Below are 72089 nucleotides of genomic sequence, written 5' to 3' on the forward strand. Positions count from 1 at the left end.
ATAGTAGTTAAAATATACTAGATCTTGAAATAGACTAGATTCAACCATGCCAAGTAATGAATCATGAAAATTATAATATCTTCCATCCCTTAAACAAAGTAATACAGAAGCATTTAGTCCATTTCTGGTAAGTGGTTTTACAGCCACTTGTATCAATCCAATATTAACATATAATATTTATATAAGTTAATATAATATATATATATAAATCAAGTATACTATATTAATGTAAATATCATAGTATATTGCTTTTTCTATTTTTTTTTACAAATTTACATTTTATTAAAATTGAACCGGACTGGAACCGGTAAAACCAGACATATCGATTTAAGGAATAACTAATGCGTAATTAGTTTTTAAAAATACAAAATCGATACATATCGATTCGGCCTTAAATTTTCTCGAAAATCAAACCAAATCAGATCAGTCACACTCCTAGACCTAGCATTCCTAACCCTACATAAGATGGAATTTTGACTTTGCCGTAAACCGACCCGGCATTCCCACCCCTACTTATATCACGGAATCCCAACGCGCTGTGTTAGCTGATGGAGTGTATTTTTGAGTTCCGACTTAATTGCGTGATAAGTACTTCAAAACACGCAAACCATTAACGAAAGAACAAAGACATGGATCAGTCAAATTTGGTACTGTAGACGACACACGGTTCCCAATATTGATGTTATAAAATTTAATTTGTAATATTTAAACTTTTATAATTCTTTTTTATAAATCAAATCATGTTATATCATTAATATGGAATGTCGGTTCTCCAGACTAACTTGCCTTGCAAATGGATTATATACATGTGTGTCCATCCACAATATTACCAAAAGAATATTAGCTAGTTTCGTTTGAATATTAAGAGTATCTTATATCATTGGTAAGTAGTAGTGAAATAATTTATAAATAATAATGAATAATTTGAACTGTTTCTGAATGGGTTCTTCTATACATAAGCTACTGTTCACTAACACCATACACATGGCGTGGTACTTTTTTTTTCCTCCTCACTTGAATGGAACGTGCATTTTGGTTTTCATAAATCTTCCAAGTATGAGCTTCTTCTTTAGTGTTGCTCAGTCGATCTGCTGTGTTTCTCTGTCGATCTCCTGTGCTTCTGTGAATCTGTGTTTTTGTGTGTATCCATTCCCTTTTTTATTCCTTACTCACATTGTACTTTTTTTTATTCAATCTAAAGCCAAAGTTTGAATTTAAGGAAGTGTCTGGAGGGTCTATATTCCATCGTAATGGATTCTACCAAGTCAAAACCCAAAATTATGGGAAACAAATCCTCCATTAGCAACAAGAACCTTCTTTCCTAACTTCCATCCCTAAGATTTTAAACTTTTTAAAGGGGGAAAAAAGAAAATAAAAGTAGAACCCCAAATGGGCTTTTGACTTGTTTCCCTTATTCCGAAAAGAGATAAATCAATCTGCTATAAAAACATTTCTGAAGCTAGCTACTCCCGGAAACACTTATCACCTGATTCTATTTCTCTTTGTAAATAGTGTTGAAGTAATTTAAAAAAATAAAATAAAATAAAATAAAATAAAATAACTGAGAACACTTGTATTCCTAAACACAACCTAAATCTATTGTCACGATCAATATAGATTACAACCACACTATCAACTCTTTATATTTTCAGACAAATAACTACGCCTACGATAGAATATGTGGGCAGTGGGCAGCGGACCTCTTGATGCCTATGAAACAATAGAAGAAGCCTCGGAAACTACATATATACGATATGGGCTTTCAGAAGAATGCTATTTAAACCAACACCAATAGGCCCATAATAATTCATGATGGCCGAAGTAGATTCGGATCATGGGATTGGGTTCGAGAGAAGGCAGAGAGAATTATACACTTTACGGGCTAGCGTTATCACAACGCCCTCAATTCCTTTTCGTGGTGGAAGCTTTTGTTTTGTTTTGTTTTGTTTTCCCGACTCTGATCTGAGTATTACTAACTACATGATGATCCGATGATAAATAAAATAATTAAAACTAATTAAAATAATTAATATTTTGTATCTCTACATGATGATCGATAATTTGTCATTTTGTAGAACATCTACAAATTAATTAGATGTTGTACTTATAATTACAAAAGTAAGCAATGAGAAAAACTGGCTTGCTGTCACTCATTTTATTTGACCATTTCATTATCTGCCGCCTGGATCTCTAACAAGACCATTTACATACATGCTTGGTTCCCAGGAAAATTAAGGAAGCAATGAGAAAAACTGGCTTGCGATCCGTCACTCATTTTAGTCGCATTCATATTAATTAACCTGATGCTGATCTAGACGTGATCAGAGAATGATCTGTCACTGTTGAAAAGGCAAAATTGGAATTGATCTCTCTTTCTCTTTCTATATAATTATGGACACTCCTTGACCATTAAAATTTAAAAGAAAAACGACAATTTATAAGAGTAATAATACTCCATGTGCATATATGGGAGGATCCACCCCAGTGGAAATTAAGGTGCAAAATACATGCATGCAATACATCTATCTCTTAGAACCACAGTCTTTAAAACAAACCAATCTAATTTTTTGTAATTATTGGATGGTCTGGCCTGAATTTTGTTGGTCTAAAGGATATATGTAATAACAACAACCTTTCATGGAGAACATGACATGCTTTTAATCACTTTTACTTGAAACATGATCCTTCAGTACGTACTAATTATTGTCTGCATTTACAAGCTAATTAAATTACATTGAACAATTTCGAAATTAAAGAATCTAGAACCTTCCTCATCATAAATGAAAGAAAAGAGATGAACATGTTAGAGCATTCAACTTTGAAAAACTTAAATTATTTTTATTTCTTATTTGAAAGTTTGAGGAAGTTATAATAATTAATTTAATAAAATTGTAATAATTAGTTTAAAAGTATTTTTATTTGAGTGATGTTTGGAAAGAATATAGGATGAGATAAGAATTTTGTAATGGAAACTTTTTCCAAACAAGTCCTAAAAATCATAAAAATCATAACCAATTACCTTCATTATAAGTTTTATCGGTGACCACAAGATCGAAATCGGCACTATAAGAAAAACGAATATTTGTGATGGATTATTTTGCGAATGACTATTTGTGATTAAATCAAACTCATTTTAGCAAGAAATAATCATTTTTACAAGAAGTAATTTGTGACAGATAAGCAGTTTTCTTGTAATTCGATATCCTTAAACACTTAATTCTAAAATTTTTTCTTTCAAGGTACCAACTGAGATGAGATGAAAGGACCATCCACGGGAATTGAATCTGAATTTCTTGCGCTCTAAAATTTATAATACACCATCATTATATTTTTCTTTTCCTTTATGAAAAAAATGACAACAATAGCAATTGTGAAAGCTTTCATAAAGAGAAATGATATTTACAGTTATGGTTATGTAAGCATTGTGCAGTCTTTTAAAAAAAATAAATTAATATGAGACCTACATAAAAAAGATAATTTTTTAATCATAGACTCTCTTCTCTTTTAAAATGATTACATAATATTTACACACTCTATAACTATACGTATCATTACTAAAAAAAAAAATCTATAATTTACCATTTTAAAGAGCGCATATCAGCACTAAACACTCTCTCTATCAGTTATTCTTCATGGGTGCCACCTGTCTTGCTAAGCTAAATCATTCTAGACCCTTCTTATCGTATCTCCTCCTCATGTGTCTTCCCTTTCACTTTTTTGATATGGAAAATCATACTTTGTCTTATGAGTTTATCCCTTTAATTTGATTATTCATGTAGTTTATTTTATTTTTTAATAATTTTTTATTTAATGATTAAAAAACTAACTATTAATTTAAAAATTATTTAAAATAAAAAATAAAAATGTAATTTATATTATAGTTACACCAAATGAACAAACTTAGGTGGTACAGTAGCACTACCCTCCCGCGCCGATAGCCCCGACAATCTTTCACAAACGTCTCTCTCTCTCTCTCTCTGTGATTGGGTCACACTCTCTCTTCACTTCTCTCTGTTTCACCGATGTTCTACCAACAGCAGTTGCCGCCATCTTCCTCCCTCCGTCTATCTCTGTAACTATTCTTTTCCATCTCCCTCTCTCTCATTGTCTCTCTATCACTTGGTTGCACTCTCAACTCTCTTATCTCTGTTACATCCAGCTTCCACCACCAAGTGCCACAACCCTCCACGGCCTAAAACCTCATGCCACCTTAGTGCTTCAGTGTAAGGACCTCTCAAATCTACATGCCTTGTTTCTGTTTGCTAAATCCTCTCACCACCAATTGTTTTTAGATCTAAACATATATACTACATAGTGTTTATTTTATCTGACTTGTTGTTTGGTTTCATCCGATTTGATGCATATCTAGTGATTTCGTTATTTCAAATGAAGGATAACCCAAAATATACATACGAGTTATTTACACAGGATCTAAAAATCCAAACAGCTTCAACTGAGAAGAGAGACAAAGATAACTCATACCCACGTGATGCTGAGAATCACGAGCAAGGGGAAAAATTCCAACACTAAAGAACCGATAAGTTTGTGTGAGAAAGTGGGGAGTAAATAACACTCGAAAGAAAAGAAAGTGAGAGGAAAGGGAAACAATGTTTCTGCATACAAAGGCTCTAAAGCAATAAGTCAGAGCAGAAGTACTGTAAAAATACAATTTACACAATTGGTGAAAGGAAGAAAAGGCACAAAAGGGAAGAGAATTTCTTGAGAAAACACGGGGCAAATTTGGGAAAAAAAAATAGTAAACCAAAATTACTATTCATATGGTATAGACACTTATTTAAGAGCACTGGAATATCTAAATGTAAAAATGTTATACTTTTTTATTATTAGAACAATAAAATTGTCCAAATTGAATTAGGTAAAGGGTAGCTACAATAGCTTTTGTTTACAGTAATTCTAAAATCAAAATCAAATTTGATAGTTGCTGGATATAGATTAAATACTTATTTTTTTATTTTTTTATAACACTCTCTCTCTTCTCTACATCTACCTCCACAAATTTTTCTCGATTTTTTTAAATTAAATAGTAAAACATGATAAAATAAAATAAATTAATAATTAAAATATGATAAAATAAATTAAATATTTTTTAAATTATTAATTACTCATTACTATAATGAATAAATAGATAATCCAATATGGAGATGTGATGTAAATAGTCAAAGTTAAATTTATCTTATATTATTTTATTGTTATATAATAAAAAAATAACTATTCTAACATGGAGACTTATGTAAATAAAATAATCAAAATTTAAATTCATCTTATATTCATCAAAAATGTCCTTTACATATGCATAATCCAATAACAATACTCTAACCCGGTTAAAAGAAGAAACTTTCAGACAAATTCACGGAAGACAAAACAGACAAATCTACATGGGATAAAACCGTTTGAAAAAAATTGAATAAAAAAATCACTATTATTTTTTGGATTGTCACTTTTATAAATAGAAGCTAGATATAAATTTTATAATAAAATTATTAACTTTATAATATATACAATATAATATCACATTAAAACATATTAATTTATATATTTATTTTTATAAAATATTTTTATAGTTAAAACATGTCCCTAAATGAAATAAGAAGAAGTATTCTTTTAACCTATAAATTAATTTTCAAACCATTGCAAACTCGGCGAGAACAACGTTTTATGATAGGGAAGGAGCCACGTACTCGGGCTCAAAATGTGTTTGATGACAACATGATTACTTTAAAACAAAAAACACATGATAGATTCACGGGACTCTTCCTCACTAAACCAAAGTATTTAAGTTAGGGGGGAAATTTGTCGAAGCATGTTAGAATAGGTACAAGCTAGCTAGATTGCAGCATCCATTCGATCCCCTACCTTTTTCTCTTTTCAGTTGCCTTGTTCAACCACACAAATATAAACTTCCATGGCACTTTTTGAAAAGTTTCTTGCTCAAAGATGTCGCCTTCCTCAAAGTTTAACTGTTGATGTCGTGACAGGTTGAGGTGAGCTGCAGACAGAGAACGACTTCGGACGTGACTGGCGGCCTTCATGGAATCTATAACTCGTTTATATATAATAACGTCCTCTGAATATTGGTTGGAATTTTCTCGACCTCAACTTCCATTAAGCCCTAACCCTAGATCTAGTGATGTTTTCACGTTAAGAGTATTGTACAATATCTATAAAGAAATTATTTAAAATAATTTTATAAAAGATAAATTAAATCTATTTTATAATAAAATAATTTTATAATTTAATTAATTATATCAATTTATAAAATTATTTTTATATAATCTCTTAATAGGTTGAATCAGTCTTATTAGAAGATAATTGTGTCGCGGTAAAGATTATCCTAAAAAACTAAATTATTGTTGAAAAAAATAATTCAATTGTTGACTTGATTAAATAATACTGGGGCCCATACAGGATATGATCACGTTCTAGTATCCAATATTCCTTCTTTTTCAAAGATTTAATTTGCTTTTGTTTTGTTTTGTGATCTGCACCGGCCAGTACCATACTCACGAGTATATCACTAATTACGGTTCAAGGAAACATGAAATAATATCAAGTATATGCCATGCATTCATGCAGCAATCATTAATTCAACCAAAAGGATAGAACACCATGCATGCCACCTAGCAATCAAATTAATAATTAACTCTTATCGGTAGTATGACATTATGGATTGAGAATCTACTATCCTTCCGTCACTGATCCTATCGTGTTTCTTTTGTTATTCTTTTTTTATCAGACCGACCATGTGATCTTCATGCACAGTAACCCCACCTTTTTCTACATTGATATAAACAAGGAATCATTAAATTTGTATACTTATTGTTTTGTTTTCTTTTTAAACTTAATTTCAGAATATGGTATACAATATGGTGAAGATTACTCCAGAGATAGGAGTTTTAGCGTTTTCTTGAATTTATTATAAGAAAAATGACTTTTTATGTTATTAAATTGGATGTAAAAAATATAAAAAAATTAAAAAAAATTAACAATTATTAATTTAAGTGATATAAAAAAAATTATTTTTCGTGACAATCCGACCGACTATTATTGTCTGAGAAAAAGGAGATAGGGAGACAATATCATCAGGATAAAGACCAGAAAAGAAACAAAAGATCAAAAGAAAAAAGTAGGGACTGTTTGATTGAATGAATATGATCCAGAATGACGAAAACACGTGATGTAACAAATTAAGAGAAGTAAATTATTCATTGCACATGAGAGGTAAAAGCGGAAGAACCTTTCATGTGACATGACCCTGCTTTCCACACTACGTGCCCTTTAACAAGGTGGCCCCGATCAAGATGAAAGTGACTGCAGCTAGCTAGCTAGGTACGTACGTAGGGACCATTAATCGAATTTTTTCCACGATGAAACAAAAGAGTGATCAATTACTTTCTGGTATGCTAGCTTGAATATGGGAACGAGAGAGTCAAGAAAGGGAAAATTAAGCATGAGTTAATTTGGCCCTAACAAGTGGTCAAAGTTTACCATGCATCACTTATGATCAGTTCAAACTTCAAATCTCAATCTCACATTATCTCATAATTAAAAATTTCCTTGAAGACAGAATTTTTTTCAATTAAGCTTTGTTTGTTTTCATAGATTAGATAATTATAAGATGAGTAGAGATAAAATTTAAAAATTAAATAAAATATATTTTTTTGATATTATTTTTATTTAAAAATTTAAAAAGGTTGAATTTTTTATTTTGTTTTATGTAAAAATTTAAAAAAGTTGTCACATTAATTAGATAAAATGAGAATGATTGTGAAAATAAAAGAGGCCTAGTGATTTAATATGTGAAATATTTAATTAAATAAATTAAAATATATAGTCAAATATGAACTCAAAACTTTTGCTTGATATCATGTAAAATAATCATTTGTTTTAAAAACTTAATAAAAATAGATTTAGTTATTTATATTTTAACTTAACAATACATTTCTAATTTAAAAATCTTAATGGTTAATTTTTATAGAAGAAAAAGATTTTGAATTAGAGTTTGAGCCTTTAGTTTTTCTAATCATATATTTTTTATAATATAAAAAGAAATAAACACAACATATAAACTTATCTATATTAAATAGTATGTGTGATCAACAAACAACGATGAACCTCAATATCATATACAATTATACAATGGGATGCATCTTCGATCTGTAAATTTCGTACGTCAAACTCTTTTTCCGAGACATGTAATAATTTAATTTGTTATCTCCTCATCAGTCATCAGCTCGCGCGCAGTTCCCATCTCTGAGCAACCAAACAAAAGGTACGTACGGATCAGGGTCCCTATAATGGAGAAGTTGGTCTGGTTTAGTGCAAGCGAGGAAGGGAATGGCGTGGGGACTCCCATATATAGGACACATTCCTTCCACAAATGACCTTCCACTTATTTGCTATTTACCATTTGCATGCATGGGGGTTTTTGACCTTTTTTGTTTCAGTAGTAATAGGCAAGCGGAGGAGGAGGATGGCCACTCATTCTCAATGACGCGTCCAAGACCGGAGCTCACGTAACCACTAACCCATCTGGTGGTTGCTGGCTCTCCATTTGAGGGACTCTCTGTTGAGGATATTGTTGTTGAGGATATCACTCCTCAATCAAAGTCCTTCCATATATGTGAGAGTTGATTGTCATGATTGGAGGAGTCTTATTTGTACATTGTTTCCTTTATTGTAAATGTATTCATTCGTATTAACTATGTACATTTTGCAAACAATTATATAAAGCAATGCAATTCACCACCGTAAAGCAAGGTGGATTTCACTCTCGTCCTCTGGATTTCACATGATTCTGACACTTTGAGTAGTACTGTTCCATGCACATGGTACTGTTCCATGCATATATATTTTATATTTATGAAATAGTTAACGTTATTTTCTCTACTTAATTGCCCCTAATAAAAGCTCATACATTTCTTTTCTATTCATGACTAATGACTTGCTTAAGAAAATCCGCTGTTAGCCATATATTCGATCGCCATTAATTCTCTTATAAAAGCGACAACTACACATGACGATCGTTTGCTTGCCTTTTCGGCTAATCCCATTAATTTTGAAGGGCTTACAGGTCTTGAATAATGAATAAAATAGTACTAAATTAGATTTAGGACGTCCATGCATGTAGGGATCTCGTTAGGGACACACACGTACATATATAAATATATATATATACTAGTAGTTGGGCAACGTCCAAGGGACGTTCGTCCAGTGTATAGAAATATTATTTTTATTAAAGAAAAAATTTTGAATAATAATGTAATATTTTTAGAAAAAAATATATAAATTCTAACATCAAAATAGTAAAATAGACTTAAATCAGTTTTAAAGCATTTAGAATTTATAAAAAAAAAAAGAATCTTGAAACAAACATGTGCAGCACAGGAGATAAACTGTTAACAGTAAAGGAACGTGCATAGCACGTTTTCTTAATTTAATAAAGCGATTATTTTTAAAAAGTAACATAATTTTTATAAAGAAATAAAATACTAAGGTTTTTATAAGATATTATTATTTGATTTTAATGTTTCATAATGAATTTAAATTGATAAATAAATAATATTTTATTAGGATAATTGTATTCATAAATGTAGTTGGTAAATATATTTAAACTTAATTATTTTACATTTCTCTTTGTTTATATAAGGAATGAATAAAAATTTTAAATCACATAAATAAATTGATATATAAATTATAATTTATATAAAAGATCATATATATATAATAGAATATAGAATATATATTTATATAATTTATATAGATATATATAATAGAATATATATATATATATAGATATCTAATATACCTCATAAATAAATGATCATCAATGCATAGGTTACAGGATTATGCATGCTGCATGAATTTTAATAATTATGAATTTATTCATAAGTGATTGGGGAGAGAGAGATTAAAAAATTAAGAACTTTTAAGAAGAGAGAGCCACTTTAATTTATTCATGTAACTAACGGCGTTAATTTTAACGGTAAAACAACAAAAACCGTTAAACCAATAAAATTCCGTTAGATAGCCACTTTATATATATAAAGATATATATCACATCGAGGTATCTCTCTCAAATTCATACCGCTTAAAGTTACGTTTGACCTGATTTCAGATGAATAGTAAATAATAGTAAAAAAAAGTAATAAATAATAATAATAAAATAATTAATCATTTATAAATTAATATTAATAGTTAATTATTTGTAAAGAATAATTCATTTACCAATTAAACAGCCTAAAGAATCCCAATTCAAACACTAGTCCGGCCGGGAAGATGCATGCATGCATGCATGTTGGGTGGAGGAGATATAGGACAATTTCGAAATATTAGTTAGTCCAAACGTTTCCCTACGGCTACCTATTAGCCTATTAATTAGGTCCAGTTCCCTTCGATCTTTATCTCTCCTGCCGCCTGCCTAACGTTTGCATTAAGTTTTATTTTCTGCATTCTTTCTTCGCCCATTTATGTCCATGCATGTTCAAGACATGCAGCATTCCCTGACCTACCATAGTGATGGTACATTATACCACTACGGGAGGAAGAAAAAAGAAAATATAGACATGATCGATCTATGTTCCCCCGTCCCCCGGCGCGGGGACGTGGAGTTTTTCGAAAAGGACAATACCCCTTACAATGAAGGAAGATAATAATTTAAATTACTGGTCAACATGCAACGTACTATACAACGTACTATAAATATATATATATTATTCATGAATTTTATTTTTGACAAAATAGAGTGAGTTTGTACACCATTTTTACTACCTTCTCAGTATCTTGTGTATATGCTTTTAATTTATGCTAAATGTACAGTATAATTAATCCAGGTGACTATATGCACAAACAACCAAAAACCTTTAGATGACTATATGCATGAACATTTCTATACAGAATCTGATGTGGTGATTTGTTACTTAGAATGTGCGAATGAATAATATTGATTATGTAAGCTGCTATTAAAACACACTCACTCCAGACTTTCAAAATGAAAATTAGATTGAAATCTTAATGCTCTTGCTACATTAAGAAGGTGTTGATGTTTTCTCTCAATAATTGAGTTTTGTTGAGGAGTTTCAACACAAAAATTTTGATGAATGATACATTTAAATCGAAGAGCAAAAGTCCATCATCTTGATAATTCTAAACTATTGTTAGTTCTCACGCATTGTATTTTTGTTTGAAATTGTGTAAGCATTAGATTATAAAAACCTATGAAAATATATTTCATTTCAAATTTGGATTTCATTAGATATACCAAGTTGATCTTGAGTGATTATCGACAATGGTTAGAAAATATTTAAAATCATCATGAGTTGGTATTGAAAAGGGACCTCATATATAACAGTAAATCAAATGGAATGAAGAAGTAGATTTATATGAGTAGATTGGAAAATATAGACGTTTCTGTTTTGCCAAAGGGCATACAGTACAATTTTATTCTGAGAAACAGTGTTTGGAATGGAATTAGCAAGAACAATCAGTCTAGATGATGATGGATGACCTAACCTATTATGCCAAATCCCAAAACTTTAATTAGATACAGAGTTGACACTTATTAAAGCAATGGAATTATTGACTACACTCACTAATGGTTGCTACAGAACATATAATCTAGCTGCTCTTCTACCTTCTCAACCAACTTCCATGGGATAAGGCCGTGTATATAAAAAACTTCAGGCATGAAAATGAAATCGCAATTCTAATTAGAAGTTAACTTAGGAACTAAAATAAGATTATATGAGAAACTTGGTACACATAATACATCTTTTAAAACTAAGCCATCAATCAATTGTACAGTCCCAAGATGCATGACTGCAACATTTTCTCCATTCGGGAGTTTAACAAATGTGTTTAGGATTCGTGTGAATGTAGTAAAAAGCTTGACAGGATGTATAATGTGGTCTATGGCACCTATGTCTATGATCCAGGTGTTTAAAACAGAAAATGGAAATTCAATTTTATTGGATAAGAAACTTGAAAGGCATGTTGATGTGTTATTAGCTTTACCTAATAAAGTAGGTAGTGCATTTGGGCTAGAAGAAATGTTGGCTGCTTAATGAATGGTGTTTTGATCATATGGTTGTGGGCGAATTAAAGCAAGTAGCTGCTGATATACTTTTGGAGAGAAAGACGCAAAATTTTGATCAAATGGTATACTCATAGGTTGAGTCATTATTTGATTTGTTAATGAAACTCTTCCCCTTTGCTTGAAGTTTCGAATTCTGGTACCCATGCAGTTTATAACATTTATCCACCATGTGATTTGTCATACTATAATGAGTACATAAAACCTTATTATATTGTTGCTTTCCAAGATTTGGTCTTGCATTATCAACGTCCTTTTTATTCATAAAAACTATTGTTTCCACTCCAAATTTAATCATAGACCCAACTTCCCTCTATTTATCCTCTTGAATTACTAAACAAAAAATCTTAGTAATTGGTGGCAATGGTTCCATCAATAGAATTAGTCCTATATGAGAGAACTCCTCATTTAAACGTATAAGAAACATGATAAAGTTTTGATGCTGTTGATACTCCAAAAACATGCATGTAGCACCACAAGTACAATTTCTATATGCTCCACATATGCAGTTAGGTATTTAATTATAACTCAACAACTCATCACACAAGCATTTGAATTTTCGATAGTATATACTCACTAAGTTTTGATCTTGAGTCAAAGAAGAAAGTTCCTTTTGTAGTTGGAAGATTCTTGGAACATTACCTCAGTAGAATTGATCTCGTAAGTTCTCCCACATCTCTTTTGCTGTTTTTGCATAAATGATCTTCTCTCCAATTTCTTTTGATATGGAATTCTAGATCCACGAAAGCACCATGCTATTATAGGGATCCCACATAGCACATAAAGGATCTGTGTCGGTTGGTTGAACAACTGCTCCATTTATGAATTCCATTTTATTCTTGGCCTTCAAAGTCATCTCCATTGATTTACACCAGCTATGATAATTGTCTCTCGTAAGCACCTTAGACACAAGCATAGATCTAGGCAAATCTCCATTTTGTAAATGGTAAGGATTTGAATCATCAACATTCAATGATGCAGAGGCCATTGAAGCCATTCGCAATGTACAAAATCAATTTTATAGAAGCAAAACTCTAAGTTATCCGCTCTAATACCATGAAGCAGATTGAGCAAATCTTAGAAAGATTGAAAGAAAGATTTCTGATTCTATTATTTGAATTGAACTTTACAAGAGATGTGTGCTGTATTTATACAAAAAGGAAATAAAAGTAAAGTAACTAAGAGAGGTAACTAAGTACCTGACTAATTCTTCTGCCAATTACAATATGCCAGCTAGATTAATATATGTGAGATAACATGAAGTAATTCCCAACCCCTCCCCCCCCAAAAAAAAAAAAGTTTGTGCCCACAACATGCATGTTTGCATAATATATTCTAACGCCGGCATGCTTATCATTCTTAATGGCTAGCACTAGTTTGGGACCTTTGTTGTATTGGTATTCTAATTATATTATTAGAATATTATTTTTATTTTTAAATTTTTAAAAATTAAATTATTTATTATATTTTATACGAAAGTTTGACAGAATTGTAATAATTATATCAAATTAGATGAATTAAGAAGTTCCTTGTATCCAAACAACTACTAATTGTCAAAATGATCCATTGGTATTGTTTGCTAGGTGAAACATGTAATTTTTCTGTTTTTCTTTCAGTAGCTAATTTGTTGTATTGGGGTTGCGCTTTTAAAGGTCAACAGAGTTTCCAGTAAATTCTCTGTAGAAAACAAAAGGATAATGGTAGGTTACTACCTTACTATTATTTATTTATTATTTTTTTTGTATTTGATTTTTTTAATTTTTTATTTTACTTAATAATTAAATAAATAAGTATTAATAAAGTTATATATATTTTTAATAATTAAAGATGTTAAAAAATAAACTTAAATGATAATAATAGGGTAGAACTTAGGCTAAAGAACAAAAAGCAATTCACCAGAGACAGTATGCACTATGTACAGTTAAAACGATCACTGGAGGACGTAAAGTGTACATGTCATTGTCACATCAAATGTTACAAAATTATTTACATAGTTTCAACATAGTTAAGTTTCACAAATTTTTTAAAAATAAAATAAATTTGGAATCTCAATAAAAACTTATTTTTTAAAGACCAGCCCTTTTTTTGAAAAAAAAAATACAAAACTTATATACTGGAAGACCTTATTTAATTACATAAATGAAATAAAATGAATTAAAAGTTGAATAAAAAATTATATTCTTAATATTATTTTTATTTTAGAATTTAAAATTTTAAATTATTTTTTATATCTTATTTGAGAGTTTAAAAAAATTGTAGTAATTAGATGATATGAGATAAAGGTTTATGAAAACAAATCATGCATGCCTAAAATTATATAAAATATTACTCTTATATATGCATATAGCTGTCCAACTTATAAGTTGATGTATAGAATACACTTTTTACTAGACTTATATATTAATAAAAATATTTAATTTATAATAGAATTGATTTTAAGACTTTTTTTTTTTTAACAAATCATATCATATTAAGTGAATAATTTATAAGAGAAATGATTTAATTATAAACAACTATTATAAAAATAAATTTATAAACTAATTCATATATCTGGATGTGATATATGATATGTGACATTATATAATTATTTTTATTTTAAAATAAATTTAACATATAACATAAAACCCAATTTAAAAGTTTAGTCTTATAAAATTTATTTGCGCACAAAGTGTATCCTACCAACAGACTTTTGGGCTAGAAGAAATATTAAGAGCTTTCACTCTATAAGTGCTAGGCATTTCTCTCTCTATCCTTTTCTCTCTACCCAGGACACAACCGTTGCCAGCCTTCATTTTCCTCCACCCAGAGGGGGGTGGAGTTTCAAATCCTCCCTCCCTCCCTCCTCCTATTCAACCAACTTCAGAATTATTTATAGTATTTTTTTTCATTTTTTTTATTATTATCCATCCATAATATCAAGAAGCACCGATCTACTGTCTACCGGCCTCTTACGACTACAAACCACCCTAGTAGATTCTCTAGTCGCCGATTTGTCGAACGGTTAAAAGAAAATTACTCAAAAGAGTGACATGTGAACCTTACATGCAGCTCATACAGCGCCTGAGTTTCACACTTTGCCATGCTAGAGAATGTTTGCCGTCTGCACCATTGGGATAATTGGCTTTTGATCTCTCAGATGTGACCACTGCCTTTTTTTTTTCCTAGAGTCCACACACACTACCATAGACAGTGATGGTTCTATGCTGATGTATCAATATGTCCTCCAATTGTTACATTCATATGTTTCTGTTTTCTTTAATCGATAATCAAGATAAAGTGGTCGTGGAAGACCCCTACAGCCAATCTAGACAAACAAGTTATAGCACACACCGTCTCACTATAACTTTTAGTCACAGTTTAGTAGTTTGTTTATCAAACTATTCTAAAACCGCTTCAAACGGCTTCTCCTTAGTAGAAAATGGGTGAAAGCAATTTTTTAGTTTCAAATCTCTCTTTTTTATTTTCACTAGTATTATATATTTTTTTTTTTTACAATGATTATTAGAAACTTACATCTCATTGAATTTTGTATCACGTAGGCCTTTGTTTATATTTATGAATATGTTTACTTAAAAAATAAAAATAAAAATAAAAAGACAGCCTTTTGGGCTCTCCAGAATGCGAGGCCCCACGCGTATGCATTACCAAGCTTCCAGCATTACGAGCCGGTCCACAACGAGTCAACGTCTCTGCTCCTCTCCTTCAAGTACCTTCCTAACCGACCCTATGCCGATCTCAGATAATGTTTCGCCACGCGTAACACTCGTCCATTGTCAAGAATTGAAAAGTTGAATCACTTTCATTCAAAAAATACATTGATTACAATGATACACAGATGGTTAAATAATTAGAAGGAGCATAGCTAAGTATGGAAATAACCAAATGTAAGGAAATTAGACTAAGTATGGAAATAATTGATATTTACAAATGAATAACGCTTGCTGAAAATATGGTGAGGATTTTGTGCAAATTGGAATTCGATGATTGTGTTGTCAATACTCTCCCTCAAGTTGGCACACGAAGGTCTGTAATGCCCAACTTGCATAAAAAATGATGGAAGAGTTCGCGGCCTAAAGCTTTAGTGAAGATGTCTGCAAGTTGCTTATGTGATGACGTATGGACTGCAGTGAGTAGACCAGACTGGATCTTATCTCGAATAATGTGACAATGAATCTTAATATGTTTGATGCGTTCATGGAACACGGGATTATGGGCAATATGCAGAGCAGATTGGTTATCACAATGCAAACTGAAAAGTTCAAGATGAGAGATACCAAATCAGTGAGGAGTTGTTTCAACCATGTCAGCTCGCATGTGGTGACAACCATAGCTCGATATTTAGCTTCAGCGGAAGAGCGGGCTACAGTCGTTTGTTTTTTGGTGTGCCAGGAAATAGGACTCATGCTAAGCTGAATGAAAAAACAGGTGGTGGAGTGGCGGGTAGTGGGGCAGCTGGCCCAATTAGAATCAGTGTAGGTAGTAACATGTAAGGTATTGAGGATGGAAAGAAAATGCCTTGACCAAGACTGCCTTTGATGTAACGAAGAACAAGGGTGGCGGCTTGCATGTGAGGAAGGCGGGGAGCATGCATAAACTGACTGAGAATGTTCACGGTGAAAATAATATCAGGACGAGTGATGGTCAGATAGATGAGGTGGCCCACCAGTCGTTGATAAGAGCTTGGGTCAGGAAGAAGAGTGCCATCTTGATTGTTGAGCTTCAAGTTTTGTTCCATGGGAAATGGAGTGTTCCGGGCACCGAGTTGGCCACTGTCATTCAAAATATCAAGAGCATATTTTCGTTGATTAAAGAAGATGCCTTTTGATGAACGAGTAACTTCGAGACCAAGAAAATATTTGAGGGGGCCGAGATCCTTAGTTTTGAAATTGGTGGAGAGAGCACGTTTGAAGTCTTCTATTTTGGAGAGATCATTGCCAGCAACCAGAATATCATCAACATAGACGAGCACAATGGTGATACTCGTGGTTGTGACCAAAGTGAATAAAAAATCATCTGCTTGAGATTGAATAAAACCTACAACAAGAAGCACAATGGTTAGTTTAAAAAACCAGTTGCGGGATGCCTGTTTGAGATTGTAAAGAGATTTGTGGAGACGGAAAACACGGGTCTCCCCCTTAGGACAATATTCGGGAGGTGGTGTCATGTATACTTCTTCATCAAGATCACCATGAAGGAAGGCATTGTTGACATCAAGTTGGTAAATGATCCATTACTGAGTGGCAATGACAGCTAACAAGCACCAGACAGTAGTCATTTTTACAACAGAGGCAAAAGTCTCATGATAATCGAGGACTTCAACTTGAGTGTAGCCTTTGGCGACCAGGCGAGCTTTATATTTTTCAACAGAGCCATCGGCTTTGAGCTTGGTTTTAAATACCCATTTGCAACCGATGGATTTTTAACCAGGAGGGAGGGGTTCAAGTGTCCAGGTGGAATTTGCTTCAATGGCACGTAGCTCATTAGTCATGGCGTCGCGCCAATGGGAATGACGAAGGGCATTAGAATAACAAGAAGGTTCAATAGAAGTGGTGAGAGCATGTAAATATGTAAGATGAGAGGGTGAGAAACGAGAATAAGAAAGAAAAGTAGATAAAAGGTGAGCAGTACCTAAGGTTGACGCAGCGAGTGATGGTGCTGTGGGCTCTTCATGTAGAGTCGGACAAACATAATCCTGGAGCTAAGTAGGTCGAGTGCTAGTGTGACGAGAACGAGGAGGAGGAGGGAGAGAGGAAGATTCCATGATGGTAGTAGGGAGGGGGGAAGGGGTTGTGAGATCGGTGGGAGGGGGAGGGATAGGGTTGATGAGGGAGGTTCGAGAACAAGTAAGGGAAGAATAGGAGGAGGTGAGAGGGAAAGATTAGGGAGATCTTGGAAGGAAAATATGTCTTCATGGAAAGTGACATCGCATGAATAAAAGATGGTATGTGTGTCTAAATTGTAGAGTTTGTATGCTCTGTGGTTACTAGGGTAGCCAAGAAAGATGCATTTGGAGGCACGGGGAGACAATTTATCTCGATGAGCACGAAGGGTTTGGGCGTAACATAGACAACCGGACACACGAAGGTGATTATAATTGGGAATGGTGTGGAGAAGAAGTTCAAAAGGGGATTTATTTTTAAGAATGCGACTAGGTGTACGGTTAATGAGATATGCTGCAGTGAGCACACACTCGCCCCAAAATTTTAGGGGTAAGTGTGCTTGGAAGTGAAGGCTATGAGCAATATTCAAGAGGTGCCTGTGTTTTCGCTCCACAACGCCATTTTGTTGAGAAGTTTCAACACAGGTACGCTCATGGATAATGCCATGAGTATGAAGGTAGGTTTAAAATTTGTGCAAAAGAAATTCTTGTCCATTATCGGTGCGATTTTTTTTTATCGTGGTATTAAATTGATTTTGGACAAGGGCAAAGAAATGCATGAGATTGGCATATGTCTCAGATTTAAAACGCATAAAATAGAGCCAAGTAGTGCGTGAAAAATCATCTACGATAGTGAGAAAATAATGAGAACCACAAATAAAAGAAGTGTGGTAGCCACCCCAAATGTCACAAAATATTCTATTAAAAGCAAAAGTACTTTTATTATCAGTAGAGGAAAAAGGCAAACGAGTGTGCTTGGAACATCGGCAAACATCACAATCTGAAACAACATAAAAGTTATTAAATAATTGAGAAATAATCAGGCGAGAAGGATGACCTAAGCGTCGGTGCCATAAGTCTTTTATTCATAGTGGATTGCACGGAAGAAGCCAGAATATTGTAGGGCTGGTACACATAAAGTCCATTACAAAAATCACCCGCTCCAATTAGCCTCGTCAACTTTGGGTCTTGAAAGAAAAAATCTTTAGAGGAGAAAGAAACAATACAATTTGTGTGAGTAGTAAGCTGAGGGACAAATAAGAGATTAAAATGAAAGTCAGAGATAAAGTAGACATTTAAAAGGATAAGGGAGGGAAATAATGGGCAAGTGCTGATACCCTTAATAGGAAGGGTATGGCCATTCGGTAGCTTCACCGAAAGAGAAGAGGGGGGTTTCTAGAATGGAAAACAGGCATCGGTCGTGGCACATGTGGGCGCTGGCGCCGCTGTCCACAACCTAGTCCCGACGGCGATCGAAGGAAAAAGGGGAAGAAAAAACGTTACCAACAAAATTTGAAGAAGTGGGTTTCGATTTGAGCAGGTCCAAGAGTTGCTAATAGAGATCCGGCGTCAATCCGAGGAGGGGAGCAGAATCGGTGAAGAAAAAAGCTTGATTGGCGGCCGGAGTGAAGCCAGATGGGGGGTTTGCCAGGGATGGAGAGGCATGGCTTAGAGCGTGGGTCGCAACCTTGTGGGTATCCGATGACCCTCTAGCAGCGGTCACGGGTGTGGCCCTGTTTTCCACACTCGGTGCAACGGAGGTGGCTCCGTGAGTGACTGGAGTTGGCGGCGAAGGCCATGGAGTCCGCTGACAGTGGTTGGAGTTGAAGGAGGTGCTGCTGCTCTTCCTGAAATAAGATAGAAAAAACTTTGGTGATTGAAGGAAGGGGGTCCATAGCAAGGATTTGGGTTCTGAGTTGGGCAAATGAGTCGTTTAGGCCAAGGAGGAACTGAAAGACACGCTCATCATCGGCTTGTTTTTGCATATCCTTGAGGTCAGTGGTGTTTTGAAGATGACTTAATTGATCCCATATCTGTTTGATATGGTTGAAATATTCGAGAATGGAGTTGATATTTTGGTATAGGGAGGAAAGGGTATGCTTAAGATGATAGAGGCGGACGTTATTGCCGTGGCTGAAACAAGATTTGACGTCAACCCAAACATCGCGTGGGTTTGTGTGATATTCAAGTGAGTTGGCTAGAGATGAGCTGATGGAGTTTAAAATCCAAATAAGAACCATATCTTTTGTTTGATTCCATTGGTTGTAGTCAGAAGAACTAGGATCAGGGGTGGGGAGAGAGCCATCAACAAAACTGAATTTGTTCTTGACATTGAGTGCACGGGTCATAGACTTTTGCCATTTTAGGAAGTTGTCGCCTGTAAGAAGGCCAGAAACAAGGATTAAACTAGGGGAATCAGAAGGATGGAGGAGGTAGGGAGAGAGGACAGTGGAAGGGAAGGAGGAAGAAGAGGGGGAAGAGGAAGAAGAGGTCATGTAGGACTCGGGTAGGGTAGGGATCGTAGTTAGACTGATACCATGTCAATAATTGAAAAGTTGAATTACTTTCATTCAAAAAATACATCGATTACAATGATACACGGATGGTTAAATAATTACAAGGAGCGTAGCTAAGTATGAAAATACTATACTAAGTATGGAAATAACTAAATGTAATGAAATTAGACTAAGGATGCAAATAATTGATATCTATAAATGAATAACACTTGCTGAAAATATGGTGAGGATTTTGTGCAAATTGGAGTCTGGTGATTGTGTTGTCAATATCCACAAATCGCTACGTGTCACCTCTACGTGCGGTCCATCACTGTTCTGCCACTTGTTTCCTATGCATGGCCAAGCTTCTCCCGCAGGGACTCGCTACCCATTCAAACTACGCCACGTTTATCTAAAGAGTCATATTTCCCTCTATATATTCGATTCAGTGGAGCGGCATGGAGGGGCACAAGGCGTTAAGATTGAGGCCGAAGAGGATTGCATACGAATCTTCTTCTTCTTCTTCTTCTGCTTCTTGTTTCTAAGATCTCATCTCTCTTTTAAATATCATCCCATTTTTTCTTCGGGAAAAAAATGTTCATTGAGAGCTTTAAGGTAGAGAGTCCGAACGTCGAGTATACTGAGAATGAGATTCATTCTGTGTACAACTACGAGACCACTGAGCTTGTCCATGAGAGCAGAAATGGCACCTATCAGTGGGTTGTCAAGCCTAAGACTGTCAAATATGAATTCAAGACTGAGATCCATGTCCCTAAGCTAGGGTTCGTCACCCAAATCCTTTCCCCTGTGGTTCTCCAGGAAAAAAAAAAGGACAAAGAAAAAAAAAAAAAAAACGCCATTTAATTTCTAGATTAAGATTTCATGCCTCTTTTCCTGGGTCGTTTTTAAAACTTCGATTTTCATTCATCTCTTCATTTTAATTCACAAGTTCTATCCTTTTTGTTAGGGTTATGCTTGTGGGATGGGGAGGAAACAACGGTTCAACCCTCACTGCTGGTGTTATTGCCAACCGAGAGTGAGTTTCTTAATCTTACTCTAATTTGGTATCATATTGCATCAGGCTAAATTCGAATTCCTGTTATTGGTGCTTAAAATTTTGTTTATGGCATGACAATGTTCTTAATACGATTTTTTATTCAGACATGTTTATGGTAGAACAGTATTAAATTAACTCCAAGATCTGGTATCGAATATTCTCAGAGGCATCTCCTGGGCAACCAAGGACAAAGTGCAACAAGCCAATTATTTTGGCTCCCTAACCCAAGCGTCAACAATTCGAGTTGGGTCTTTCAATGGAGAGGAGATCTTTGCTCCTTTCAAGAGCCTGCTCCCAATGGTACCCAAAACTTCCCTGTTTGGATGCTGTAAAATAAAAAGCCCTACATGCTTTATTAATTCTGCCATTCGATGTTGTATGCCAGGTGAACCCGGATGACATTGTGTTTGGGGGTTGGGATATCAGCGACATGAACCTAGCAGATGCCATGGCTAGGGCCAAGGTCCTGGACATTGATCTGCAGAAACAATTGAGGCCCTACATGGAATCCATGATCCCACTCCCTGGAATCTACGACCCAGATTTTATTGCTTCAAACCAAGATTCACGTGCCAACAACGTGATCAAAGGGACCAAGAAAGACCAAGTCCAACAAATCATTAAAGATATCAGGTAATTAAAGTGCTATTTGTCAATCATTAGAGAAGCGTTATTTGAGGGGAAAATGTTGGTTTAGTGCTTATTGCTACTTTTATGTGCTTATTAGGGAGTTTAAGGAGGCAAATAAGGTGGACAAGGTAGTCGTGCTGTGGACCGCAAACACAGAGAGGTACAGTAATGTGATTGTGGGGCTAAACGACACCGTGGACAGCCTTTTCGCTTCTTTGGACAAGAACGAAGCTGAGATATCTCCTTCCACCTTGTATGCCTTGGCCTGTATTCTTGAAAATATTCCTTTCATCAATGGAAGCCCTCAGAACACTTTTGTCCCAGGTTCTTGTGCTTAAAAAAACTTTTTCCTCTTAATTAGCCCATATATGGTTGTCAAGCGTTTGATTGTAACTGAGGTTGCAACTTTGCTTATGATATTTTCAGGATTGATTGATTTAGCTATTAAGAGGAACAGTTTGATTGGTGGAGATGACTTCAAGAGTGGTCAGACCAAGATGAAATCTGTGCTGGTCGATTTCCTTGTTGGGGCTGGTATTAAGGTACATTAGCAAATCTCTTCTTTTTATCTTACTCTCTGTAAATCTTTCTGGCGAGGTGTAACAAATTTAGATTGCAACTCTAGAATTTCTTGATTAAGAAAACTAAAATAGGCTTTGTGCAAATCTAAACTGTTATATGTGGTGCTCATAAATGGTGGCAGCCAACGTCTATAGTGAGCTACAACCATCTGGGAAACAATGACGGCATGAATCTCTCAGCCCCACAAACCTTCCGCTCCAAAGAGATCTCCAAGAGCAACGTCGTTGATGACATGGTCTCCAGCAACGCCATCCTCTATGAGCCTGGCGAGCATCCTGACCATGTTGTGGTGATTAAGGTAATTTACTTACAGTTTATACTCTAGTTCTCTCTCTCTGTCTAGCTTTCCTTTCCTTTGATCTAACACTTCTGGTGTGGTATGGGGATTGCGTTTTAGTATGTACCGTACGTGGGGGACAGCAAGAGAGCCATGGATGAGTACACTTCAGAAATATTCATGGGTGGGCAAAACACCATAGTTCTGCACAACACGTGCGAGGACTCCCTGTTGGCTGCTCCCATCATTCTAGATTTGGTGCTTCTTGCCGAGCTCAGTACTCGTATCCAGCTCAAAGCTGAAGGCGAGGTCTGTTTTTTTTTTTTTAATCAAACATCTGTCATTAGCACCCTAACTTAGCTACCACACATATGCACCCGCAGATATGTGATAATGAAATCTAAAACTGTTGCTTTTTTTTTTTTTCATTTTAATTGCAGGGAAAGTTTCACTCATTCCACCCGGTGGCCACGATTCTCAGCTATCTCACCAAGGCCCCTCTTGTACGTCTAAATTCTGTCCAGTTTCAATGTTTTTATTGGCTACGCATATGCTTGTACCATATAAGAGTTGTGCCCAAGTTTTTAACACCTTGCATTTCTTATCCATCTCTTGAGGATTTGTCAGTCCCTCTTCCTAGTCATTATCAGTATATTCGAGGAATATAGCTGTTGTCCTTGAGGTCCCGACCCCTCCTCCTTTGCCTTGATAAAAGAAAGAAAAATGGAAACAAATATAATATCAAATGGAAAAGTGACCTTTGGCCGCCCTTTCATTTATGGTTCTTACTTGGTTCACATTTAGTGATGGAACAAACTTAATTTGCAAAATTAACTGGGAACTAGTAATTAATCGCTATTGTCATTCTGAGTATTTTGCCTTATTAATGAGTTGTGCCGGTGATTACAGGTTCCACCGGGCACACCAGTTGTGAATGCACTATCAAAGCAGCGGGCTATGCTTGAGAACATACTGAGGGCTTGCGTTGGACTGGCTCCAGAGAACAACATGATTTTGGAGTACAAGTGAACTACAACATGTAAGGGATTCAGGGGAGATGTGTTCTTAAAATTTCACGAATCATCCCCCTTAAATCTGTCTGTGCGTGATGTTAATGTTGGTGTGAAAGGGTGGTTTGTAGCAATATTTGTATGTTTGAAGTTTCTAATTTTATCTTTTGCAGAAGGCTCTCAACTGTGGCCACTGTTGCTCTGAGCTCATTCTCGAGCGAGCAACTATTTTGTGTTGGAAATAGATAAATATATATATATATATATATATATATATTTAAAGAGGAATGCTACATATATTTATAAGATCTAGTTACAACGTTGTCTTGTGCAGTTGTAGTCCTTCGAGGCCAGCTTTCTTCTCCACCATTTTCTTTGTTATAGCAATCAACTTATTTTTTTATACTTCACTAATCTGATTATCTACATTAATTTCTTTTTTAATACGCAACCAATTATCTTAATAGAATGAGCAAAAGAACACGCACATAGAATTTTTTATACTAAATAATTTGTAGCCGGAGATCTCTATAATTAACTGCAACATTCCAACCAAAGTGCCAAACTGGTGGTTGGAGAGCTAGCTGAGAGTGCAGGAATGTTGGAGGTTTATGTTTCAACTTCCATCGTAGGGCAGCATGGTTTACTTTTGTCTAACAAAATAGTTCGTCGTAGCCGCGCCTTGCTTTAGCCACGAGGAACCAAATCATACTCTGCCGATGCAGTAGTTCTTTTCACCGGAGGGATTTCCAAAATCTTTTTGTGTGGGCCTGTTGGGATTGTTCTTTCCCTTCTCTCGCCTGGGCCTTTGCCCTACATCGATTTGTTGGATCTATCATAGTTGGATCGACAAGATTTTCAAACAATGTTATTTTATTTTTATTTTTTTTAAAATCTTATCATCCCGAGTAATTCTTCATGATATGACAAATTTGAAGTGAGGGTCATATACTAACCACTTCAATGTTAGTCACATATCATATGTTAAAAAGCATGCTTCACTATAAATAAGTTAATAACAATTAATTAATTAATTTTTTGTTTATCTTTAATTATTTTTAAAGATAAGATACCCAACAACAGAGCATGATTCTCCCAAATTGAAGTAGGGAACAAGTGAGTTATCTTCTTTGAAGGCTTGGAATGACTAAAGGCGGATTACCCAAAACTGGGGGCTTTTACAGTGATCTATCAAGAACTCGTCCTGTCATGTGAGGACAACATGTCCCCCCGTAGGAACTCATAATTGGTATACCCTTCACGTGCAAGATGCTTCCATGTTTAGTGGGTATATGATATATATATATATATACACATATTAGTTAGTTTATTTTCTCCCAATTATGATTTCTTCTTTCTTCATTTTTTTAGGGGAAAAAAAAAACGTGGAGTGATTTTAAAAAAGAATAAAGATCACCCTAACATTTATTTTAATAGTATGAGTTTAAGAGCTATTAATTAAACATGAGATTCTTGTCCGGGGATGTAGCTCAGATGGTAGAGCGCTCGCTTAGCATGCGAGAGGTACGGGGATCGATACCCCGCATCTCCACCTTTGTGCCTTAGTTTTGTTGGTTTTTAGTTATTTTCTTCTGAGGCAGACTCCCTTTACACTGAAGTTTCTCTACTTCTTCCCCTTAAGTTTGTGTACTTCTATATTGTACCGTCCGTCCCAAGATTTCCTCTACCGTACAGCTAGCGTCATATATATATATATATATATATATATATATATACATATAGGGAGTTATTTTTGATTCAGAGTAGTCCTCACTTTCTCTTTCACATATTAGTCTCTCATTCTAAATTCCTGTAAGTGGAGCCTTTATTGATTTCACACATTAGCCACCACGATCACATCACTGTTTGTAAAATTATCAAGCCTACGTAGCCATGTAGGCATCTGCACTCCTGGGCCCGGATCAGGGTTACAATTTACAAATTCCAGCTCAAGATGCCATATCATGTCCATTAATCAGCTGGACCATGCAATGCGAACATGTGCAGTAAAAGATATAATAGACTAATTCCATGTTTAATTATCTTTTGCATGGTAGCCTTTTTTTGTTTTTTTACTATCCCCTCGATCGAAGGTTCAAAAGGTTTGCGAAAGGAAAACAAGAGGCATAATAAAATTCATTGACCAGTTAAGGAGACAATTTGCTGGTCTTTGTAACAAGTCAATCGTGCATAATTTTAGTGAAGTTTTTAGATCAAGAGGACTCCTTCGATCAGATTAAGCGGATGAAGATTTTTGAGCATTTGATAAAAACATACATACACGCACAGAGACACTCACTGAGCTGCGTACAAATTAAATGGCATGGATGGTTGCGAGAAAGTAACTCATGATGTATATTCAAAAGATACTTGCAGTACATGTTGATTGAATATAATTCATAAGTGGCCCTTTACTCGGCAGGAAGCACGGGAAGGTGCTGACCCCCCAAACCCCAACATTGAAGCCTTTATACTTTGAAAGCAACCCATAAAACAAACAGCTCAACTCCCACCCTTGGGAAAAGATCAAACAATCTACGCACCTATTTTCCATACATAGCTGAATACTTAATTCATATCTGTAAACTAGAGAGAGAGAGAGAGAGAGAGAGAGAGAGAGAGAGAGAGAGAGAGAGAGATGAGAGTGGATTATTGGCCCAGCTGGTGGGCCAAGTGGAGGGCCATTGACACCATTAGAAAATTCAGAGAAAATCTTTGCAGGTGTGATGTTAAAGATTCGGTTGCATTTTAAAAACATAGCTTATAGAAATGGTCTGATACTGGATTCTAGTCTCTGGAAATCGAGTGATGACCTCCGAGCTCTCTTGGGAAATTGACTGAATCCAATGGACTGGACTTAATCATATTTTTTATAACTTCAAATGACTTTGCACTATTTTCTTCTGTTTGTTTTATATATAAAGCACAGGCACCTGATGTTGAAGCAATAATAACAAATTAGGACTGCAGTAGATATGAATTATTAACCACCGGCATACATATATATATATATATATACACACACACGTATCATGGAGCTGTTCTGCACTCAAAATACCCGGCAATGTTATTATCTCTTTCATCAAAGAAGAGTGGCCACCATCATTAATCCACTAAATGTGTTTGCTATTTTATTGGGCTATAAATATATGCTTTTGTGTAAAAGTACTGTCTAAAGCATTTCATACAGTTAGAAAGTGAAAAAATCAATGATCTTCTTCTGTCTTCTTCATAAATAAAGACATCATGCTCAGCTGGGAACGGCTTACTTTTCGGATCAAAATACTTCTAATTTAAAGGTTTATTACATAAGTGATCATGTCATCTCTAAATTATAATGCTAGTGGCTAGATATTACACTTCTTTTCTTTTAAAATGCAGTATATATATCTTCAGTATTGTTTTTTTTTTTTTTAAACTTTGATTTTAAAAATATGGGTTTTTATTTTGGACCTTTGTGGTAAATCATCCAAGACAGTTAGGTTAACCCTCTTTAATTATGTGGTTCTCCTAGTATTAATGGTTTACATGTGACTTAAAAATAAAGTTCCTTAAATCCTGCAAAACCTTACATCTTTGTGAGTATGACTGGTACATCGATCTACTTATAATAAAGTTCTTTCCAAAAATTCCCAATAGAAGTAGATCTGAGGTCTAAATGTGTGGTCCCTAGGTGACAAAAAGGATTGTAACTTTATGTGCATGCCAAGGGTCCCCCAGCTGCTTACTACTACACCAACTCATAATCTCACATCAATCAATTAACATAAAACTCCAAATTAATCTCTTTCAATTTTAATTGAGAACACCACGCCAACCTGTGATACTGCCATTTGCCATAGATTCCCTCCCACCTCTTCTTAATTTATTCCTGCCGTTGAAGAAGCGAGAATCTTAAAAACCAAAAATGAAAACAAAACAAAACAAAAGGAGAAAAAAGGGATTTGTACATTAAACTGAAGATATTATTGACCATCATTGAGTATTTGCTTTTTTAATAGAGACCAGAAGGCAGAAGCAGCTGTCACTAGATTTTTCATAACTATGAACAAGTTTCTAAGGTAGCAGACTATATATATATATATATATATAGTGAAAGAGAAAGTGCCAAAAATGGGACCAAGTACTCCCATGTATTTTGGCCTACAAGCACGGTTTTTTGTCCTCGATCGGCTTTAAAGGGCACGGTGTACCGTCATTAAATGTGGACCTTAAATAGTTTAAAGGATCTACTAAAATAGATATATATATATATATATAATATGTATGTTGGGTGGTACTGAATTCTATAGGAATTGAATCGCCGACGTAAGAATGAAAATGTGTGGGTTCTGATCGAGCATGAGGAGTAGAAGGGACCATTGCCATTTCAGAGTCAGTCATAAATAGCATTTTCAGGTCCACAGGAGAACGTTTTAGGGGCCAGGAATCAGCAAATAGAGTTCGCATATATATAATATCTTTTAGGTGAATTGATGTCTGGAAATTTTTCCTTCGTTGTTTCATTCATATTTTTGGCAAGGTTTTGGAACTTTCAACCGGACGTTGCAATATGATATTAAATTGATCGGGAGCTGAATAATTATAAATGAGAATGGATTGAATATATAGTCTGTAAAACCTGAATAAAAAAATATTTTATAATTTTAGAACTCCAAGAAGCCTCTTTTGATCTTCATTAGTCATTACTAGTTTAAGGGAAAGAACAAAAGGGAGTCGTTGAAGATAGCAATGGTATCCAAGACAATAATGGAGAATTGATCAGAAAGTCAAATTGGAATATCTTTAAGACATGATCACTTGGGTACGTTGGGTACCAACTCCGGATGCCATCGATTTATATATATATATATATATATATAGAGGTCTCTGTATAGAACTTTGTTTTATAGTACTCGAACATTATTGTCTGTACTCGACGTTTATTATTATGATTCATGTTAAACTTGATCAAAAGGACGAAATGTATTAATTGCTCGATCGATCGGGGTGTTGGTGTGTAAAGGTGTGGTGCCTAGACTTCCACATACATAAGATGAACAATCATTCATATCCCAAGGAAATGGAAGGAATTAGCTAGAAAGATCGTTTGTCTATGTCAGAAGTCAGAACCATCTGAAAGGACCAGATCATCAGTACGTCGAACTTCGAAGCTTCGCCCATTTCTTTCCATTTAGAATCCACCACACAACACGTACGTACGTACAGCAGCAGCACTTAAAAAGCCTTTTTGTACAATCTTACAAATACTATCCTTTGCATTATTAACGTGTTAACATGACCAAGATAATTAATTTAGGAGGAATTGGAGGCCAGATAGAAGATGTTGATTCCAATCCCTCTCCCTCTGTCTGTGTATAACTTTCTCATGATCAGTCTCTCCAAAGCCATTTTTCTAAGCAGCAGCCACAGTCTCACTTTTACTCGACGCCTTGGTGGATGGCGACGCGTGGCGGCCTTCTTTCTTTGATGCCCCGGTGCAGTACTTCTCTTTCTTCTCTTTCATCTCGTCTTGCTTCATCTGTTGCTCCCTGCACTCTAAACTACAAAAAGCTGTATCCCCCCTGAAACCCAGATAGTCCACCATTAATTTAATGCAACTAACACGAAACGTAATAATCAACTCTGGCATAGAATTGAGAACTCGTCCTCAGAGAGAGAGAGAGAGAGAGAGAGAGAGAGAGAGAGAGATAACATAGGAAAGACAAAAGTTCATGAATATTCGAGAAACATTAGCAGCAACAGGTGATGGTAGTGCGGGGTTCATAATTATTTTGGCTGGTTTAGGGTCTAGTATATATATATAATAAAGGTTCCAGAGAAATTAATATATACGAAAATAAATATGTATAATACATAAAATGGAGTTTTCCCAAGTTCATGGTATTATTTTCACAAACCAATTCCACAAGATTCTCCTACATAGCTGTACTTAATTTGCATGTATCCCATATCAGATGAAAATCTTGAACAAACGCAGAGAATTGATCTGAGAACTTGTTAAGGGAACATTAAACATCACGACCAGGAACACAGAAACACTTCAACAAGATCCCTACCACAACTCAGAAGGTTTCTTGTTCAAAAACTATCATAAAACAAAAAATAATAAACTCAGACCCACTGCAGATAACCCAATAACACAATTTCTAAAGAAAAAGATAAAGTCATTTAAAGTACTGGAACGGTGAGAGACATACAGAGAGAGTTAGAGGTAGTACCTATACATGTAGATGTCTCGGCCAGGTGCCAGGCGTCGTTTACAGAGGCCACAGGTGTGCAGAAAGTGAGCTGTCTCCATGAAAGGATCAGTACCAGAGTTGGTTCTGATATGGGTTGATCTGGGAGACACCATGGCCAAGAAAGCTTGGTCGTATCCTCCATTTGGAACGAAGTTCATGTTCGGGGGCAAGGGCCCTTCTCCCACCGCTGTTTCATGCAGATTAATGATGGGGTTTTCGAGATCAGAGGGTGGTTCAGGAGGTTCAAAGACGCTAGGATCCACGTTGATCCCGTTCATGCTTGTTGTTCTCCTTATCGGAGGGCGTGGACGCTTCCTCAACAACATCTTCTCCTCTAGTTATGGTGAAAGAAGAAGTGCACACAGAGAACAGAGAGGAGGCGAGGGGGAAAGAGAGAGAGAGAGAGAGAGAGAGAGAGGGACCTGGACGGGGGAATGAGAATGGAAGGTGGGCGTGAAGATAAACGGGATGTGAGGAGGCTAAGAGCGGATCTGGGCCGTTGCTTGCAGGCACCAAGTACAAGAAGTCCACGTCACGCTTGTCTTCCTTTTTAATGCTCTCCTTGTCTTCTTCTTTCTTTTTTGTTTTCCTTTCTTTTTTTCTTCGTTAGCTTCACTTTTTTTAATTTTTCGAGTTATTTTGTTATTATCCTGTGAATATATCACGCGATCCACGTTATTTGTTTTTAAAATTTAATTATTTTTAAATTAAATTATATCATATAAATACTTTATCATATGTATTCTAAGAATCGATTTGAGAATAAAATTTTTATTTTATTTATTTATTTATTTTTATAATTGTCATTGAGTGTGGTTCAATCAGTTTTAGACCTTCCTTCTTAATTGGTCATATATTGTTTGGCGATCTGACTTCAAGCTTGTACCTTAAAGTTCTATACCAGTTCAATGAATTTAGAAGAAAAGATATAAAATGTTGTGTCTTTTTTAGGTAGAAGTAGTAAAGGAGACATCGAGCACACACAATCAAAGTACTGTACCGGAAGTGCCTTTCATTAGCACTACAAGTTTTCATTGGGATGCTAAGCATTTTTTAAAATATCAGTTAATAGTAACGAGAGATAGAACTTGATTTGAAAATATATGAGGATAGTTTATACAAGTTAAAATATCAGTTAAAATATCAGTTAATAGTAAATAATTTGTAAATAATAATAAAATAATTTGAGAATATATGAAAATAGTTATATTTCCAAACAAATCTATAGAACTTGATATTTATGTGTATGTATATATTTTTTTTTCTTGAACAAGTAGCCTATATATAGAACTTGATTTAATAATAAAGGATGCCTGGTGGATCGTCTAAAATTCTACTTGCACAGAAAGATTGTGGGTAATGATCATGGTGTAAAAAAATAATATAGTGACATATTCTTGTGACAAACCTAGAACAAATATTGCATTGTTAATCTGTAATTAGTTTGAGTTTAATTAATTTAGTTTGAAATTGGGTACGTAGGAAACTTGATTCATGGTTATTTTGCTAGGCTGTCGTAAGGCACACATGAGTCTTCCAAGACTTGCACAAAGATTTCACTAAACATCTTGTGGGATGTTTGGTTGCAAGAGGTGAACTTTAACTCTTACTGAATGCGTGTAAATAGGACACACGTACAGTCGAATGAACTAGTTTTTGAAACACAATGTGAGTTTGTATTGAGTCATACCAATATAAGGATTCCTATATGTGGGTTCATCGGTAAGTTATGTTGAGAAGTTTCAATGGTGAAGATGAGACGTTCATTTGTGGGCATTGCTATCAAAAGAGTCTAAGTTAATAAGCTGTCTCATTGCATAAATCGAGTAAATTTAGTGAATTTATAGGCGATGACTGAATATGTGAAGTAAATTTTCTTTTGAATAGTTTTCAGAAGTTTTCCTTTCTTCATTGTTCTCTTTATTTCTTAGGTTTGTTGTTTTTGAGATTTTATAATAAGAGTAATGCTTATTAGAATAAATACGCTTGATGTTCCTTACTCATATGTGAGCAGAGCAATAACGCAAATAGATGATATGCATTCTTTTGTAAATATCGTAGAGGCTTTAGGTTGTTGTTGTCTACGGTTATCTATAACAACTTTTATTCCCTTTTGATTCTTTTCACAGTGTATATATTTATAGCTTTATAAATGAAGTATAATGAGGAGAATTTCCAATCTATTATCCCTTGCTTTCACTCCACTCACTCTAACATGGTATCTAGAGCCATCGACTAATAGTCTTAGATACATGGCTGAAGCCTCTTCTCCCCCTCCTCTATCTTCCCACTCCACCATTACCTCATCCTTCTCACACATTGTTACCACCAAACTATCTACTAATAACTATCTTTTCTGGAAAGTACAAACCTCTGCATATTTACTGGGTCAGGACCTTTTCTCTTTTATTGATGGTTCCTCTCCTTTCCTCTCCTTTCCCTCCAGAATTTCTTTCTACAACTTCCAATGAACTCCCGAAAACAAATCCTGCTTTTCTCTCCTGGCGCAGGACCGACCAGCTTGTCCTAAACATCCTTTTCTCCTCCCTCTCTGAATCTATCTTAGCCCATGTTCTATTTTCTACTACCTCTCATCAATTATGGACCTCCCTTTTTTCCATGTTTTCATTTCAATCTCAAGCCAAAGAGTTCCAAGTTCGTTTTAGCTTACCAACTTGTCCAGAGGAGATCAATCCATATCCGATTACTTTGGGAAGGTACGTCAACTTGCTGATTCTCTTGCCTCTACTGGCACACCTCTATCTGATAAAGAGCTAGTTACCTATTTGCTCAATGGCCTTGGCTCATCCTAGGAGTCTTTTGTGACCTTAGTCACTACACGAGCTTTCCCCATCTCATCATATGAACTCTATCAACTGCTTCTTATTCATGAAACTTGCTTATCTCACAATAATTGTCCTGTCATCTCTTCTATTGAGCCTTCTATGCATTTTGAGCTCGGCAACTAGAGATCAACATGAGCACAACTCTTTTCAAGGGGGCCATCAAGGCCATAGCAGAGGTCGTTATAATCCAAATAGCCGTGGTGGATGCATGTCATGCCCTCAGAACTTTTCCCACCAGTACAACTCTCAGAACTTCTCCCAACAGTACAACTCATAGAGTCCCATTTATCAAGTATGCCAAAAAACAAGGCGCATTACGCTTCAATGTAGACATCGCTTCAATCACTCATATCAACTTGAGGCTCCAAGGACATTCTTTGCAAATTATACTGCCCAGAGCCCATCTCACGAATCAATTTGGTACCTCAATTCAGCAACAACTCATCATCTTACTAATGATATGTCTAACTTGAATTTATCCTCTTCGCCTTATGTAGGTGGTGAGACCATTAGAGTGGGTGATGTTGTCGGTAGTCCTATAGAAAATTTCGGTGACTCTGTTATATACCAACTCCTCTCCTTTTCTTCTACGTAATTTACTTCACATTCCATCCATAACCAAAAACCCTATCTTTGTTCTCAAATTTTGCATTGATAATAACTGCTACTTTGAATTTCACTCCACCCATTTTTCTGTGAAGGACAAGGAGATGCAGAAAATCCTCCTCACCAGGCCTACTCATGACGGACTCTACACCTTCCTCACTACTGTGTGTTCATCGCTTTCCCCATCTGTCAATGTTAGTGTGCACATTTCTATTGATCAATGGCATAAACAGCTTGGGCATCCCTCTTTAGCCTTAGTTTATCGTTTACTACACTCTAAGTGTTTTCCCTTTTTCTCCTTAGAATCAGTTTTTCAATGTTCTTCTTGTCCTCTTGCAAAATGTCATCAACTTCCATTTCATACTAATCAGGCCCATTATACTTGGCCTTTAGAATTGATGTGTGCCGATGTTTGGGGCCGAACCCACTATGTTTCTCACAACGGTTATAAATGCTACATTTTCTTTGTCGACTATTATACTCAGTTCACTTAGATTTTTCCAATTAAATTGAAATCTAATGTGCATCAAATTTTCTCCTCTTTTTTACCGTTTGTTGAATGTTTGTTTAATACCAAGTTAACCACACTTCAAACTGATGGTGGTGGCGAATTTAAACTATTCACCCCTATATGCAAACAATTTGGTATAACTCATCATTTTTCATGTCCCCACATCCATCAACAAAATGAGCTAGTGGAACGTAAGCACTGTCACATTGTTGAGATAGGGCTTGCACTCTTGGCCCATTCTTCCATTCCCTTTACTTAATGGGCCGAAGCTTTTGAAGCATCAATTTATCTCATTAATTTACTTCCTACTCCAACACTTAAAAATAAATCCCCTTACTTCATGGTTTATAAATCTGAACCAGACTACAAATTCTTTAAAGTGTTTGGATGTGAGTGCTAGCCCAACCTAAGGCCCTATACCTCCCATAAACTCAATTTTCGGTTCATGTCTTATGTATTTTTAGGGTATAGTTCAAAACATAAGGGATATAAATGCATAGACCTCAAAACTCATATAATCTATATTTCCCATGATGTTCTATTCAACAAAAACTCTTTTCCCTTCTCCAAATTTCGGCCTACCATAGTCCATCTCAAAACCGTTTCTGCCCAATCCACACTACCCATCCTGCCCCCATCTCTATTGGGCCCAACACCTAATCCAAACACTGATTGTCTCAACCCGTCCATCCTTGGCATAGGTCCAACGTCTCTCTTACCAACTTCACCTACCCCTCAAAATTTGCCTTCTTCCTCCTTGACTTTACCAAACCCAAAAAACTCCTCTATTTCTAATTCTATTGAATCTCCTATTTCACCACCTTCTACTTCATCTCCTACATTCTTAGTCCCACCAAGATCTCCCATAATTACACATGCTCAAACTAACTCTTCTTGTCCCAAAAAATTTACCAATGGAACTGTCTCCTATCCCACTTGACATTTTCTTCCTATCTCTATTTAGATTCCAGATGAGCCTTTAAGTTTCTCTCAAGCCTCCAAGTTCTATGAGTGGAAACAAGCTATGAAGCAGGAATATGACGCTCTTCTTCAAAATTTTACTTGGACTCTTGTACCCCTTACCCCTTACACAAATGTTATTGGTTGTCGATGGGTGTCTCGCACCAAAACACATGCAGATGGTTCATTTGAAATGAGAAAGGCCCGTCTGGTAACTAAAGGGTATCATCAGCAACCTAGTATTGATTTTAATGACACTTTTAGTCCAGTGGTTAAGTCTTCTACAATTCGTCTTGTGCTTTCAATTGCTATTTCTCAAGGGTGGCCCTTGCGCCAAATTGATATCCAAAATGCATTTTTGCATGAATTATTATTTGATGATGTTTACATGCAACAGTGCCTTCCCTATAAAAGACCTTGGCAGACTTGAATTTTTCCTAGGCATAGAGGTTGACTATACACAAGAGGGCATTTTGTTATCTTAGCGTAAATACTTCAAAAGTATGCTCACCCGAAGCAAAATGCTTCAAGCAAATCCTATGTCCTCACCTATGGCTGCATCTATTAAATTATCCAAACATGATACTCCTGATTTTGACAATGTCACATTATATAGAAGCATTGTGAGTAGTTTACAGTATCTTTCTATCACAAGACCCAACATTTCCTTTATATTAAACAAAGTCTGCTAATTCATGCATACACCAAAATTTTCCCATTGGAGTGCAGTCAAATGGATTTTAAGATATTTAAAACCCACAATCAATCATGATTTATTTTTTGTATCAAAGTCTAGTCTCACACTTGAAGCTTACTCTGATGCCGATTGGGGTGGATGTCCTGATGATTGTAAATCAACTGGGGGTTATTGCATCTTCTTAGGCAAACATCTCATATCATGGAATTTCAAGAAACAAGCTACTGTGGCCAGATCCTCAACCAAGGCAAAATATAAATCCATTGCCTCATCTGTAGTTAAACTTCTTTGGTTACAAACTATTATATGTGAGCTTGGCATCCCTTTGTCTCAAGCTCCAATACTATGATGTGATAACCTTGGTGCCACCTACCTCTCCGCCAATCTAGTGTATCATTCAATCTGTTATGCTTTCTCAGCTTTCAATCCACTCACTCTAATAATGTTATGTACAGTCTTGGAATACGTAAGCATCGTGCAGATATTTTGAAATAGAGTAGGGTCTAATATTAAAATATTAATTTTATTGCATGTAAGTCCTGTATTTATTATTTCTTTAAAGTGATTGTATGTCACTTGCATAATCACGACTGCAATAATTATTTCTCTTATAATAATTTGTGGTTAGATATTTGGCTTTGTTGATTTTGCAAATTAGTAATTAATTATGCGGTGATTTCCCAAGTCCAAGTTCAAATTATATACATATTAACATTATTTTTGAAATTTTAAGCAAAGCAATTATTTGATGAGAGTCATTACGTAAGGGTCCAATAATCAACAGAACGATCGATATGGTCTAGCGTGTGTAGGAAGATAAACAGCCTTTTTTAAAAATAAACTTTATCTAGAAACTAATATTTACATAACTCTCCTAATATCTTTTATGAAAAAGTAAATTCTATTATAAAAAAGTATGATTTTTTTTTTAACAATAATCTACTTTTTTTTATAAAAAGTTTACACAAAACTCGTAAATTTGAGACTTATTCTTAATATTACTCATATTTATACCTTTATTATTTTAGGCTGGCGTGTACACTCGGCCTATGACGTATGGATTATTATTTTCTTTTGTCCTTATGAACAAAATTATTGCTTTACCACCCCCCAACCCTTTATATTCATATTTTATGAATCTTAGGTGTTGTTTACTTGCTTGTACTTTTACCTCTTTGTCTTATTGACGAGTGATGACATACATCCTCCAAATAAAATAATAGGTAAGTTAAAAAAAAAAAAAAATAGTGGAGCAAAAGTAGAAAGATGGTGTACGTGATCAAAGAAGAGTGGAAGGTGAAGGCATCGAGTTTCAAAGGGTGGGTTGAACTTGGACATGACACACACAGACACAGACTGTAAGTTAAAAGAAGAGAGGACAGCGTGGTTGGACGGACAGGCACGCCACAACGACCATTGGATTAGATTAGATCATTAGACGTATGTCTGTCTTCTATACGTGGATGTTGTGTTCCAAACTCTCGGGGCACTTTTATGGAATGGGTGAAAAAAAAAATGGACTGCCCCACCATTACAAAAATAATCTACTATATAATTCTTTTGGTAGATAACAAATAAGAAAGGCTTTTTAAGGATTGTCTTTTATTTTTTGGGTTGAAAAATATAACCTTTAATTATTTTTAATTATATTTATTTTAATTTGACTCGTTTGTTCATGCTACATGATCGATATCTTGTTCCTCCATTTTCCTGTTATTTGACTGTTCTTTTTTGTTTTTGCTTTTTTTTTTTTTTTTTTTGGCCAGAGAGAGGATTTGATTCCTGGATTAGTGGTCATAGGTTACCGTACGTGTGAAAATGAAAGACAACTATACATATATATATATATATGTATGTATATATGTATATATACTTTATGCTACTTTTTATTTAGATTGCTGGTCAACGTCCTATGATGTCATATAATTTAACATCCAATTGCAAAAGAAATATAGAAGAAAATTTGATAATTTTATTATATATTCGGCTCTAGCTTGAAATTTTTTACCCTTCTTTTTGTTGAAAATATGGCTACGAACCTAAAATAAAATTAAACTAGAGAGAAGTGCTAAATTATTACATCCCACACAAAACATCATTAATTAAAAATTAACTTTTACATCATTCAGCCTCAGACCTTTGTAAAAAGGAAATCGAGCATAAAAAAGCACACAATCATTCTTACTTTTAAACCTAACATTCTGCCATTGCTTGCAACAACTTTACCACAATTGAAAATTTTTATTAATTGTTTCATGCCGTTGACACGGTAAAATTTGATTTGCAAGAAAAGTTTATGATTTAAATCTCTTAAAAATTAAATCATGTCGGCAATGGTACTGTAAATTAAGAGTGCATTCTTCCCACTGACTTATACGTAATCGTCATTTGTAATTTCATCTTTAGTTTAGTCACTATATATACTTCTTTTTATCCCTAGTTTTACATTAAATCAACCTTGAATAATTGAAAAATAAAAACGTCTCGGCAACAATTATGCGCACTTTGTCAATTAATGGGTCTCTTGGACCCATCTTCTATAGTTTCGTCTAATAATTCAAAATAATAGTGTATGAACAAAAAAAAAAATCATATAATATTGGTTTTGATATGATAAACCAAACCAATTAGGGCAGGTAGGAGCGTCATGAAATGGACCCACCAACATCAAGATCCATTCATACTTGCAGGTGATGCCATTCCTCTCCCGCTTCAAGTTCCCATCCATTAATTCTGCCCTACAATTGTTTAGTTTTTGCCTTTTTGGGTTATTCTTTTTCTTCGATAAAGGTTTGGCCTTAGCTAGATATCATTTTCATTAGGTAATCTTATTAGTAATAAATAAATTTAACCCCTTTAATTTCATTCTCTTAAAAAAAAAAAATCATATAAAAAAAATTCTATATCATAGTATAAATATATATATATATATATGAACTAATTAATTGATGTTGTAATCTTTTAATTTCCTCTTTAAATCTGAGAGCTGAGGCCACGTACTTGAGATCCACGACATATCATGTCATATAACCTGCGCAGATCGAGTTGGAAGGAAAGTGCGAGTAAATGGATGGGATCATGGGAAAGCATGTAAAAGCAACGCCATCCCCTTCGTAGTTGTTCTGAAAATAGAGAAGAGAAATACCCAATAAAATTGTACTCAATACTCGGCGCAAAAAGCTCGACAGGTGTATGGCTGGAGAGAAGAGGAAGATGGTATTTGATTTTAGTGAGCAGCAATAATTGATGTTTCCTACCACCTTAAAAGCAAGGATAGAGAGACGAGCGGAGGGGGGCCATGATGGTTGCATAAAGGACACAGTCCCTCATGCCATTGAGTAGTCCACTACAGATTATGGGCAAACCTAAAGGTAGATGGCACTCATCAGCCGCATCATTGGGGAGGCAAAGCATGGACTCCTTCACCAATTATCTCTCTCAATATGCATACCCTTTTTGCTTTTCTCTACGAAAGCAACACCAAAATAAAAAATCTTTTGATTCTTAACTCGTGTTATTTGCAGCTATAGGGATCTAGTTGGTTTTAATTTCGAAGTTCTATCAAAACCCATGTATATATAGGATATTGTTGATTTTAATTTGCCTTCAAAAAATATATAATATTATGTACAATTAATGTATGAAATTGGTGATGTTGACGACTTCCACATAGTTTTGTTAAAAAATAATTGGTATAATGAATTTTACAACAAGTAGTGTGCTGGTTAACATACAGATTTGTATATAGCAAAACACAATCCTTAATTACTTGCAATCGCAACTGGCAATATCATGTGAAGCACTCTTTCCTCGGTAGTGATGATCTAGTAGAACAAGTGTCCATGCATCCTCACTTAAGATGATGTTTAGTCTTATTCTTGTTTTTCTATATTGAGAAAATGATTGTTGCTGGGATGATATTATCAGTATTCTCTCTAGGCTTTTCTTAGTCGATTATTTGAAATGATTGACCTTAGGTCCCTCATATGCTTTCTTCGAGCATTCACATTGGATTAGTCATTAAGTTCACAAAATAATAATATAATATTATTTTTTTAATAATAATATTTTTGATTTTTTAGGATTGATGCAGTTCAGACCATATATATAATTAAAACTATGAAAAGTAGAGTAAATAAGGGAAATGCTAGCAAGAACCCAATTCATAGAACTTCCAGAGCTATCCTGACGCCCACAAAAATGTAATAAATAATAAAACTAACAATAGATTTTTGCTACTACAATAACATGTAATTGTTGTGTTCTATGTCGGCACAAGTGAAGCCTTCTGTAAGTAGTTCAATAGCTCAGGTAAATCCAGAGTCAAGTAAAAGGAGAATCCAAAATCAACGCATGCGTAAAAGTTGCTTACTAAAAGAACATGTAATCCAAAATCAACGCGGGGAGGAAAATGAGAGAGGGAAACAAAAAATAAAAATCCCTTCAGACTTTAGTTATACTGGAATAAAATAAAATATATGATTGACAAGTGTACAGTAACTCTTCAAATTTGAAAGAAGACTAATATTTACTGTAACTCAAAACTTGTGATAAATATGTTTTAGCTAATCTAATGCAGGTGTATTTTAAGTAAATTAGTCGAATTTTATATTTGGCTAGTCTTTTGACGAAGCCAATACCAATTCTCTTAGATGTCAGATCTCTTATGATTATGATTGATGTTATCTATTTCAAACCAAATACGGATCTGGTTCACATCAAACTTTCATGTGTTGCTGATGCATGGTGAACTGGTTCAGGATGCATGCATCTCTCTAATGTTAGCCACCTAATTGGTAGTTTTTTCTACCTCACTGTTACGCGACCTCATATTTTCCATGCTTCAACTGATTTCTTTTAATATATATATATATATATATATATATATATATATATATATTATTTTATAGCTTTCATTTTTCTTCTCGTTCTCTTTATGATATGCCAATAATTCTTCTAAATTTAAATCTGCTGAGGTGCATGGGGTTCCCACTATTGGTTTTGGTAGAGGAAGGAACCATATATAGCAGCACATTCTTTGAATAATAGATAATGATAACAATAAAACTTAGCCAGATGTCCTAAAAAGGAAAATTAAGGAGATTATTGACTTGTATTATTTAATCACCGGAAGCCGCAATTGCTGCTCTTAAATGAAGAAAAATTAAAATAATAATATAAAAAAAATCGGTGGTTGGCCGCTGAATTCACTCTTGATAGATTATCATGTTCTTGTTTCTAAGTAGATGAGGACGATGGTTTTATTATATTAAAGACGAAGAAAGAAACAAGGCTGAATCAAATCATGCATCCCGGTGAAGGAGAGAAACTGCTGCAGTGGCAAGCGGTGGGTCTCAAAAGAGTTTTGAGAATTACACAAAATCAACCCAACATTTAAATGGCTACTATTAGACATTCAAACAAAATTCCAATGTTAGTCATTTTTCATGACTGGTTAGTTCATCCGATCATACCTTTGGCACCAAAGGGAACTTGCGCGTCTGAAAAAACCATGTGACAATAATCAAGTCTGATAACTTCTGAATTTTGCAACCCGTGGAGACGTTCCACATCAGAAGAATAATGTACTTGCAACCAAAAAGAGTAAAAGGAAAGAAATAAACGACATATTGTGAGGAAACACAAAAACTGAAGCATTAGAAACTGAGCATATCAGCCACTCCCTGTAGCCATCAAGAACTCCCCCTCGCATACCACCTCACCTCCAACGTATGCTTTCCCTTCCATCTTTGCAATGCCAAACCGCTTTTGCAGCTTAACAAGTGTCATTCTCATCACCAAAGTGTCTCCTGCGATCACAGGTTTTCGAAACCTCACTTTGTCAATTCCCGCAAAGAAGAAGTTTTCACGGGACCCTCCCACTTCTGGCTGCAGCATAACCAAACCTCCAACCTGGGCCATTGCCTGTGCCCACCAATGACATTTTCATCAGTACTTAAGTGTTCATATCATGCTCAAGGGGAATTCCAATAAATGAAGCATATAAAGAAGTGAATGTCATATTCCAAATCCCATGCCATATCTGGTATATTAAGCATACAACAAGCTTTTCTACCCCAAGGCCTAAGGGATACAATCATGATTTCATTGGTTGCTTCACAAGTACCATCAAACCAGCAAAATATGAAAATTTAGCTTTCAAAACAAAACCATTGATCCAATTAAAAAGAAGATACAAGGAACAAAGACTGCCGGACATGTGATGATTTACTAGGTCTTGCATGGCCATTTTCCATGGGCTGATGTATTGTGATTAATGCTCCAGTGAAATAAAATTAATACAACAGGATATTGTTTTTCTGGCTCTCAATGAATGAGGCCTTGATCCTCTTCAATCTCTTTACACCAGCTGCTTATTGTGCGCCAGAGACTTGACTATGATCCAAGTAGGTCTGCCATGCTACCTGGCCAGTCCGCCCAGCCCGCCTGTTATTCTAGGCCAGACAGACGGGGGAAGTGTAAAAATTTAACAGGGCGGTAGGGACTACCTGCCTGAGAATAACCTGCCCGCCCAATCAGTCACATATGTAACAAAAACCCTAACACTTCTCTTCAGTCGCTTCTGTTCTCTCCTCATTTTTTCTTTTTCTCTCTTCACCTGATTTCTTCTTCTTCTTCCCTCATTTCTCAGACGTGCAGCTCTGTCTCTCATTTCTCTTTTCTTCAGCTACCCATGGCTGTGGCACACAGATCTCGAAGGCACCAACAGCCATGGCTACGTGTCTTGTCACGTCACACTGAGCTGAAACCACGACTGTGAGTCCCATCATGTTGCACTAGCTGCATGGACAGTGGGTTGGGAAATTGGCCTCCTGTTCAAGGGTGGGGACGGTAAAAAGTGGTCACCCTGCCCAAGCTAAGGTGGGGCGGGGTGGCTACCCGCCAGTTTAGGGCAGATAGTAACTGTAATTCGAGTGACACATTGAATAAATAACATTAAGTTATATAAATTTATGTATGTGGAGTATTATACCTTTATATCAATAAAATATCTTTTACTCATAAAAAACAATTACACATGTGGAGTATTCTATCTCACAGTCAAAGAGTGGAATCAGAAGAAGCAATTCTCCCTCATCTCGTACCCTTTCCTTGTGGCAGACCATTTGAAAATAAGTTCAGCATCCATCGGTGCTCAAGTTCCCCAGATTCAAAAACCAGAAGAAGAGCGTATCTATATTGTACCATGTTAACTCCGCAATAGATCAGCCACTTGAGAATAATTTCAGAGAACTAGAAGCTGTATACATATCTTTTCAGTTTTCTCTGATGTTAGAACCAACATAATGTGAGAAACAAATTTAAAGAATCTGTCCATCTATGCTTGGGCTTAGGGTTTAAGAGATTTGTGGCCCAGGGCTTCAAGATTTAGAAGAAAGGATTAGGTTCAAAAGTTGGCAAGGACTTTGAAATGATAGGGAACAAGGGCGAGACAGTTGTTTCTTGAAGCAAAGAGGTTGCTGGAAAATTCTGAACAATAGCTTCATTTGGAAATTATCAGGCAAAACATATGAATTTTAGGGTTCTGATATCGGTCACTAAACATAGGAGGGTTGACAAAGGAAAGTAGTGGATAGAGAGACTTTAACTATGCCAGTTATCCACTGTCAAGCTCACCCATAAAGCATGATTGATTATTAGATGCCATTAAAACTTTTAAGATTTCTTCATCATCAGCACCTATATGACAGAACAGGCTTGGGGAATATGTTTGTGTGCGCTTGAGGTCACCCTAGATTATAAAATCTTGTAAATCTAGAGTTTAGAAATTTCGAAGAAAGTTGAAAAGTTAAACTTTGAAATGATCGGGAGAATAAGGGTAAAAGACCTGTTTCTTGAAGCAAACGGGTTGCTGAAAAGTTCTGGACAGCAGCCGTAGTTGGGAAGTAATGGCTGGTTTGATTAGTATTTGGTTGCAAAAGAGAAAAGTGAAAAGTGAAAAGTTTGTTATTGTTTGGAGTCAGAAGAAGAAGAAGAAGAGAGCATGAAGCGTGTTTATGTAAATTCATCAACTCTTACTTAACTTACTAGGGCTAGAACTACTAATATAATCCAATTACATTAAATGAAAAGGAAGTCTCAGACAAGGGGGGGCAAGAGAATCATGGTCAGAAGAAGAAGAGAGCAAAGCTAGAGAAGCCTGTCTCAATGCTAGGGAATACACTGAACTCTGAAGCATATTTTATATTTATGTAAATTAATCAACTCTTACTTAACCTACTAAGGCTAAAACTACTAATATAATCCAATTACATTATGGTCAGAGACAATAGCAGTTTTTTTCTATGACTTCTTTTTCCCTTCTTTTTGGAAAGGCTGAGATTTCACCTGTTTTAGAGACACAAGTCCCAGTAACAGTTTATTTTTCTTGCTTTAGCCATGGATCAGAGCAGCGTCTTTATATATATATATATATAGGAAAACTAATAATAAAAAGAATCAGGAATATAAAAGGGGGAAACAACAGATATAGGCTGGAAACAAAAATAATTAAAGAACTTATCAAAAAAATAAAAATCACTTGTATCACTTTCTAGCTCCAAACCTAACTTGTATTTAGGTGTGTGCTGTTTGTATACGTCCTCTGTACTTGGGCTACACCTATTTACTAGTTTCAATAAAATTTTATACTAATCAAAAATTAAAAAAATATAAATCATTCAAGAAATGGTACGAATTAAGTGGTCCGGTCCCATGATTGGCCATCATGAAGACAATTGTTGAAACAATCCATCGATCAAATTTCTATTGAGTCATAAACTCGGAATAAGAGACAATTATTTCAGTTGTCAAGGTGGTTGTTGAAGATTCTTGATCCCACTTTGCATTTTTGAAAGAAGATGGGTCAGCAAATACTATTTCCCAATAGCTCCAACGAGTTCACGGAAAGTGAAAGGAGAGCTTGGTGTCGCATATGGTTGAATGTTGCACGGGTTGACCAATGAAGAGGCATGAAGGATTGTTGGGCACTAGCTTTCATACACCTAAAAAAGCACCTGGACAAGAACTAAGGAAGAAAAAAGAAACCGGACAAGAGATAGACAGGAGATGGGATAAAGGTTAACTAAGAAGAGGGTTGCTCTCAAGGGGTAAGGGTGGCCAGAAATGCACCAGAATTGGGTGGCATGTGGGGCACCTAAGGAGAGGCATGAGGTTTATGTGCCGGCATAACTGGGTTGTTGGCCGTACAGGTTTGGGAAGGTCAAGGGACAGAAATTCTAATGCCATTTGGATAGTGAGTTGAGATAAAAATTGAAAGTTAAATAAAATATTGTTAAAATATTATTTTTTTAATATTATTATTGTTTTGGGATTTAAAAAGGTTGAATTGTTTATTATATTGTGTGGGAATTTGAGAAAGTTGTAATGATGAAATGAGATGAGATAAAACACTTTCACTATCCAAACGGGGCCAGGCCCTCTGTTTGGAAGCTGAATGCCGATAGAGATCAGGTGGGCTTGGATTTTCTTCAAGACAGAGTAGCTCAGGGGAGCTTCTCCCTCTATATTTTTTTTATAAGTAAAAGAAATTTAATTATATGAAAATAGGCATAACCCAAGTACACAGGTATTATACAAGAGAATGCACCTAATTAAGACCTAGAGATAGATACAGGGAATGCATGGAGACTTGAGACCATTAAAATCTATAGCAATAGCTCACATAATAAAGTCTGAAAGCAACAATTTTAAGATCGTCCAGAGAGTGCTCCCGGTCGTCAAAGTTCCACTCATTCCTCTCCCTCCAAATGCACCACAAAAGGCAAATAGGTTCCATCTTCAATTCAGCTGGAATCCGGGAATACCCTTCAGACCTCTCCAATTAGCTAAAAGATCAACCACCTCTCTCTATTTCTCAAAGACGTCTTAAATGTACACTTTTCCCCCTATACTCCTAATAACAAGAATTTTTGAAATAATAGCCTGGAAAGCATCAAAAAAGTTTGCTTTTGCAAGGCATCTTTAAGTGGCCTTTCTGACCATCTATTTGAATTTAACCATACAAGTATTTGGACGGACAATGAACGCATGCAAACTACCACTCTGCTTTTTACTTCTCCATTTTTCCATAGCCACAACCAACCAATCCCATTTCCATGATATAGTTGGCCAATGTTGTCTAAAGGAAGCAAGAAAGGAAATACGTCCCAAATTGTTTGTAAGGTTGAAACATAGAAACCATAGGTAGATTAGCATGCTAACAATTCAAAGTTTTGAAGCATTTCAAATTATAAACTGTTATGCTCTATGCCAAGCCTAAGTTAGCACTCCACCCTAAAATAAGCTTCCCACTATCCCAATTCTCAGGCAATGATTTGCATCAAGCTCTATACAGCTTCACTGTCATTTAAAGGACACATTCTCTAGACAATGGAATAGGTAGCCTTATCTAGCATAAAATCTAAAAGAAATACAGGAAAGAAGGGTTTTGGAGTTTCTAATCAGAACCCTATGTTTTCTTTGTCCTTGATAAAAATTGGAAACCATATCACCTCACTTACAGGGAAGGAAAGAAAAATTAACTCCTATAGACATGGCATAACCTTATTCGCAACTGCTATAGCTCCTTGTATGAATCCTCTTTCCTTTTATCTTTTCAACTTAGTTCAGGCAAAAATTTCTATTGAACTAGCAACTGCCATTGTAAATCTTTGAAGATTGGAGCAATCATTGATCTTCAGTGACTTCCAAAACCTTTTAGATGAATTAGTGCTGTCTTGCTCTCTCTTGCTACTAAATCTAGCTTGATGTGCATTCACTCACGACATTTTCTATCTTTTGATGTATAGCCACTTCACACTCTCAATGTCCCCTGTTAAGTTAATCTGTGAGAACCGAAACTGTGGTTGATGTGGTATCATAATCAAAGAGTTTTTTCTTTTTTCTTTTTATAAATAATCTTTTTTTATTATTATTATAAATATCAATAGGAGTAACGAAGTACACCGGAAAACAGATGCATGTTGAGAGTGGGATTATAAATATCAAAGAGTTAAAGAAGTTGAATAAGGATCAAGTCTCTGACCTGTCAAATAGGGTACTACGGGCTAAAGAGAGGATAGAAAATCCCCAGAAACTTGTCGAGCAAAACCCATTAGATGGAAACTGGTGTAAAGAAGAGGCGCATGCAGTCAAAGAGTATGGTGATCTTAGTAGAGCCAAAGAAAGCTTGTTCAAGGAAAATTCACTGGTGCAACAGCTAAACTTGGGGAACTATAACACTAAATTATTCTTCAGGGCTATGAAGAATCACAACTGGAACACAATCCCACAGAGAAAGAGATTTAGATGTTCCATTGACATAGAGGAGAAGCCAACCTAGGGAGATGACACGGACCTATCAACGCAATAGGTCTGAAACAAACCAGCAACATACGACCTATCAATGCAGTATTAGGACTGAAACAAACCGGCAACATATGATATGGGAGGTTTCATACCATTTTGGTAATTTCTTTCTATCGAAGAATCATACAAACGGTTGATTCCCACATGATAAACTTGATTGAAACAGTTTTATATCAATTTTTTTTTTTTTTATAAGTAGTTTTATATCATTTCTTTTATAAGTAAAAATATTGTATATATCAATAGGAGTAACCAAGTACACTAGACATATGCAAGAAAACACCTAGCCCATACTAGAGAGCTCCTAATCACCCAAAAAGCCCATGAAGAACTACCCAAAATACACACCAAGCCCGAATTGGAAAAGAACATCTTGTTTCCCGTAAAACTAATACTCCACCCGAAACTCCCTCTATGAGAACATCTTCATAATGCCCTCCCTTTAGTCTTCCCTCGACTTGAGCTACCACCCGTAGCATCATAATTGATTGCCCAATAAAGCACTTTAACTCCTTGTATTTCTTAAAACTTGATTTGGTTTCAAGCGAGTGGCTTTCCTCAATTGCAGTGAGTAGTGCTTTAAATTGGTCTTTACATCTTCTATGTGAAAGTCCCACAATATAATGAATCTCGTTAACCTTATGTAGAACCCAATAAGATGGTGAACCCACTATATTGTTTATTGGAGGAAGAAAAACCAAGGGAACAACATTATCCCCAAACACAGTACCCACCTGCACTCCCGACCCTAGACATTCCTCCTCACAAGGCACCAACGACAAACCCATAATTTCCTCCCCGCCACATCCAGCATTCAAATCCCGAACCTCCTCAATAGCTATATGGTTGCTGTCCATTGTTGTTGTCACCATTAAAGGTTCCTTCCCTCCATCGATGAGGACATAGCTTGTATGTGCTCCGCCCCCCGACGATCCTTTCAATGCCACTTTGCCAGATCCTCAGGAGGCATAGAATAGGTAGGGAAAGCACTACCTTCTGTTACCCCATTTTCATTTTCTAAAAGAGGCTCATCTGTTTCTTCCAAAGTACTCAAGACCCTAGAAGGACCCTCATCTTCAACTGAAAGTGAAACCTAGAAAAAATTACCAACCTCATTTGCAACTGGTGACTAAGGGCGGTCAGACGAAAAGCTACCGATGTCCTAAGTGACATCAGCGTGAACAGTGATACTAGTGTCCAACGTATGTGACGGCATTGCAATGCCCTTTGCCGGCGCACTTGTGGCCTTCAAACCTGTAGGACCTGCCCCCGCCCCCCCTCATCAGTTTTCAACCCACCACCCAAACCCACGACTAGGTCCAGCCCCTTGTCCACTTTAATAATGAGATCTCTCATATACTCCATAACTCCCATCTGAGCTTTGACAGCCTACAACCCCTCCACTTCTCCCCATGTCACCTGACAACCTTTGTCTCCTACAAGTGTCTTACCCTTTCCTTCCGCCACGGAGCTATTCTCGACCAAACTACCCGCCAGTGACCTCAACACTGAAGCGTACAAGGCACATTTGACCGATGAAGGCCTTCCCACTGTCTTTCCATTAACAAACTCCCCTCTGTTTGCATACTTCAGAATAGCGGCTTTAGACCCAATAACACTTTGAATGGATTGCAGAAAACCTTTCCATCCAATGCCATTTGCGCCTTCCGAAAGCACCAACAAACCTTTCCTCCTTCCATTCTGGAATTCTGAGAGTTGCAGAAAGCTTCCCCTTGCGTTAATATGATGTTGAATGATGAGAACTCCATTACCCATCCTTAGATCCCTGAAGAATCCTTCATAATAGTTGAGTTCTAAACAATCCTCTATCCCCTTAGCCACCCACGAAGCTGTCGTCCCACCTAGACACATAAATTTAGCCATCCTTTTACTACGTTCAGAGATGCGAAAACTATTTCCTCCCTCTTTCATAAAAAAGAAAGTTTTTTATTCCACCTTCAACCACCTCTCACCTTCCATCTAAGACGAATCCACTTCGCGCGCCATCATCGGCTGATCCCAAATCACAAGATCACCTCCCAAGATCATCTCACTTTGTCATCTCAAGGAAAAAGATGTTATAGGAAACTAAAATGCAGATCAGAATAGGTACTACACCGTCTGCACCGATGAAAATAAAATGCAGATCAAAATCCCAGTCGCCAGAGGGGGACCGATGTCGGAGGGCCCTCAATGGAGTCACCGGAGCTCGTCAATCTTATCTGTGGCGGAGGCACAAGTTCGACGGTCAATGTCGCCTCTGAGGGAGGACCTACGCAGGACGGCCCTCAGCAAAGTCGCTGGGGCCCCGAGTCTCTAACGGTGGTGAGGTGTCACCCGCGGTCTAAGGTGGACATAGGGTGGTGGTGGGTTTGGGTGCCTTAGGGTTTTATATCATGTTTCCCCAATGATACCAATGGTAGCCAACAATAAGAAAACATCCCAAGAGGCACTCTTATGATATAACCACCCAAGTCTAATTCAAGTTATTCAACCTGCAAAATCCCCTATTATATTTGTGGGTGATGATCAGTTAAAAGCAATACATTTTGAGTAAACCCCACACAAACAAATGATATAAAATAAATGTGAGACTCTGACAATCACGACAATGAGGAAGCTGAAACAATCTCAATGGCCAGGTAGTCATTTATAAAAGTGATGTTCTGTTAAGATGAAAATCAGCATTTTCAGTTTCTCCTATTATTATGGCTAGGCATGCATCAACTGTTCTTCAACTCTTTCAAACTCACGATGAGATAAATTGATGTATTCTTATTTTGTTTCAGATCACTAATCCCGTATCCATTGATTAATAAGAAAATAAATATTTCTCTAAAAACTTTTATGATATCCGAATACTAACTAACAAGTGTGAAACATTCTTTAATATATAAAAGATTACCAGGGTCGAGTAGTGTTTATATATATATATATATATATATATAAAGAGGTAGTGTTTGTAAATTAATACTTAAAAAGAGAAAGAATAATGGGGAAAACGATCAGTACCTCAACCATGAGGACACCAGGCATAATAGGCCTCTCGGGGAAGTGCCCAGGAAAGAAGTTATCGTTTATAGTCACATTCTTGATAGCAACCGCAGAAACCCCAGGATTGTACTCAATCACCCTATCCACTAACAGAAATGGAAACCTACAATACCAGGCAAAAGAAAGCATCAGAACATAGAGAATAATAATAAACAACAACGCGAAGCATAAAGCACGAGAAGAAGCAAAAAATTGAGAAAGACCCACCGGTGGGGCAGAATTTCCCGTATCTGATTAATATCCATGACTGTAGGAAATGCTGGGTATCCTGCAAAAAGATTAGAAATAAATGCTAAAAAAAACATAATTTGCTTTGCGATGGCAAAGAACTGAAAACAGAAATGTTAAAGAATGCATACTATTTTCAATGGGTATGTCTTGGCTAGTGTTGTCCCCTCCATTGAGAGAACAGCATGCGACGGAATTGGAACGGTGGTAGGATTGAAGCGACAGAGAACGAGGTACAGATAAAGAGAGAGAGAGCCCGGACGGAGAGAACCTTGTGGGTTTGTTCAGAGATTGAGAAAGAGTGGGAGAGAGAAGGGAACTGGAGGCGGCTGCCATTTCGTTTCCTCGAGAGAAACAGAGAGGAGAGCGGAGAGTTCGAAGTGGGTGCAAAGGGGGGGAAGCGAAGTTGGGTATGGTATCACCGTGGGCAGGACTCCATTAACCACTTCCAACACATCTGTACTCACGGCGGTCCCAGCCGAACATATAAAAAGATTACTCGGCGTCTTTTATTATATATAAATAAATTTGTACATTAATTTATCTATTAATATTAATTTTTTTATATTTAAAATTTAAATTAATATTATTTTTAATAAAAATTATTTTTTGACCAATTATATTATATTAATATATATATCAATACATAATTATACTTATAATTATATTTTTCGCATCTAAATGAGCAACCCTTTCGCTCAAAACAAATGGCCCGGCATCTCTTTGTTTACCAAGAGCAAATTAAGATGAAAGAAAATATAGAAACAAAACAATTAAATGAATAAGAAAACAGGTCCGCTTTGGAACGGTCCTCCATTGATAAGTCATCAACAACATTCAATAGAAGTGCTCCATATCAGCAAGCACACACAAAAGCCATAATAATCAATATACTAGATGATTTAATTAATTGAAATCCTGGCATCTCTCTCTCTTCCTTTTTTTCAATTCCCAAAACTCATTTCTTATGTTTTCACTCTACGCAAGACTTGATTTCGCAAGAAATGAGAAAAAGAAATGAAGAAAAACACAATACGTAATAAAAAAATATGTAGAGAAGTGTTGAGATACTCTCAACACCCAAATACACCTTGAGTCTTCTTCCATTGTCTTCCCATAGCTTCATATCAGAGTTTCATCCCAATCTCCCATTTCCTTTTATTTTTCCATGAGCCTCAATGAGTAAACTTTTGGTTCACCATCTCCAAGCCAAAATGTTTTCAAACTATTTTTGGAAGAAAACATATTTTCATTCCTTTGGTTGTAAGACTTGAATTCTGGAAAATTTCCTATAGGAAAATAACCATCTAACGAAATACATGGGAGTGGATCAAGTGTCTAGTTACAATACCGGACCCATATCGTTATGGTTGGCACTAAAGGAGGATGTTGGGCCTCAGATAATCATACCATTCCACATTCTGTAGAGCTTGTATTCCTCCAAATGAGCCATTAGAAAGGAAAACAGGATCATTGAAGTCCCCCTCAGTTTCCCCAACTCCAAACAAAGCACCACACTAAAGTTGTAAAGTTTTGAAATGAGTGAGACAAGGAATTTCAGCTTCCCTTGTCTTCTTGTGCAATACTGAGTTTCCTCTTAATTTGTGGAAGCAAATAGGCCCATTGGTTCCTACCCTCTTCAGCTACTTCCCAATAGTTTTCACTACAATACATTATGACCTGCATGCCACCACGACTAGATGCAATTTGTGCATCACCCGGATCTCATAATCTTATCAATTCACTCTCTAAAGTCTCAACAATTTCTGCACTTGACCCACCCCAAAGTATAGCAACTACAACACCATAATTAAAGTAGTCAACCAACAACACCAAATGTGAAGCAAGGATTGCATTCTTTTGTGAAATTTTACAAGAAAGACTAGAGGGATTTGAACTTTAATGAAAACATGTTGGCCCTTCTTACTTCATCCCCACCACACAAACCAATGCCGCCACTACTACAACCACCACCAAGAAACACTTTAGCACCTCGCTCCAGGATGACATACCTGACTACACTAAATAAGATATTCATAAGAATCAAGACCCATCAACAAGACAACAAATGTTTAGGAATATCAAAGGAATTTGAGCATACCAGAGAGGAATTATGTCGGTGTCGTCTAGTCTAGGAGAGGGGTGGGTGAAGAAGGGGTGGGGTTCCATGGGGTTTCATGTAGTCTGCAAATACATGGAAATTAAAATGGGGAGTCTATTTGTCAACAGCCATTGGAGAGCTGTTATTTGGAGTTTATTAAACGGACCAGTTTGAAAATTCTCTCAAAAGAAAATTAAAAAGGAAGAAAGCAACAATGGATACATTTGAGCCGTAGGAGACACAATTGATTGAACCTCTTGCTTTTTCAGATTAGGAGAATTACAAGGTATGAAAAAAGAAAAAAAAAAATATTTTTAAGCTAGTGTGTCCAATACATTTCTTACATGGCATAAGTAGATTTAGGCCTCGTTTATTTTCACAGATGAGATGAGATATATTGAGATCAGAGTTAAAAGTTGAATAAAATATTGTTAGGATATAATTTTTTAATATTTTTTTTAGCCTTAAAAAAATTGAATTGTTTATTTTATGTCGAAATTTGAAAAAGTTATAATGATTAGATGAGATTAAAAGTTTTGTGAAAGTAAACGAAGCCTTCGAAAATAAATTTTAGAACTTAAATCTTACAAATCAAATCTTACCATCTCTTTTTAGAATGGAAGAAATATCATTCATAATGCAATCCAATCAGAAAGTCAATACAATTACAAATCAGTAACTAGCAAAACTCTAGACTTAAAAAAATCTAAACGTTGATGTCACTAATGAATAGTGTCACCCACAAAACGAGCATGTGTTACAAGCAAGCTTTATGTCCTTGCCTACCAACATGAAGCGCATCATACTCCTCGAACCAATGAAGAAGACTTTCAATTTTAGCAATCACAATCCCTTGTCTTAAACAAGCCAAAGCTTTATTTCATCCACTTCAAACACTCCACATTTCTTTAGATTTAAAGTCAATAAAATTAATGCAAAAAAAATCACATTGAGCATCCCTAAAAATAACCCCAATGCCCAGAAGATCAAAACAAAGCACCATCTAGATTAAGTTTAACCATACCCTGTATTGAAGGTTTCCAAGATAGCAAAGTCTCTATCCACACAACTAGCTTATGCATTTTAATAGTAGCGTACCTCTCAACATACACTATATAGTTAGCAAAAGAGTTCATCTTCAAAACAGTCGGTCTGTTGAACTTCAATAAACAGCCCACCAATAGTTAACTTACACGAAACCTCCTCACCATTCACATCATGTGCCCCCACCGCACGCATAAAATGGATCTATCTCCTCTCATTCTCTCCCTCCCCCAGAACTTGGTTTTGGGAAATTAGCTCACTCTCCCTCTTCGCCACCCAAATCGCCTCCTCTCTTCATCGTTGCATGAGCCACGCAACCCACTCCACCCCTCTCTCCATTGTAGCATAAGGCTGCATCAATCTTAAATATTTTGGATCTATGAAAAATCAAAACTTTTATGGTTTTTCCCCTAAGAAATATGCAAAAGTGAAAAATCTATGGGCTTGAACTTTTGATTTATAAGCACTTTTCAACATGTTACAACTGATATTTACGACTGAAAAATACGGAGATGATCATAGTTGCAACACCTCATTTACTAATCAATTTCTAGATTTTTCTCCATTTTGATGAGTTCTTTATTTTCTTAACTTCTGAAAATATAAGAATGCAATTCTGTTTTCTACTAGGAGTAAATGGAGTAATCATAATCGATCATGGTATTTTTTTTAATTTCTTATGTAATTATTTATCATCAACAAGTAGATGGACTCATGAAATTTCTCACTCAATGTCTTCACTACAAAAAATGCCATGATGGATTGTGAGCTTCAGCTTGAAAAGAACAGAGAGAGATAGGCGACAAAAGCAAACGTTGAAGGGAAGGGTCGAGCCAACAAAATCAGTAAGTTGGAAGACATAAAATATATATATATATATATATATATATATATACCATCACAAACCTAGCAAACGACGGCGATGGATATGGGTGACAGTGACAAAGATGCGCAACGGAGAAGAAGATGGGAGACAGCGGCACGGGATGTTTTGATCCAGCATAGTGTCAAACATGAGGGGTTTGGCCTACGAATGTGGTTATTGGAAATAATAATCCAGTGTGATGCACCTCTTTTAATTTACAATGGAATCTCTGATGTGTCAAATTTTCATTGGTGTCCATTAACCCCGTAAAATCAGTCCAACTGCCCAAAGTTAGAATTGTTATAAAAAAACATCTTAAAGTCACAATCATAATTATGAAATAACTTTATATTCTTATACTTCCATACACCTCACAAAATGGTAAGAAATATAGAAAATAAAGTCAAATCAAACCTTATTAATTTCCAAACCAGCAATAAAGTGACCATCAACCTCCAATAAAGATAAAACTTGATAACCTCTCAAAATTAATACATGTATCACAACTGGACAGCCCTAAAAAAATATGACAACAGTCCCCCACAACTAACTGATAATGAGCACAACAACCATTAAAAATAACGACCCTCTTCATCATATTCATTTTTGTTGGAAGACTGCCATTACAAGCACGCCAACCAAACTCTTAACTTTATTTGGAAGTTTCGAGTTCAATAATTGTCAGAAAAAAATTGATGGTCCATGTGAATGTGAACTTTCAACTCCAGCTTTAAAAGCAAACAAATACATTGCTAAATGATTGCATGGCTTAACAAAATAAAAACCATTATTTATACCATGTCACACATATTATCTTCAAACTCACTTGAAAGCAAAGGAATTTGTACGATTACCTCAACTACAAATGGAAGAAAAACAAATCTAATAAGTCTTGATCTCAAGTGTTGGTGTTCTTATTCATAAGTAAACAAACCTTAGAATCTTCATGAATAATGTAATTATGAGGGAGAGTTTGAGGTAACCAAAAGATTGGAACCTATTTATCCTGCAATATCGGGACTTTGTTACCCTTTCCTATCTGCCAAATTGCTAAAGAGGTTTAGCTGCACACATACTTCTCCACACATAAGAAGAATTCTGACCCAATATCAATTGTAAAAAATATTTAGTAGAGAAATACTTCATTTTAAATACTCAATAGAGCAAGGATGAAAGTTATATATCAACCCCCAACCTTATTTAGCAAGTAAAGCCTAAGGTTTTAAAACACATACCCCCTCTCAATTTTGAAGTACACAATTTTGCTCAACTAACCACAATGCATCTTTTGTTATGTACTTCATTGACCCCATCAAAACCTAGCAAACATCCATTCTAAATCCCTATAGAAAGACTTGGGTAACAAAAAACTGCTGATTGTATATGTCGGCAATGCTTGAACAACCGCTTTTATTAAAATTTCTCCACTTACTTGTGAGAGTAATTATTCCTTCCAACCTTGTAACTTTTGCCAAACTTGATCTTTCAACTCTTAAAAGTATTACATTTAAAGCATCCAACCAATGAAGGAAGATCTGAATACCTATTCATAATGTTACAGAGAATGCACTTCCAAAATAGCCATAATATCAACAATCCCCTTAGCTCCAAAATTTGGACTAATCAATAATTTAGATTTATCCATATTAATATGTTGTACCGAAGCCAACCCATAAACATGCAACAACTGCTCCCAAGTGTTCATTTTTAGAGCAAGTAACTTGGCAAAATAATAAACTATCATCTACAAAAAAATAAATAACTGACAGTATGAGCTCTAGGACATACTTGTTGCGAAAACACATAGCGATGACAAATAAGTGAAAGCAAACACAAACATATCAATTACACAACACAAAATTAATATAGTTCAGCAACGTGCCTACGTCCATAGAGTTGTGGAGAATTTTATCATACTAAGGAATTACAAAATTTACTTTAGGGTGAAATAGCATACTTCAGAACACTCAGGGTGTACCAAACTGTTCATTAAGTACACATATTTATAGTGTCACAGGACGAAAACCATAATTTTCACTTTTTTGCACTATTCGCTCATTTGAGATCTATGTTCGTTGCTCGCTCAAGCTACCTGTCAAGTAAACTTTCTATCAAAGTTTCGCTTGAGCTACCTGTCACGCTAACATCGAACAAACTTTTTGCCTAACACTTTTTATGACCACAAACAGTGCCAAAGATTTTCTCTAGGGGCATTGCCCCCAGACCCCTGCAAGGCTTGGACCTTGGAGCGCTTGAGCGAATAATGTATCATTGTCAAGTCAGGCCATCAAATCAAGTCGACGTACCAACTAAACCAAGCTCCACAAACCCAACAATACTTTCCTACCTTTAATCAAATATTTTTTGTTCAACATCTTGAAGGAAGGGATGACAACCTCTTAGCACATAAAACAAATAAATAAGTTGGTAATAACAGGTCTCCCTGTCTCAAACTCCTTGATGCAGCAAAAGACGAAGTAGGCACCTCATTAATATGCACTTTATAAGAGATTTACTCAATGCAAGATAAAACAAGATCCAAGCAATGCTGATCAAAGCCAAGTTTCAACATAATTTGCTCAAGAAAACATCCTTCTACAGGATCGTAAGCTTTCCTTATTTCAAGTTTCAACGACATCACACCCTGACAATCTCTCCCTTTTTAGGAATGTAGTTTACAGTTTCAAATATAATGTAGTTTATAGTTTCAAATATAACAAGAATATTATCAGTTATAAGTCTACCCAGTACAAAAGCATATTAATTATCAAATCTAACTATTTAAATAATCATGTAGATGGTGTGCTTTACATACTATCTTAATAATACAACAACTCATAAAAAATATAAATGCAAATATTAATAAAAGCTCATGGCGAGTCGTATGTAAATTTAGTTAATATGCAATGATGTTTTGATGAAGCCAACTTTTCTTCCAGCCAGATTTATTGTTGGTAATGGAGGTTGAATTCCAAGCTCCTAAGAGTTGAGCCAACAATTTGTTCTACCATCTTATGATCCGAATATAAGATCTTCTCCATTTCATTTCACCAAGGTTATGTTTGGACATCTCAACATCTAAACGTAGCCTAAATGGATAATCTAAGAGATCCATAAAAAATTCAATTGGTGTGCATTTCTTAATTACAATGTTGGTTGACGAAATTCATTGGTAACTTTTACTTTGGATTGGAAGTGGTTATAGTACTGGACATGAATGAATGGAACCCTAGTCTAAAATAATGCATTCAACTCTCAATGCCAAACTCATTTTCAGGCAAGAAAGCTACACTACATTTGGTCAAAGTCATGCAAAATGGGAAGTATGATGAAGTTATGTAGTTGGCTTCAAGCTAGACTCTCTATGTTAGCACTGTAATGAATGTTGGAGATTAATTCAGTCTCCAAATCTGTGGACAATGAATTTTGTTTTCCTTCTTCTTTCACGACGTCAAAAGTTGATTTTTGGGTGATCAAAGTGGATTTAGATTGGAAATGATATGTCAGTTGATCCTGCACTTAGACTTAATCACTATTGGGACCTCAAGATCACTGTCTGAAATTCTAAAAATGGTTAAAAGAAGTGATGCTGCCTGGACTTCGGGTAATATCCTCAAATGGTCAAGTTTTCACCCTTGGTAAAATGCCATTTTTAACACGCTGAATAGGGTTGTATGGTCTGGATTAGAAAAACCAACCAATAGTCTTATTGGTCGGTCTCGATGTGTGGCTATTTTAGACCGGACTAAACCGAGACCGAACGAATGTATATATATTTAAATAATTTTATATATATATAATATATTATTTTATATAATAGTTGTATAAGTTAATTATGTAATTTTCATCCAAGGGATCACCATTAACTATATATAAAATGAAATTATTAAATATTCATTAACCATATATGAAATGTTAAAGAGATCACTTAATTTTAATTTTACTAATTTAATTAATGTTTTGTATTAATTTTTTTGTCAAAAAAAGAAAAAAAAGGTTCATGGACCAAATCGAACCGGACTAATAGCTAACAATCTAGTTTGGTCTTGCAAAAATGATGGACCAAAATTTTTTATTTGTGAAACCCCCCCACCGGCGGGCAGATAGGACCAATTACACCCCTAATCCTACATTTAGTGTTGCTAGTTTATGATGCAGAAGTATGAAAGGCCTACTAATTGTAGGATTAAGTGTATTTTTCTCTTATAACTATAAACCCCTGGGGTTGAATACATCAAATTTAGCCTAGGCAAAATTACCACATCAGGTGCTTTTCCCATTTTTCAAGTTCATTAAGCATGCTGAATAGTATAAGTTAGACGTTGGGAGATTCTCTCTTTTTTACTCTGCCTAATCCATCCGTACGTTAAAGTTATAATAAGAAGATTCGAGTCCATTACAATTTACTTCGGTGAATCCCTGCTTTGAAGGAAATTGAAGCGAACCATTGGTTTTGGACCAGTCATTGATAACAAGGATAGACATGGATTTCTCTTGAGCAGGCCTCAACTGGAGACAAGCTAGCTGAAGAACCATGGTTATCATTGAACATTGAAGTTTAGTATCACTAAAGAGCATGCCAAATGCCAAAGCTTGGAACGTTTTAATTTCTTATTATAAATATTACATTGAACTTCCGCCCTCCTCGATCGATATAAAAAGCATTATTGTCTAAGCCAAGATATGGCTTTATTTAAACCTTAAAAGGGAAATCAGATCAAGCAGATAGAGAAGCAAGTAGTCAGTGCAGGAATCTATAGCTTTATATAGTTGTTCTCTATCATCCACCTGAGGCTCCAGTGATTCTGTGAACACTTGTAAGCCCAATACGACCATCCGAAAGTGGCTTTCCCATACACCGCTTGTTGAGCTTGTGCAAATCTTTGGTAGTCTTGCATTGATGCCCCATTAAACGCAAATTCTGCAGTCCATTCCCCTGCAAAATCCCCCCACCACCACTCAGCTTATGAGTTTGCATGGAATGACATGATTAATGAATTAGCAAAATGCAAGGAAATTAAGAGATTTTAAGGTGAGCATTCAATTTTAAAGACAAAGTTTTGATTGCTTTATAAAGGTAAATTGGATTTTTAGTATTTACCAACAAAACTGAGGGGGCCATTGGAAGTTGTCACTGTGCTGAGTTCTGAAGCTCGCTGATTGTAGATGTAATCAATATTCTGTTGTACATTCATCTGGTTAAACATATTTGAATAGAGATTGTAGTAATGCACATCAATGACTACACGATTGAGGTTTCGACCAAATGGGAGGAGCTCCTTGGGATCTGCAGGTCCCAGTCGATTTGAGAGGATCACATAAGCGCTTGATGTGTACTTTCTTACAGCATCATAACCTGCTTGGTAATATTTTTTAAGGTTATCTAGGGTCACACCCGGTGCAAGAGGTTCATTGATTAGCTCAATTGCCCCAAGACTTGGATTGTTGGCGTATCTGCACAAAGGCAACATCCAAAGCTGATCAGTCTTGCTTTCAATTTGAGTTATCTTTGTTGCATTTGTCACTCTGAGGAAGCATTTCTCAAACCATTTTCTCCAAAAACAGGAGTAGGAAATCAAAGTTATGGTATTTTTAGTAAGTAAGAGTGGAGAATTTACTAAACCTTTTTGCTAGGAAGTCTATGACTGCCACCGTATCTTGTATATTGGAATCTCCCCATTCCTGATAGCCGTCTCTTGTCCCACTGTGTTCATTTCCATTTTGTGATCCTTGAACTGCATGCAGGTCAACAATTACTTTCATCCCATATTTCCTGCATAATATTCCAAAGAAGAAATCATTTTATAGTACTTGTTACAAACTTTGTTCTGTACTAATCAGGTCTATGCCCAAAAGTCCAGAATATCCCTTTTATAGTTAACACTAGTCTACTAGATATTTGTGGCATGATTCACTACTACATACCGTGTCCATCTGAAAGCATTGTCCAAGGCTTCTAGAGAGCCCCCAACAAAAGGCTTTGGTGGTGCTGGATCGTGTGCAATCCACCAGCCAACTGGAATTCTGACTGCATTCAGACCCTTTGATGACATTAAACTGAAGTCCTCTTCAGTGATATAAGTGTTCCAGTGATCCTAGGATGAAAAAGATGCATTATTAGTTTACTAATCAATTCCAAAAAGGCTCATGTTGATATTACTATCTCAAGGTTGATAACTAACTTCCATCTCTATACATGTAAACTCAAATCCTTACCTTCATAATTTGAGGGGCTCTATCTGGGCCATAACCATTTGTGACTTGGTATTCGCCTTTCAAGGTCGTGATGATGGTCATTTTGAATACCGATGGATTACTATCTTCCCAACCTGAGCCTCCATAATCAGCAGTTACCGACGTTCTTGATGTTGCCTATTTCAAACACACAAGTACCATAGCAATGCCATTTATTCATTTTCAGCATTTGTTGCTTAAACTGATATAGTTGAATTGAACTGTTGAATTGATTTTGATGTATTATGATTAATACTTTTCTTAGCCTATCAAATGGATTAAACTATAATCTAATTTAGCTCCTGTTTTCATTTGAGGTCGACTGACATCCCAGATTCCTTGGAAGCAATGACTAACACATTGACCATGATATCCAGGATTGTTGAGTGATTTTGAAGATATTGCATGGATGTTAAGTCCCACATTAATTATATACCTTTTGAAGAAATTTGAGCGAGTACAGTAATCTGAAAATAAACGCAACTTTGAGTCATGTAAAATACTATCTTTAAAGTGATAATTGCTCTCAATCAAAAGTGTTTGTTTCAAAAAATTCACCCCTAGGATACAACAAAGTCATCAACTGCAAATAGCAATTATGAAGTTTTTCTTTCAGAATTGCTCTAAAAAATTGTATATGAGATTGAAAGTATGAGAGTATGGAATTAATAAATTCATGGATTGCATCCTCTATTTAAAGAGAATGAAGTGGAACCTTGTGAAAAATCACAACTCTTGAATTGTGATTTTTCAACTCGTAATTCTTATAGCACTCTCAATGGATTCTTCATTCTATCCTTTAAAATACATCACCAAAATCTAATTTTTCTATTTTACATACTAATTTTTATAATACATCATCCATTGGCTTATCTATTTTTTCTTTGTATCATTTAAATAATTTATTTAAATTCTTTTTAAATATTTCATTTCTATCAATAAATTTACTATATTCATATTTTTTTTTATTTACAATTTTTTTTATATACAATGTAAAATAATTGAGTTCTATACACATAAAACAAAAATATATAAGCCAAATAAAAATTAAAAATATGAAAAAATTGGTTTAAAAATATTTCTAAGATATTTTTTAGAAGAAAATGAAATATATGTATTTTAAATGATGAATAATAAAAAGAATTTGCTTACATGAAAAAAGTCATGTTACTGTAGCTAAATATATTTTACATTTCATTTTACATAACCGGATGGAACTCTTATTTAGACTAATTCTTCAAATAATTTACACTTTTTTGTATAATACAAAAGTCATTAAGAGTGGTCTTGGTTTAAAGGACACGATGTTTCATGTAAAAATCAAGAGGCATGCATGTATTGGATAGGCACCTCACCAATGGTACTCAATAAATTCACATTTAATACCACAATCTAAAATAAATATAACAGATACTGCATCAGAAAAACTAATTATGATTATGACTAACACTTCCAGATTGCGATATGTATAGGAAAGTCACGAGACTGTTAAAATGGAATTCCCTGTTATAATTAAGGACATGGTCACCAAACCCAACAACGAACAGCATGGAAATGAATGCCAAACTATAGCTTCAAGAAGGAAGGGACAAATACCTGAAGGAAAAACCCATTTGTTGCTTTAATGCGAACGCGGTTTGGATCTCCATCTTTCCTAATGATTTGAAATGTTTCAGAGGCGCCAGGTGCCCTTGAAACTGCTACCGTGTTTCCTTTGTTTCCCAGCCCCACAAACTGCTTGTTGAACACTCTAAAATTGAAGGAAGATTTATCGATCCTCCACAACTGCATCATGTTTTGTGGAAACCCAGAGACATATTGATTGCAATAAAAATTTATACTTAGCTTAAATACTAAATGATTGTCCTGATCAAGAACCTACGTACCCTGAAAGTTTCCCAACCGGAGGCCGAGGTACGGTCCGCAACAACATTGGTTCCACCACCATTTTCTGCTGATAGATACGTCTGCAGCTTCGTAGACATGAATTGAACTTGAGTTCCATCCTACCCAAAATCAGATTAAGATGCATATCAGTTATAAATCGGAAAATCTTGATAAGATAGACACTTGATATTCTTCAAAACTAAGTCACAATGAATTGAAATACATAAATTGTGAGTGTAATTCTAATACACTGAACCATGGAGATCAGTATTCTGCTATTCTTACCAAGAGATCTTTGTTAATTATTCCATTAAAGAGAGAAGGTTTCATCCATCCCTCCGTAACAAGCCAAGCTCCAAGATTTACAGCTTTAAATGGCAAGTTGAAACTTGTTGTACCCTGTGCATGGGAAAGAGATAAAAGATATGAAAGGTAGAAAGCCCAGTAAAGGGTCAAGTACGAGTGGTAAGCCATTCGTCACTCCAATGAAGGAATGCAGAGCGCTCGGGCCAATTATATACAAAACGAGAGGATCAACTTAAGCAGAGTTGATTATTTATTCTTTGTTAGGTAGATAATCCAACTCAACTCTTCTCAAATTAATTATTAATAAAATCTATTTATTTTTTTATTTTTTATAAAAATTTAAATTCATACTAACATTTTTTATACCTTTCAACCTAAAATGTTAAATTATTTTTAACCTAAAAAAAATTAAATTTATCTTAATAAAAGTTATAAAATATTGATATTTACAATTCAATTTAACTCATCTCTACGTTTGAACCAGTTAAAGGCCTGATTTAGATTCAGAGATGAGATGAGATTATTTTAGATAAAAGATGAAAATTGAATAAAATATTATTTTTTAATATTATTATTTTGAGATTAAAAAAATATTGAATTGAAATTTTAAAAAATTAAATTATTTATTATATTTTATATAAAAATTTAAAAAAATTATAATAATAAAATAAGATAAAATAAAATTATAATAATAATATCAAATCTCAGATCTTTTCCATCCAAACGTGAGGTGATTATTTTTTCGTGGGCCAGCGAATTCGACGCCTGGGACCTCTAGTCAAATGTTTATTTCATATGCCGTATAGAAGGGGTTATTGGGTGAGATGACAAGTCTACGGTCAAAAGTATATCTTATTTGAAAGTGAGACGATTTATAAATAATAATAAAATATTTAAGTTAATATGTTTTTAAAAATTTTTAAAAATAAGAGAAAAAGTTAAAATTTAAATATAATTTTTTAATATAATTTTTATTTTAAAATTTAAAAAAATTAAATTATTTTTTATATTTTATTTAAAAATTTGAAAAAATTATAATAATTAAATAATTATTAGATAAAAAAAATTAAAAATTAAAAAATATTTATTTTTATTATATTTAGATATTAAAATAATATAATATGAGATACAATGAGATGGAAAGACTTTACTATCTAAACTAGGTCTAACTTTGTTTTGGAGATGTTAGAATAACCTTCCAAATGTATTAGAAAGGTAAGGTTGTTGATAACTGACATATTTGTCACAACAATAAAAAGTAAGAAAAATATATAAACAGCTTACTTATATGGTTATTGATATGTTGAAATTATAAAATTTAAAATTTGAAGTTAGAAAAAAAAAATTGATAAAATTAGTCATGTATATAAAATTATAAATACATATAGCACTACTCTAAACAGATATATTTTACCTTAAGATACATATAGCACTATGGACCCAAACAAATTAGTCATGACTGCTCGTTTTTTTAACTATCCCACCAATCTTAAATTAATTTTATGAACTAGAAAATCGGGGCAGATAGAGGATAAATGTATTTAACTTTTTTTAGTTTAGATATATTTATAGGAAGTTGAAAAGGTTGTGAGTCTCACGTATAAAGAAGCATTGAGTTGAAAAAATTGTGAATTCGACATTTAAAAAGGTTTTGAGTTTAGATAGATTTAGCGATTTGAGAGTTGAATACTTTGATGTTAAACTCATCTTAAAATTAGACTGAATTTCGCACCTTAGGCTGCTTTTAAATATTGAGTTGAACCTTTATAAATAGCAATGAGTTTTGTGGGGTCATTTAAAATAAGTTTAAATGTATTTGAATATTAAAAGAGTTTTGTTATATACAAGTATGGTCGAGTACTAATCTGTGTACCAATACTGATTCATTTATACTTAAAATTTAAATTAATATTGTTTTCAATAAAATATATTTTTTGACCAATTACATCATATTGGTACACAGATTAGTGCACAATTATGCTTGTAACTATATTTTTCCATATTAAAATGAGTTTAGTACTATTTATAAGAAGTTAAAAAAAGTTATAGATTTTATATATAGAGAAATGTTAAGTTGAAAAATATTATAAATCTATATATAAAGAGATTTTAAATCAAAATAAGTTTAATAATTTAAAAGTTAAATATTTAAATATTATATTTAAACTTAAAATTAAGTTAAAGTAAATTAATTTCAATTAAATCTTACAAATCAACTCGGCGTCCACCAAAGTGGAGGTGATGTTGAACACAGTTACCCAGAGTCAGAGTCAATACTAGAATTTCTAGAAAAGGATGCAATCAAGATAAAACTCAATCAACCCACTTTGGAATCCTAATTGGCGTTTGTCACGGAAGGATAATAAAAATTGAGTACGTACATTTACCTGCTTGACTCTTTGCGATGGCTTCGAGAAATCCCAGAAAAAGTACAAGAATTATAAAATTATACTCTTTCTAAGCATCATTTCAACTGACTTTCACAAATTGTGATTCTTTTTTCCAGACGTCAATCACGGTATATTTTAGTAAAAAATATTTTCAATCCAAACATGATACAAACTAAATTATTTTTTTAAAATAAAAATCTAATTATAAGAATAACTATATACTAATATATATATATTAATTTAATGTGATTGATTAAAAAATAAATTTTATTAAAAATAATATTAATTTAAATTTTAAATATAAAAAATCAATATTAACACATAAATTAATAAATAACTTTATTTATACATAATAAAATTCTTTTCTAAACCTCCATAAAAACTATATGAAGCGAAAATGTGTTGCCAAAAAAATTCCTAGTTTTAGTCAAATAAACTATTTTGCGCCAAGATAACTAGCAGAAACAGATTATATGTGGTGAAAAATCGTCAACCATTCAAATACTAACCTCATATAGTAACTATTCAAACAATATTCTAAGTTCGAATGCAATGGAGATGTTCAAATGGTATTTAGGAACAAAATAGTTTCATCTCGAGATTTTTTTAGCATTCAAACAGACTTAGAGCGAGTTGAGCAAATTTCATCCCAAAATTTGTTTTGCGACAAGGTATCCCGGGATGAAATTTTTCATTCCAAATTCTCTACAAGGATGACATCCCTAACAAAAAATTTCGTCCAAAAAATAAGGTTCTTGTTGTAGTGACTCTGTGATGTCTACATCACTTTGTGACAGCTTTTTCCTTCTATTTATGACTCTAAAAGATATACTAACCTACTATGTAATGAGTTAAATAACCTTGTCCAACAAAAATTGTTTCTTTTTTATTTTTATAGGTACCTCATAAAAAACAAAAGTGACACTAGTTTAAAACATGAGTTGTTGTGGCACTAGGCTTGGAGTCTTCACTACATGCTGTTAGTTGCTAAACAAGCCTGCTAACACTTGAAACAATTTCGGCAGCTGCTATATATATCTATATATGTATTGCTTTAGAGAATGAAGCAGATATTGGTTTCCACCGTAACAGGATCTTTCTAACGTTATCATGGTTGCTTATGGTTAAGAATGTACTCTAAAATCTGCAAACTTTCAAGGCTACATCTACCCGGTTGGTTAGTTTAGAGGCAGCTCAATACAAATTGAGATTTAAAATAAAATTCAAGTTAGTCATTCGTAATTATAATATAATAAAATATAACTGATTATATAAAATATTTTCAAAATTTTTAATAAAATGAGATTTTATTTAAAATCTATAAATAAAGTTTTTTTGAATTTATATTTAATACAACTTAAAATGAGGCCTCAATATAAATTTTGTATATCAATTTGGCAAGATCTTAAATAAATTACTTAAATATTATATAAATCATTGTATTAAATATTAAATTTAGTATTATGGAGCCTTACACAAATTGAAAAATATAAAAGTTATTTAAAATTTTATTTAATAAAATGATTTTTATTTTTTATTTTTTTTAAATACACCTCATTTTTAATTTTAAATGCCTTAAATAAGGTGGGGGCCTTAGGCAATGACCCTACCATTGAGCCAGCCCATTAGCTAATGAATTATTTGAGGTCATTAGTCCCAACTTTGTAGTTGTGGAGTTCTCTCCCTTTCTGTCTCTCTGTCAACAAGCATGTGTTCCATTGAAATTATAACTACTTTAGGTTACAAAAGGATCAAGGAGGGTCTTTCCCACAGTCAATATATAAGATACATCTAGGAATGATTTCTAAGGCTATAAGATCAAAACTAAAACTAGTCATAGCACATTGCACCACAGAGTGAGCATACCGGTTTTGGTATCGGTGAATTTTGGTTATTCTCCAATCTTCTCGAGGTTGTGGATTTGGGCGAATTTCGTCTATGATTGGAGATAATTTGCATATTGGTGGGAGAGCTTCATTTTTTACCGCATCTATGAAAATTTGAGCGTCCCTTTCCAAGACTGTTGGGTTTTTCTAAAGTTGTTTTGCCATTTGTATGGCCAAAGAGCTGCTAAAGCTTAAAGATGGAGGTGTACAACTGAGGATTTGACGACTTTTTTCCTTTTGTTCCCATGCTTGTGTATAGGCTTGGTATGTCTTTTTTTAACTGGATTGTGGCTTTCCTCTGAGAGAGAGAGAGAGAGAGAGAGAGAGAGAGAGAGAGAGAGAGAGAGAGAGAGAGAGAGAGAGAGAGAGAGAGAATTGTTTGATCGTGAAAAATATCATTTCTTAGCCTCCATATATAGTCCAAAACGATTACTGTGAAAGTCTAAAAATGATGTTTCTCTGACTCGGTTAGACCCAGGGTTGAAACTAGGTTGATTATCAATTGTATCCAATCTGTCATTGTGTTTATCGGCATTAATATAAGGTTTAATGACCAGCTACTTTGTTGCCATATTATGCGAGTAATTGGACATTCCATGAACAAATGAATCATTGTTTCGTCTTCCCCGTTGTAGAGTGGGTAATTTTTATGTTGAAAATTTGAGATAATATTGCTCAATTTCCCTAGTTGGAAGCATATTCTATATGGTTTTCCAGAGTAGTAGCTTAAGGCGAACATGGGTTTCTAGGCTCCAAAGCTTTTTGAAATTGGACAATGAAAAATTTTGGAGGCAGGTGATACTTGTAGCTTTTGCTGATAGATGGTAAGCAGTTTTGATAGAAAATTTTCCATTTAGATTTGGATTCTAGATTACTGAATCATTCCTTTGATTGTTTTAAGGAAGGGGAACTTTTTAGATTTCTACAATGCTATCTTGTTCAAACAGAATTTTCATTTTCTCAATGTTCCAGGAGCGTGGGTTATAAGTGATGATATCTAAGACTTTTCAAACGTGAGTGTACCTCATTCATTTGTTGAATAGGTTTGGGCTTGAAGTATTCCATTGTCAGGATCCAAGGCTTCGACCATACATTCACTGATAAACCATTGAAAATTTGATAACATTTGCCTTTTGATATTAATTCCCTCATCTTTAGGATGTCCCTCCATAACCATGAATTTGATGATTTTTGAGTCATCTATGAGAAAACTGTTGTTCTGAGATAATTTTTTTGATAAAATCTCATGCCAGAGCCCAATATTAACTTGGCTCAATTCCCATCCTATTTTTGCTAGCATTGCTAAATTCATGTTCTCCATTAATCTAAGGCCAAGTCCACATGTAATTTTTGGTTGGCAAATAGATTTCCATGATTTCAAAGACAAATTATGTTTCTGTGCTTTGGAGAAACCCTACAAGAAGTTTTTAAAGCTAACGTTCAATCACTTGCAAATTGATTTTGGCAGCATAAAGGATTGCTTATGATATTTCAAGATTGTGCTTCCAACAGTTCTAATAAACATTGTTCGTCCAGCTTATGAGGATTTTGGCAGCATAAAGGATTGCTTATGATATTTCAAGATTGTGCTTCCAACAGTTCTAATAAACATTGTTCGTCCAGCTTATGAGAGTAATTTTGACTTTCAACCTTCTAGTTTGTTGTTGATTTTTTCTAATAAAGCTTTGTAGCTTTCTTTTTTGGCTTTATCAAAAGAAGTTGGAAGGCCAAAATACTTCATTCTAGACGATGATAGCTTGTATGGTAATATCCGAGTAATTAAGGCTTTGGTCATTGCTTTTGTGTTCTTGGTAATGAAGATTGATGATTTATTGAGGTTTGTTTTTTGTTCCGACCATTCCTAGAACTTCATTAGAATTTTGGATATAATTTGGGCACTTTCTTCATTAGCTTTCTGAAAGAGAATTAGATCGTCTGCAAATAAGTGATGGGAAATGGAAGGACAATTTCTATTCAGTTAGATACCTTCAAACTTTCTTTGAGATTCTGATCTAGCTATTAATCTGGAGAGTACTTCTATGCATAGAATGAATAAAAAAGGCAAGATAGGTTCACCTTGTCTAAGTCCTCTCTGTACTTTAAAAAAACCTCTTGGGGAGCCATTGATGAGGACGGAGAATGACATTATCGTTACACATTCTCTTAGTAGATTTATCCATATGGTACTAATTCCCAAAACTTCTATTACTTTGAACAAAGAATTCCACTCAATGTAATTAAAAGTCTTTTTCCACGTCATATTTTATTGTCATTAGTCCATTTTTTCCTAATTTATTTTTCAAATGGTGAAACATCTCATGGGCAATCATCATATTTTCTTTTATATTTTTACCAGGCACAAAAGCCATTTGGAAAGGGAAGGTGATTCTAGAAAGTTTGGCTTTAAGGCGATTTGCTAAGATTTTTGTAACGATTTTATAAATGACATTTGTCAGTCTGGTTAGGCGATAATGAAGGTGAGCCAAGGTTAGGACTTTTTGGAATTAGTGAAATATTTGAGTGGCTGGTTTGTTTAAGTAATTTTCCACTTTGAAAAAAATTTTGCATTGTCGTGATAACTTCACTTTTGATAATATTCCAATAGTGTCTGTAGAACAAGGCTGTCATTTTGTCTGGACCCGTGGTTTTCTAATTTGGGATTTGTTTTAGTGATGTTTAGAAACATATCTCATCTGATCTCATCTTTTTTTTTTTGTTTCAAACATCATTCAAATACAAACACTTACAAACTAATCATTACAACTTTTTCTAATTAATTATTACAACTTTCTCAAATTTTCAAACAAAAAAAATAAAATCAGCGTTTTGAAATCTCAAAATAAAAATAATATTAAAAAAATCTATTCTAACAATATTTTAACTTAATATTATTTTTTATTCAACTTATTCTCTCTCTCCTTTCTCAAAACTCTATAAATACTTAACTCAAATTATCTTACTATTATTCACAAAATTTTCATCTCATCACATTCCCCATGCATCCCTTGCTGCAAAAATGTCTTCTTAACTGGGCAGGGCACTAAGAAATTCATTATCTTGTTCCAAGATTTGCTTATCAAAGAGATTTTAAAGTTGTTCCAGAAAAGTCAGAGTTGTGGTGACATATATAGTCTGGAAGTAATCAATAAAAGTAGATTCAATTAAAGATTAATCTACCAACCAATTACCTAGACCCAATTTAATGGAGTCGATCGCGTTGCTCTGTCTTCTAATTGTTGTTGATAAATGATAAAATTTGGTATTAAGATCCGAGGTTTTCAACCATGTTGTCAACTATGAGATGCGTCATAAGATTTCTTCATTTTTTAGGTGCTCTTAAGTTTGAATTGAAGTTGTTTTTCTTGTATTTGATTTTGTAGAGTTGGGAAGCTACACTGCACTTCAAGAATTTCACTTTCGATTTTCTATATGTTGACCTAGATTTTCTCGAATTGGACTTTGTTTCCAGTGTTTTAGAGCATCCCTAGTAGCCTTGATTTTTTTGCAATGAATATAGGCTAGAGCTCCTCTAAATTGCTTGCACCATGCTTCCTATATTATTATTTGATTGAGAGATTCGTGGATTCAAATTTTTGCAAATTTAAATGAAAATGTCCAATGTTGCTAGATTGTCGTATTTAATATAGGGGGGTGATGATCTAATGCTCCATAAGTCAAGTGTTGTGAAGACTTGCATAATTTAATATATTTTACCACCTCTTAACTTTAAAATTTATTTTAATTTTATTTATTTTTATTAATTTTAAGCCTCATTGTTTTTATTTAAATTTTATTTTAAATTTGAAGAAAAATAAAGATCCAAATTTTAGAATCTTATGGTCTAAGGAGTCAAATTTAAATGAAAATTTTTTTGAATATAAGAATTGATCATCAGTACTATTTAAAAATAAAGATTAAGTTAAATTTTTGAAGATGTTAAAAATAAAAAAAGATTTTTAAATTTAAAAAGAAGAGAAGTCGGCAAAGAGAGGTAATTTATATATAGTCTAATGGCGTCTACCATCACATCAGAAAGGGTTAAAAAAATAAATAAAAGAAAGTATCAAATTCAGAAAGAAAAAAAGGACGTGGGAGGCTTAGATTTCTACCTATCTATGAATCTAACGTTAGACCCATCGTAATTGTGACTTGCTAAATTAAAGGTCTATTGATTTTGACTTGGTCAATGGGTGAAAGATGGAGAAATGGTTTTATTGAGGCACAAAATACGGAGCGTTATGGTCTTTGAGAATTTGACTTGGGATAGAGATAGATGCAGAAGCTGGGAAGACGCAACGAAATAGGCGGCATTTTTTAGAGAAAAATTATTTTTTTCGACTTGACTCGGAGGAGAAGAGAAAAAAAAAAACATATTTTTGGTGTAGAAGCGGAGACGCAGCACAGGGACGGTAAAGTAAATATTGTCCTGTGTTTTTGAAGACGAGCTACGATTGCGTATACGTTAGGAAGCTGCGACTCGGAGGAGGAGATTGCATACTCTTAGGAGAGTATTTTTTAGTGTTTATTTTTTTTTTCTTTTCAGAAAAATTATAATAAATTCGTTTATGTTGAATTTAATTTTTAACATGAACTAAATTTTATTTATTCTAGAAAAATAATATAATTTAGTTTTGAACTATACTTGATTTTCTATACTAATTTAAAATAATTCTTTTTTTATTTATTTGATTTAAACTGAGTTTGTTGCTTCTAATTAACTGGTCATTAATTAGATGATTTTAATTTTGTGATTTACTATCGAAAGAGAGAATTATAGAATAGATCTTGAATATTTCGGCATAGGTAAATATAGAGATTAAAAAACTTGTATGAATCTATGTAGTAATTAAATCATTATTCTTATTGCTTTCTTGTTTTATTAATTTGTATACTCTTATGTAAAATGATGAACAAGAATAATTTCCAATTGACTATCGAAAGAGGTTTTTGGATGAATTAGAGATTTGCTAATAAACAAAAAAAATTAAATTCAATTAGTTAGATGAGTAAAGCATAGTGAGGAATTAGGTGAAATCAATTTTT

At 34.7% G+C, this 72089-nt stretch overlaps 4 protein-coding genes and 1 non-coding gene across 5 annotated transcripts; 2 read left to right on the top strand and 3 right to left on the bottom strand.

The window, feature by feature from the left end:
* Positions 1 to 20716: 20716 nt before the first annotated feature.
* Positions 20717 to 24003, top strand: LOC122303589 (inositol-3-phosphate synthase). Its single transcript, XM_043115428.1, has 10 exons — positions 20717 to 21045; positions 21231 to 21299; positions 21485 to 21620; positions 21706 to 21953; positions 22048 to 22274; positions 22377 to 22492; positions 22654 to 22830; positions 22930 to 23118; positions 23250 to 23312; positions 23719 to 24003. Exons 1-10 carry the CDS (start codon positions 20858 to 20860, stop codon positions 23836 to 23838), a joined length of 1533 nt encoding a protein of 510 aa, XP_042971362.1. The 5' UTR covers positions 20717 to 20857; the 3' UTR covers positions 23839 to 24003.
* Positions 24004 to 25298: 1295 nt separating this feature from the next.
* On the top strand, positions 25299 to 25371 carry TRNAA-AGC. The gene has a single exon. It is a non-coding gene; the product is annotated as a tRNA-Ala (tRNA).
* Positions 25372 to 28955: 3584 nt separating this feature from the next.
* LOC122303590 (FCS-Like Zinc finger 5-like) lies at positions 28956 to 30507 on the bottom strand. Its single transcript, XM_043115430.1, has 2 exons — positions 30041 to 30507; positions 28956 to 29383 (listed from the first exon to the last, which is right to left on the bottom strand). The coding sequence occupies exons 1-2, from the start codon at positions 30385 to 30387 to the stop codon at positions 29215 to 29217; spliced, it is 516 nt and encodes a 171-aa protein (XP_042971364.1). The 5' UTR covers positions 30388 to 30507; the 3' UTR covers positions 28956 to 29214.
* A 10556-nt stretch (positions 30508 to 41063) lies between these two features.
* LOC122303591 (3-hydroxyacyl-[acyl-carrier-protein] dehydratase FabZ) lies at positions 41064 to 50815 on the bottom strand. The gene is made up of 4 exons (XM_043115431.1): positions 50465 to 50815; positions 50313 to 50373; positions 50064 to 50208; positions 41064 to 41606 (listed from the first exon to the last, which is right to left on the bottom strand). Exons 1-4 carry the CDS (start codon positions 50667 to 50669, stop codon positions 41355 to 41357), a joined length of 663 nt encoding a protein of 220 aa, XP_042971365.1. The 5' UTR covers positions 50670 to 50815; the 3' UTR covers positions 41064 to 41354.
* Positions 50816 to 58750: 7935 nt separating this feature from the next.
* LOC122305558 (probable glucan 1,3-beta-glucosidase A) lies at positions 58751 to 62994 on the bottom strand. The gene is made up of 8 exons (XM_043118153.1): positions 62750 to 62994; positions 62464 to 62583; positions 62174 to 62362; positions 60560 to 60715; positions 60269 to 60438; positions 59967 to 60116; positions 59445 to 59797; positions 58751 to 59279 (listed from the first exon to the last, which is right to left on the bottom strand). Exons 1-8 carry the CDS (start codon positions 62936 to 62938, stop codon positions 59098 to 59100), a joined length of 1509 nt encoding a protein of 502 aa, XP_042974087.1. The 5' UTR covers positions 62939 to 62994; the 3' UTR covers positions 58751 to 59097.
* Between the last annotated feature and the right edge of the window lie 9095 nt (positions 62995 to 72089).

Source organism: Carya illinoinensis, chromosome 3, assembly GCF_018687715.1.
Source record: "Carya illinoinensis cultivar Pawnee chromosome 3, C.illinoinensisPawnee_v1, whole genome shotgun sequence".
In the NCBI taxonomy this organism is placed as follows: domain Eukaryota; kingdom Viridiplantae; phylum Streptophyta; class Magnoliopsida; order Fagales; family Juglandaceae; genus Carya; species Carya illinoinensis.

Excerpts from the sequence above, each read along its gene's own strand:
- LOC122303589 (XM_043115428.1), top strand. The coding sequence starts at position 20,858 with ATGTTCATTGAGAGCTTTAAGGTAGAGAGTCCGAACGTCGAGTATACT. Across the intron at positions 21,954-22,047 it reads CAAATCATTAAAGATATCAG|GGAGTTTAAGGAGGCAAATA; the intron begins GTAATTAAAGTG and ends TGTGCTTATTAG. Across the intron at positions 22,831-22,929 it reads ACCATGTTGTGGTGATTAAG|TATGTACCGTACGTGGGGGA; the intron begins GTAATTTACTTA and ends ATTGCGTTTTAG.
- LOC122303590 (XM_043115430.1), bottom strand. The coding sequence starts at position 30,387 with ATGTTGTTGAGGAAGCGTCCACGCCCTCCGATAAGGAGAACAACAAGC. Across the intron at positions 29,384-30,040 it reads CGAGACATCTACATGTATAG|GGGGGATACAGCTTTTTGTA; the intron begins GTACTACCTCTA and ends TCTGGGTTTCAG.
- LOC122303591 (XM_043115431.1), bottom strand. The coding sequence starts at position 50,669 with ATGGCAGCCGCCTCCAGTTCCCTTCTCTCTCCCACTCTTTCTCAATCT. Across the intron at positions 50,374-50,464 it reads AGACATACCCATTGAAAATA|GATACCCAGCATTTCCTACA; the intron begins GTATGCATTCTT and ends ATCTTTTTGCAG. Across the intron at positions 41,607-50,063 it reads CTGGTGTCCTCATGGTTGAG|GCAATGGCCCAGGTTGGAGG; the intron begins GTACTGATCGTT and ends TGGTGGGCACAG.
- LOC122305558 (XM_043118153.1), bottom strand. The coding sequence starts at position 62,938 with ATGGCTTACCACTCGTACTTGACCCTTTACTGGGCTTTCTACCTTTCA. Across the intron at positions 60,439-60,559 it reads GAGCCCCTCAAATTATGAAG|GATCACTGGAACACTTATAT; the intron begins GTAAGGATTTGA and ends TTTTCATCCTAG. Across the intron at positions 59,280-59,444 it reads TGGCCCCCTCAGTTTTGTTG|GGGAATGGACTGCAGAATTT; the intron begins GTAAATACTAAA and ends GGGATTTTGCAG.